The following is a 72,089-nucleotide window of genomic DNA, read 5'->3' as shown; positions in this document are numbered from 1 at the left end:
GGAGGAGAGGAATATGTAATGTTGATATCTCAATGTGCCACTAGTGGGGGTGTCGGTAAGAAAACAATCAGGCTACAAGGGTGGATGCATGGCAAGCAAGTGCTGATCCTAGTCGACTCTGGAAGCTCCGGGAGTTTCATTAGCGATAACACTATAAAAGATCTAGGCCTGGAGAAAAAGGAGGTGAGCCCAATCACTGTAACTGTGGCAGATGGGGCAAAACAGTGTGTAGTGAAATGGTGGAAAATTCAGTATGGAAATGCCAAGGACAGGTGTTCCAAACACAATTAAGGGTGTTTGGGCTGTCTGGGTATGACATTATATTGGGAATGGACTGGCTCTCTGAATTCAGTCCAATGTGGATTGACTGGAAGAAAAAGGTCATAAGGTTCAGATATGGGACCAAGAGAATTACACTTAAGGGAGTCAAGGATAACACAACCAAATGTGCCCCAATTTCAGCAGTGGAACTACAGAAGCAAATTCAGGAAAGAGCGGTGGTTCAAGTTGTGCAGCTGTGCTCATTAGAGGACGCTGGGAAAGAGGTGTTGCTGCCACTGAAATAGAACAAGTGTTGTCAGAGCATACCAAAGTGTTTCAGGAGCCACAAGGCTTACCTCCGCACAGGGTCTTTGACCACAAGATTGTGCTTGTTCCGGGGGCACAACCCGTGAATGTGAAACCCTACAGGTACAGTCCCCAGCAGAAGGACGAGATTGAAAGGCAGATCACTGAGATGCTCAAACAAGGAATCATCAAGCCCAACCATAGTCCATTTGCTTCTCCGGTGTTGCTGGTCAAGAAAAAGGACGACAGTTGGAGACTATGTGTGGACTACAGGCATCTGAATGCCACTACTGTCAAGGAACGATATCCCATGTCGGTGGTGGATGAGCTATTGGATGAACTGTCTGGGGCCAAGTACTTCACAAAACTAGACCTCCGAGCTGGGTATCACCAAATAAAAATGGCAGAACAAGATGAGCCAAAAACTGCCTTCAGGACACACCATGGTCACTTCGAATTTAGGGTCATCCCTTTTAGACTCTCTTGTGCTCCAGCTAGATTCCAATTTGCAGCCAACACTATATTCAGCCCAGGAAACAGAAAATTCATTTTGGTATTTGTAGATGACATTTTGATTTTCAGTTGTTCACTGGAAGAGCATGTACAGCATCTCAAGTATGTCTTTCAGACTCTAGAACAAAACAACTTGTATGTGAAGAGAAGCAAGTGCTCCTTTGCCCAGCTGGCTCTTGAATACTTGGGACATATCATCAGTGCACAAGGTGTTTCCACGGATCCTGCCAAGGTGTTTGCAGTAGCCAAGTGGCCACAACCTACTTCTGTCAAGCAGCTAAGAGGATTTCTTGGTATGGCCGGATATTACAGGAAGTTCATAAGAAATTTCGGAGTCATTAGCAAACCGCTGACCAACTTGCTCAGAAAAAATGTGTTGTATATATGGACCTCCCTAGAAGAGCAAGCTTTTCAAACACTCAAGCATGCCCTAGTACAGGCGCCGGTGCTCGCACTGCCAGATTTTACGAAAGAGTTTGTGCTAAAACAGATACCTGCGCAATAGGGGTGGGAGCAGTATTAATGCAACAAGGGCATCCCTTGGCATTCTTCAGTAAGGCACTGGGCCCTAGGAATCAGGCACTTTCCACGTATGACAAGGAGTGCCTAGCTATCATCCTGGCCATTGACAAATGGAAAGCCTATATGCAGCACAACCCCTTTGTCATTCACACGGATCAGAAAAGCTTGGTCCAATTGGGAGACCACAAATTCAACACCCACATCCAACAAAAAGCATTTTTCAAACTCATGGGGCTGCAGTACAAAATCTTCTACAAGCCTGGCATCACCAACAAAGCTGCAGATGCACTATCAAGAAGAGAGCATGACCAGGAGGTTCATGCCATATCTGCTGTCCAACCAAAATGGCTCGACACCGTGATAGAAGGCTATCAGCTAGACCCAAAAGCACAACAATTGCTTACAGAACTGGGTTTGAGAAACACAAATGATAAGGGGTTTTCCCTGGTGAATGGCATCATCAAATACAAAAACAGGGTTTGGCTGGGCACTCACAAGGCAGCTCATGCAGCAGTGCTGTTGGCCCTGCACAGCAGTGCAATGGGAGGGCACTCTGGTTTTCTAGCAACATATCACAGAATCAGAAAACTCTTTGCTTGGCCACACATGAAGGAGGACATCCAGAAATTTGTGCAAACCTGTGAGGTATGTCAGCAGGCCAAGACCGAGCACAACAAATCTCTGGGGCTGCTCCAACCCCACAACATTCCACCTGAAGCCTGGCACACAGTCAGCCTAGACTTCATCGAGGGACTACCAAAGTCGGGCAAGTTTGACGCCATCATGGTGGTGGTGGACAAGTTCTCGAAAGTGGGACACTTCATTCCGTTGAAGCATCCCTTTACTGCTGCCACGGTGGCCCAGATATACATGGATCAGATTTATAGGCTGCACGGTATGCCAGAGGTGCTTATCTCTGACAGGGATAAAATCTTCATTAGCAGTTTTTGGCAACAAATGTTCAATTTGGCGGATATCACCCTCAACATGAGCTCGTCATATCACTCGCAGACGGATGGTCAAACGGAGAGGCTGAACCAATGTTTGGAGACATACTTGCGCTGCATGGTACACTCCAAGCCAAGTCAGTGGGAGAAGTGGCTGCCTCAAGCGAAACATTGGTACAACACAACTTTCCATTCCTCTCTTGGAAGATCACCATTTGAAGTTCTGTATGGGCGCTCCCCCAGAAATTTTGGAGTACCCACAACACCAGAAGGCACAAACCCAGATCTGGCTAGCTGGTTGGAGGAGCGCGCGGAAATGCTGCCTCTGTTCAAACAACATCTAGAGAGGGCCCAACAACGCATGACTTACCAAGCCAACAAGAAACGCCTGGAACGCAGCTTTCAAGTGGGGGATCGCGTTTACTTGAAACTGCAACCCTATGTGCAGCAATCATTGGAATCCCGCAGCTCCCAGAAGCTATCCTTCAGGTATTTCGGGCCGTACACCATTTTGCAGAGAATTGGACCGGTCGCGTACAAGCTGGACCTGCCTCCCAGATCACGCATTCACCCAGTGGTTCACGTCTCGCTGCTGAAGAAGGCGCTTCGAGCAGGGGATATAGACGTCGCATCACTGCCGGTGGCAATGATTGCAGAACAAAAGTTGTGCCAACCAGTTCGGATTTCGGGCGAGAGGTTTATGAAGCAAGGGCACAAGCTCAAGGCACAAGTTCAGGTACAGTGGGAAGGCTTGCAAGAAGATCACACTACCTGGGAGGAGGTGTTCTCCATCGTCGCTGCTTATCCTACGGCACCAGCTTGGGGACAAGTTGTCTCTCCGGGAGGGGGTATTGTCACGACCTCGTGTCTGCCAGAAGCCATCAAGATTCAGAAGAGAACAGATGAAAGGCAGCGACAACGTGATGCCCAAGTGGACTCCGAAGCCCAGCGGCGCAACAAGGCCAAGCCCAGTCCAGAGCCACTGGACTAGAGTATTTAGTCAGGGTCCGCGAGTGGATGAGGCATCGCTGATGAAAAACAAGAGACAGTGTCTCTTATCCTCCTTTTCCTTCCCCTCCAAGCTGCTGCGTCAGCCTTCTATTCCCCAATTCCGGCGAGACGCCGCGAATCTTGTAACTGGAGTTGAGTAATTCAGGCTAGGGTCGTGACAGCGACGAGCTCGGGAGCAACGGGAGAATGGGCGGCCAGGAGCAGCGTGGCCGAGACGCTGCGTCACCCTGAGCACTCGCCGGTGGGTAACCGGGAGCAATAGCCGAGTGTGGCCGTCGTTCGCGGCCGTCCGTAGCGTGGTGTGATTAGGGCGGCTAGGTTAGACTATTCGACCCGCTCACGCGATGTTGGGCCGGCCGGTGGGACAGATAGCGCTAAATGAGATCCAATTTTAAGCATCTCTAGCAAATCCTTAAAAAAAGTCATCCGGCAAAATAACCGCCGGTTTACGGGACGAGGGCGTTTATTTCACTCCGAATAGATCCCGCAAAATCATCCATCCTGTAAAAAGAAAATCCAAAATTCTGCATATTTTGGGTCATTTCCTCTATATCTATAAGATTTGGGACAATTTTTGCTGGGACCTGAAAAATAAAGAACAGTTGGCGGGAGGAAACTTTTAGCTCCCGCCACGGTTGTCCTTGAGCGCGACCTCGCCGAAACACCTCGACACCGACGACCACCGGACCCTAGCTGCCGCCACTGCTGGACCTGCCCCGCGAGCGTCGTGAGGTGTGCGGCCGCAAGCTACACGAGCGAGCTAGCTAGCTAGCTGTTGTTGCCGCCGACGCGAGTGCACGCTCCTCCTCGTGCTGCGGCACCTCCGTCCCAGCCCGCACCTTGTCTCTGAAGGACCCAATTGCAATCTTCATTTTGCTTGTAGGGGGCTTGATGCTATTTCGCAGGGACCTGAAACTATTTATGCAGGATTTGTTCTGCCAACACACACATCATCCCATAGAAATGTTGTATAAATGTTTTATAGTACCCTTTAAAATGATTTTACAGGACGAAGGTTTACGGAATCTGCTAGAGATATTCTTGGCGCTATTAATGTTTCATTTTGCTATTCATACCAGGAGCATTTGTGCCCGGGAGTAAAAACTCCACATCAACCTATAGCTCGCTATTTAAAACTTTGCAAATAAAGTGGCATAATTAATTCAAAATGCGCATCTTCCAAACAATCTGATCTGGTTCAGTTGTCCGGGTTAAGCCACTGACAATCTTCTGTAGGTCTCTCCATTTCAGTAATAATCAGATGAAAATGTTGGTCTTACCCTAGCACAGCAAGACGGCGTCCCATCCCACCACTTCTGCACTCGTCTCCGGCGTGGGGATCAACGGAGATGCACCGATGCGTGAAGCCGTGCTCCTCCTCTCATGGTGGCCGCCTCCTCAATTGCTCACCGACCCGACCTATACTCCGCGTGGGTGGCCCAACCTAAATCCAACCAATGCAAGATTGGCAGCGTGGAGAGGAAAGCGGCTACATTTCATGGCACGACGGCGAAGGGAGAAGGCGTGAATCGATAGTAGGAGCAAAAAATAAGGGAAGGGCTCGACAATTTATAGTCGCGGAGTTAGCCCAAAAGATGCCGACCCATGTTGTAAACCAGAAGGCGGAAACAAAAGAGTAAGTTCGCGCCAACTCCTGTTCCACGACAGCCACTAATCAGCGAGTACTCCTTTAGGAGCCCCTGTAAGAGTCAGTTTTAGTGGGCTGTGAGCGCGCCACTTAGCCGCCACCACATGTCGCGCTCTGAACGCTCCCTTCAAATTTTGTTCTTTTTTCTGTATGTTTTTTCGACTTTTAGACTTTTCGGTTTTCCCTCGGTTTTTCTTTGGTTTTGGACCCAAAAAAATTGGCAACAAAGTGCATTATCTTTTTTTCCTGCGAGAGCACAAATTTACTTCTTGTGGAGGCACGGATTTGCTTCCGCGAGAGACACAGTCGTGCCTTTTAGAAAAAGAAAAAATAAGTATTTTTTCTTTTGGAGATGCACGGATTTACTTCTTGTGAAGGCATGGATTTTCTTCTGCGAGACACACAATCGTGCCTCTTGAAAAATGAAAAAAACAAATGCGTTTTTGTTTTTTTCGTGAGAGGCACAGGTTTACTTCTCATATATGAAAAGATTCGCGAGAGGAACAGATTTGCTTCCACGAGAGGCACATCCAAAAAGGAAAAGATGTCTTTTAAAAAAACTTCAGGGAGAGGCACTAATTTACTTCTCATGTATAAACAAATTTGCTTTTGCAAGAGGTATAATCGTGCCTATCGTAAAAAAAAAGAGCTTTCTTTTTCTTTTTTTTCCGCGAGAGGCACAGGCTTACTCTCTCTGTTCCATAATACTCCGCGAGAGGCACATGTTTTTTTTTTTTTGAAAAAAGTTCGTCGAAACCTATCAACATGGAATCAAGTTTTGAAAATCTCAACGCGAGGAATCCAACGGTGAAAATAGTTTGAAATTTGAACACACGGTTTAAGAGATAAAACATTGAAATAAACGAATCTACAAAAAAAACTCACAGGTTACGACAAGTGGCGCACATGTAGTGCGCCACTTGTCTCAATCTAACGAGGTGTGAGCCACCTTTGCAAAGAGTATTTCTTGATTAGTGATTTCGTTGCTCCGCGCTTAAGCACCCTCTTTTTTTCCTTTTCCTTTTCCTTTTTTAAAGAAGCGCCAGTTTTAGTTTTTTTTTGAGTAATCTCGCAAACTTTATTGAATCAAAGTAATGTCCATAGGTACAATAGTTGGGTCATGAGGATTGCCCAACCAAACATGCCCACCTAAGGAAAGATTACATGCATACTTTGCGAGATTGTGTGCCTCAAAATTGAAGTTTCTACACTCAAATAAAAACTTGCAAGAAGAAAAACTAGAGCTACAAGCTAATATTTCATGTGTGATAGCTGCATTTGGACCAAACGTCCCCTGATTGATATCCTTGACTACACCTTGGCAGTCGGAGGCAATAACCACGGCCTGAGCTTGAAGATCTTCTGCAAGTGCTATCCCCGGTTGACCTTGGGCATGGCCCGTTTAGGCCCCGTTCGGAGCAAAGGATATTAAAACGTAGGAATTTGACAAACCGTAGGAATGGGAAAGGAGAAGAAGAGCGAAACAGAGGATCTAGAAAGCGTAGGAAGCTTGAGAAAAATGAGTTCGGATCGCTGTAGGGAAAACACAGGAGGCAGCTTATGCATGGGCTGTGAAGCATAGATTAAAGTATATTTTATTCGGCGTACAATGCCTTACCTCCAAACTGAAGCAGGCACACAAAGGTATTACTATATTTTACTTGGATCCTCCATGCCGAACGCAGTTCATGGTATTTCCTTCGTTTTGGATTCCTGTGACTTTTCCTTTAAATTCCCGCAAACCGAACAGGCCCTTAACTTCTTTTTTTTATCATTCCCTCAATACGCATGCGTGGCGACTCTATCACGCTTAGTGCGAGTGCCTTTCCGTCTAGCAGAAGGTTTTGCCCCTGCGCTGTAGCTACTGGCCTGACCCACTTTCATCGGTTTTTTTCCTTCGCTGGGACTCGCTCGATCGAGCTGGTTGGTTCGTTCACCTCTCTGGGTGGGTTGGTTGCTGAATAGTTCGTTCCGTTTTCCTTTTTTTTTCCAAAAAAAATAACCTTTTCGTTTTTCTTTGTTAGTTCATGGGTTTTTGGTTTTGTCTTTTCTTTGCTTTTTTTAATCCGTTTTCTTCATTTTTTCTTGGTTTTATTAGGCTTTCTTTTCCTTTCCTTTATTTCTTTCTTAGAAGTTTTTCTTTTTTTCTTAGTTTTCAGCATTTTTCTTTGTTTCTTTCTCAGTTTTCTCAGTTTTCATTTTTTTGAATTAGTTCCTTCGGGTTTTGCTTTTTTTTTATATAGAAAGACTGTAAGGGAACCCCCTACAGTATAATTGGTGCAACAAACTTAAATTGCGAGTATCATGCCTTAAATCTGGGTGGGTGGAAAGGCATCAGCCCCTTCCCACCACTAGGCTATGCATTAGTCTGCGTTTTAGTTTTTTTAGTTTTCTTTGATTTTCTTTTGGGGGGGTTCCTTTTTTTAGTTTTCTTTGCTTTTTCTTTTGGGGTTTTTTGTTGAGTTTCTTCATTTTTCTTTGTTTTTATCGTTTTCACAGGTTTCTTTTTAGAACACATGTTTCATTTTTGTCAGTACACATTCAATATTTTTTGTATATATCTAAAACATTTTTCACATGCACGTTAACATTTTGAAATACCCCTCCCCCCTATCCAGAATTACTCTTAGATTTGTCTACATATGAATGTATCTAGACACGTTAGTGTTAGATATATTTGTATCTACACAAATTTAAGACAATTAATTTAGGACATAGGTAATACATGATTAATATCTTTTGAGAACTTCTATTATTTGACCTTTTCCATACACATGGTGCATCTTATGTATATATCAACATATTTTTCTAATACACATTTAACATTTTTGAAATACAAGATTAAGATATTTGTAATACATGGTCAACATTTTTCTATACGCATTTAATATTTTTCAAATGCTTTATGGCCATTTCTCAAATACAAGATTGACATTTTCTTATTATGAGGTCAACATTTCTTCTATTCGCATTTAAAAAAATTCAAGTGCTTGATTTACATTTTTTAGTATACATGAGAAACATTTTCTCTATACACATTTACCATTTTCCAAATGCTTGGTTAACATTTTTAAAAATGTTTATATAAAGTGTTTTTTGTAATATATCTATAATGTTTGGAAGGATAAGTAAAACTAAAATAAAGCAAAAAAAACGAAAATGAGAAAATGAAAAACAAATGAGGTTGCGGCTTCCAGCGCTCCTGGGCTGGCCCATCTTGCGCTCCACCTTCACGTGAGGCTTCCCTACGTCTCGCTCTAACCATAACGCAGTTCTTTTCAGCCAGTCCTACCGGTTTTCGAAAACTTCTTAAAGGTAGAGGTTCCACCGGTTTTTTCTAGAATTATTTCCCTTTGTTTTTCTTCTTCTTATTTGTTCTTTTCTTTTTGTTTTTCATTTTCTCCCTTTTTGTGGATTTCTTTTCTAATTCATGATTTTCCCCCAAATTTATGAACTTTTATTTCAAATTTGTGAATTTTTAGCCCGTGAATTGTTTTTCAGATTCATGAACTTTTTTTGAGTGCATTCAATTTTAGGTCTGAATTTTTTTCAACTTCGTGAACTTTGTTTTCAAACTTCATGGTATTTTTTAAAATTCCACAAAGTTTTCTCAAATCTCGTGAACTTTTTCAAATTTCCTGACCTTTACATTTGAACTATTTCCAAATTTGTTAACTTTTTCTATTTCATTTAGTTTCTCCCATTTTTGCAAACTTTTTTCGAATTTGTGAAGTTTTTTCAAATATCGTGATCTTATTTAAAAACAAACTTTTTCCCAATTTTCATGAAATTTTTTAAAATTTTGATTTTTTAATTATTCAAACTTGTTTGTTCAAATTTTTTAGAACTTAATGGTTGGTGATCAACCCATCAATAGGGGGCGGTCAAAGGTTGAGTCAAATCCGTGAATTTTTTTCTTTGTAGAATTTATGATTTTTTATATGTTTACATCTTACGAAACAAGATCCTGTTTTTTCTTTTAGCGAACAGTAATGGGACGGCCTGCAAGCACACACGTGAGCGCCAGGTCGCGCAAGTAGCGCTTAAGGCACTAAAGAGAGGCTCTCTGCGTTCGCACCATATTGCGCTCATCTCGTCTTCTCGAACTCATGAAAAATCGAACACGGCGGCCGACGGGATCCGCGCCACCTTTCCCCGCTGGCATGGCCGGAGAGAATTAGGAATGTTTGGCATCGAGGATGGAACGTGAAGGATTCTAGGATGGCCATGTCAGGCGCATGCCGGTGATGCGCTAATTGGCCTTTTCACTATTTATTTTAGGATGGCCATGTCTGGGTTCAAGTCTTACACTCGATATTGGTGCTTGCATTATTCCTGGATTTATTTTAGGCTTCCGGCGATGTGCATTCAATGGGAGGAGAATTTTCAGTCGACTACGAGACGTCTGTGATGACTTCGTAAAATCTCAAGATGTTATGCCGGCTCAGTCACTTGGAGGTGCTCAACTGCTCATAAGGTAGGGTGTGCATGTGTGCGTTCATAGAGAGTGAATGTATGCTCGTGTATGTCAATGACTTCAATTGTACCGTGTTAAAAAAAAGACTGGTATGAACAACAGTCGGTGAATTGTGCCATTCACACAGGGGAGGGCTTACTCCTACATTTTTCAGAATCCAGCGAAGCAAAGAAGCACAAAGGTGCAGGTACCCATTTAAAAAGTTAAAAAATATCCAATTTTGTTAATCAATAGTCATTCTTGGATTAGAAGATTTTTCTTCATAGTGAAAAAGTAGAATGAGAAAGCTAATGAACCTTAAATCCACCCTCGGAATTTACAAAGTCGACGGATTTTCCTTTTGCTACGCTCTGCACGTGCAACCTCGGGGATTTTGCTAGTTCAATGTGGAAACAGGGCCTTTATGTCCAACAAAAAAATTTAGACACGATGCAACCGATCCACTGATTCAGCCACGTCATTCAAAACCATGAACATGTGCAGAAACAACCCAATCCATGTGCAGAAACAACGCATTGGATCCTATCTATACAATGGCATCCTTTCCTCCCAAGTTTCTTTCTCAAACAGATCACAGTGCTCTGTCTCCAGTGTACAAACAAAAGCAAATACTCCGGATATGCATCGCAATATAAATAGGCAAGGTGCTTTCCGTTGGAGAAATACATCGACAACTGAAACCAATCAGATATATTTACATTGCATAGCCTGAAACCTCATGTATAAAGTCGACGCATTCAGCACAAGCTTGCTAAGCTGCTGTAAATGATGAGGAAGTGAATGCACTATCTAGTCGACAAAGGACTTGACCAAACACGTATCTGAAACTCGTATCGCAGGCAGAGGTTGCAGATTTGAAGTCCCTCCAATTTAGCGTTCTATATTTTATTACTGGAGCAAGGAGAAATCTTCAGGGATTTACTCTGTTCAGCTTCACCAGTCCAGCGTATTGCACAGAATTTCTGGTAGCAATAGATATCAAACGAAATTTTCAGGAAACTGACCAATACTCATTGACCAGAGATCAATTCAGGGATTATTGTATATCTTCAGGCATAACACTTTTTCCTAAGAGCTGATTTATCAAGTGAGCAATCAAAATCTGCAGTCTCTTCTAAATATCTGTGTTCGATGTGTGTGACCGGTACTCCTCGACCAGCTTGCAAAAGAGAGATCCTTCAGTTTCCATGAGCTTTGTAGGTTTGTCATACTCCACTGCTTTCCCTGGAAGTGTTCATATATAACTCATTAGTATGGGAAAGATCCAGAATACATTTCGCTTCAACTACAGTTTGTACATTCCATATTAATTTCGGGTCAATAAGACGATGAGTTCTACAAACAGGTCACTGTATGTTTCTTATAAATTGCTGGTAAGAGAAACATACCGTCGCTCATTGCAAGTACCATATCGCAGTCCATAACTGTTGGTATACGGTGGGCCACTGTAATAACAGTGGAATATTTGAATTCTGTTCGGATCGTTTTCTGAAGGATAGCATCTGTTGCATTGTCTATAGAGGCTGTCGCTTCATCAAGAACCAAGATGCGGCATCTTCTCAGAAGTGCGCGTCCCAGACAGAAGAGCTGCCTTTGGCCCATACTCCAGTTCGACCCGTCTTGCACAACTATTATGATGAGATCTTGATCAGTACTATGAATGAGACAGTTCCAACACCATGCTAGCAAAAGGATATAGCTAAATATGTCTAGGATTACTAACATTTTGACATATTTATTGTCACATGTATTTTCACACCTATTTTCAGTTTCTAAAATCATTTGTTACAGCAGAGTTTTCTGTTTAGCCAATTTATTGTTTTAAAAAATAAACTACATAAACCAAAAAAAAAGATGAATTGAAGTTTCCTACCATGTGAATCCAATCCATGTTCCTTCTCCCGGACAGCTTCAAGAAGTTGACATTTGTCAAGAACCTGCAGCATAATAACAATTAGAGTAACCACATTAGTGACTCCCTTTGAAATGTACATATGCCATAAACTGAGAAACGGGGGCTCTAATCCTAAGCTCAGCTTCAAGAGGTGTAGCTTTACACTCCTACCAGGCCATCACCCTTGTTTGAGTTCTCCTGAACTAAAATTTGGGTACATATTTCTTCAATCAGTAAAAAATTGTCTAGTTCCTCCTAAGCAATCTAGTTTTACTTTCTGAAAGCGCTAGGTATATCAAAGTAACTGGGCTGAATTCATATTGAATTGCAACAATACTAAAAGAGGACTGCCTCATGATTAAAGATCACATCAGGTTCTTGTCAACGGCCTGTACATATATACATGTACATGTGGTAACTGTGCAGGAAACCACTGGGGAAAATACGCAGGCTATGCATGGAAAGTGATATAACTCTTGACACCCCCAGCCCCTGGCCTTGGATCCATAACACTGAGTTTGGAGAGATAAAATTACTGTTGAAAGCCACGAGCCACAAGACTAGCTTTGTAGCATTCAAGAGAACCATCAGAGAGAGTCTTAACCTTGTAGACCCACTTACAAATGATTGGACAAACATGGGGAGGAAGAGAAACAAGATCCCACGTGTCAGTACGCTTAAGAACAGTAACTCTGCCTTCGCAAGCTGCCATTTGGATGAACACCAACATCATGATAATAAGTTCGCTCTAGAACAACTACGCTAGTGCTAGAAAAAACACACCAGTCATCAGGCGGAAGCAGGCGATGACGTAAGCCACAAGTAGGCTGAGTCAAGGAAGATGGCACATGAGAAGCAGATGGCTTATTAGTAGAATCATCCACAACACATGGACAACGAGTATAATAATGAGAAAAGGAGGGAAGAATAGGAGGAGGAAGAGGTGCATCGATCATCGGCATTCTCAAGAAGATGACGATGCTTACGCTCAGCCACACCATTTTGAGCATGAGCACCAGGATAAGAAAACCGAGAAAGAGTATCCTACTCAGCAAGGACACCACGTAACATCTTGGAGATATATTCTCCAATAGAGTCAGCATGAAACAGGCGAATAGGCATAGAGAACTGATTGTGAACCATGGCAGCAAAACACTTATATAGAGAGATAAACTCACTGCAAGAAGGCATAAACTAAAGCCAAGTATAGCAAGAGAAATCATCTAAAAGATACCAAAGGAGTAATATAGTATTGATGGCCCCCTTCCGAAGCGAAGGGGGACAGACCCCATACATCAGAATGAATTAAATCAAAAGGACGTTGAGCACTGACTCACTAGTATGATAGGCTAATTGAATCTGTTTGCCAAACCTACAAACCTGACACTCTAAAGATATTTCTCCTAAGATAGACCCTAGAAGACCTCGAAGAACTAAAGATGATAGACAAGAACCAAAAAGATGACCTAGTCAGTGATGCCACTGCTGAAAGGAACCAGTAGGTAAAGCGACAGAAGCAAAGGGATTGGCGACAATGGTGGCAACAGAAGGAACGTGAAGCCAGTCTAACTCCGAAAGACCCTGGAAGTCATGGTGGCGACGCCCAACACCAAGCAGGGTACACGCGCGACCATCCTAAACAAAACAAGAATTAACGTTAAGAATGACATGACAACCATAATCAGTAAGTTGACCAATAGAAAACAGGTTCATGGTAAGTCAGGGAACATGAGCAACATCAGTAACAGAAAAAGAAGAAGTGTTTAGAGTTCCTTGACTAGCAACATAAAGAGGAGCACCATCATATGTGATAACATGAACAGGAAAATCGAGGGGTCTAAGAGAGGACAAGGTGTAAGCATCAAAAGACAAATGAAAAGAAGCTCCATAATCCAGAAACTATGGATGTACCTGACCTATGTAGGTGGTGCTCGCGGAGTGCCAGAAGCATTAGTCACAAAACCTATAGTACTCGCCAAAGAAGAACCTGAAGGGGCAAGCAAACGCTTAACTCTCACAATATCCTGCTCAATCAAGACAATGGGTGAGGGTCTCGCAGTAGAAGCACGGTCCCAGAAGAAGATGTGTGTGCTTTGTTGCACTTGTCCCGCTTCTTCGTGAAGCAATCAGACTCGGGGTGACCATCCTTGTTGCAGTAGCCACAATGAGCATGAGAGCTACCCTCACCACCACCCGGAGGAGTTGGCAGGAGTGCCAGAGCATTGGGCGAGAAAGAGCCGATGCACCATACATCATAACAGGAGCATGAACAACAAGCACAAAGGGAGAGCTCAAGTAAACCAGCACCACGTAGGCGAGACTCCTCAGCACGAATCTCAGAAAGCGACTCCACAAGAGAAACACAACCACGAGCAAACAGCTGAGCGTGCATTGTGGAGCCGAGACAAGAACTTGTAGACATGATGAAACTCCTTACTCCTGGTGTGATTGCACAACCTAGCCGCGCTGGAAAGTACCACGACGAGCAGTGCGAAGAGAGTCAAGTTGGCGCTAGATAACAAAACTTTGTGCATAGAAATCATTAACAATGGAGGCACCCTGCTAAAGAGCTAGCATGCTCCTGGCGGACCATAAACAAGTATAAGGCACCACCAGAGGGATGTTAGCGCTGGCGAAAACGGGTCCACATCTCGAAGACGGTAGTGAGGCCCATAAAGTAAGAGGCAAACTGAGGCAGAACACTATATGTGAGAGCAACCACGACATGAGCATCATCATTGAATCACTAAGTATAAGCAGATAGAGCATCATGGTAAGTGGGAAGAGCCTCCTCATATGTCAGCACCTTCTAGTCAAACCGCAACATCAATAGCAACCTTAGTTGCATCCGCGGCAAGAGCCGGTGTCACCGGCGGGGTAGGAGTCACAAGAGGAACCAGGTGCGGCGAACATGGGACCTCACCAGAAAGAACACCCTAGAGAAGAACGCCACGCATATGAATGCACATAAAGGCAACAACTGTTAGCACCACCAATAATTATCGGGCAATGAGGGATGGCAACATAGGCTGACGACGAAGGCATGGTACTTGTTTTTTGCGGGAGGAGTGGGCGACGCATCGAGAGGCCGACAGTTGGTGGCCAGGAGGCACGGCTGTGGACCAGATTGAACTGGGGGCAGAACGGCATGAGGAGGGTTTGGTGCAAAATTAGGAGATGACGAAGGCGGGTGGTGGTGTGTGTCTAGGAAGGCGACGGTGCAAGCCGGTGGGGATAGGGCAGTGCAGATCGAGGAACTGGTGAGATGGACCGGGGCGCGGTTGGCAAGACGGGGCAGATCGAGCAAGACACTTTGGGTCGAGCGAGGCAGGTTGGGTGGAGTTGGTTGAATAGGGGCAGGAAGAGAGGAAGCAGCCGCAGAAGAGAACTGCCGCAGCCAGCAGCATAGCCATCGAAGACGAGGAAGCGACGGCGCGCTAGAGGATCAAGCACGAGTTGACCGTACAAAAAAAGAACTAGGGCTCTAATACCATGCATGTTAGTAAATATGCAACTTGTATTTCCTAGGAAACCCCTCGCACAACGGGAAACACATGCTATACATGGAACATAATATAACTCTTTCGGTAATGATACCTTATCATCATAATCTTATCTTATCATTGAGTAAGATGAGAAAAGTCAACATTGTTAGTTGTGTATAATCTTACCTCCCATATTTGTTCATCTAAGAATTGCCCAAGAGGATCTAGATTGTATCTTATTGTGCCCTGAAAAAGTGTAGGATCTTGTGGAATGATACCCAAACGTGAACGCAGATCATGTAAGCCTATCATAGTGATATCCACAGAGTCAATAATTACTTTCCCTTCGGCAGGTTCAACAAGACGAAACAATGCACCAATTAAGGTTGTCTTCCCACTTCCTGTTCGGCCAACTATACCAATCTTATCTCCACCTTCAAACTTGCAAGTGATTCCATGTAGTACAAGTGGAAGATCTATCCTATACCTGATCTGTCAAATGAAAATCAATTGCATACATCTGTAAGAAGTGTTAATACAATTTTTTACCTTGTAAGGTGTACATGTAGATATTTATGTCAAATTACCTTCAAATCCCTAATCTCCACATTGCCATTTTGGGGCCAATCTGGTAACGGTCGATTTTCTTCAACAACTTCTGTTGCTTCACTTTGTATGTCCATGTACTGGTTCACCCGTTCGACTGATATTATTTGATTCCCAAGGTTGCATTGGAATTGAACAGAGGCAACAAACATAATGTTTAAGGAAAGACCATAGGACAATGCCATTCCCACAAAACCTGTGAAGGTACCAAAGCGAGGAATTAGTTCTACTATTTGTAATATTAATGCCCTTGGAATTAATTCTACTATGATAGTATCAAATACTTTATTTAGTTAATTTCGACACATGAGCATTAGGACTAAAACTGCATCTTCATAAAAGATACAAGCATATACATAAAATCATCAGAACAAGTGGTAGCTTGAGAACATATGGTGTTTTATATTCACCTTATTTTGCCTGGCAGAATGCAGCAAATGTATTTTTCTTGGAACAATAAACATTATTACCTCAGTTCATATATACAAGGCGTTATAGAACATATTCAGTCGAAAATTTATAACTTAGTACAACTTTGTACTAAATCAGTGGTACTTATTTTGGGACAGAGGAAGTATTATATAAGTAAAAAGTATTTGCACTCGTAGGTCAAAATACTATCATTAGATTTTTCATCAATATTATTTCCATACTATAACTCTCTTCTAGTTTTCTACAAACATATACATATAAAAAGTACGGTTCAAATAAGTTTGCCAGAACCCATGTCATGTGTGAAACGACATCTATTTACGAGTGGAGGAGTCAATGAAAAGGTACCAACATTTACGTGTCAGTGCATCTAAGATCTAACACCTTAATTTGCAAATCAGATACAAGCAACAATGGCCATAGAATGAGCTGGCTACTCAATTTTGTCCAAATATTTCAATCACCATGGTGTTCATATAATTGCTTACCGGGGCTAAAGGTTCCTTGAGGAAGAAGGGCCATGACAAAGGCAGAAAAAGAAAGAACTGCGGCGCTCATTATCTCCAGACGTTGAATCAACCATTCAGTTGCTGCAAAATTATAGAAATATGGACTAGCATTCATGTCAACAAGATCCAAATTTTTAGCAAAGAAACGATCTTCTTCCTCAAAGGCCCTGATTGTTATAGCCCCTGAAATCGATTCACCCAAGTGATTTGCTAGAGCAGACTTGGTAGTACCATTGATCCGCATCAATTCCTTGGCCGAGGCAAGATAGTACCTCTGCATGACCAAACATAACAAGTTTCGGTTAATGAGAACACTTAATGCAAAACTGTAGGCTCATTCACTCACGGACTAAAATAGCAGCACAGAACATCAATTGGTGATTGAAATCGAATAATCTTACACATGAGCCTTACCCACAAAGAAAAAAAGTCATATCGATTACCTGCAACCAAATTGCCAAAACTATCATTGGTACGGCTATGAACAGAACTTGCCACATAATAACAACCAATACCCCTAGATTGCTATATGCAATTAGGCTGCCACCAAGGCTAAGCGCAAAGGCAAATGGAAAATCAAGGTCAATGATACTCAAATCTGAAGAGACCTGTAGTAGAAGAAAAAGAGAAGGAGTTAATCTATCGTAAGAAATATCTCTGGTGTAACACGTAACTGAAATTTAATGTATTTTCCATTCATTGAGAATTCTTACCCGGCTAAGAACCCTTCCTAGAGGAGTAGAGTCAAAAAAGGACATTGGTGCATGGAACAATGAATTGAGCAACTGGGAAAATATGGATCTTGATGTCTGGATCCCAAGAACCACGACCAGCAAATATCTTGATAGCAAGAAGAACATTGTGCAAACTCCGGTAATAATGTACACGGAAATTAACTTCAGCGCACTAACATGAGGATTCTGAACATTAGCAGCCATCCACCAATTCTGTAATATTTGCCCAGCTACAAAAAATGTGTGGGAAATCATTGACAACGAGAAATACAGGAGGCCTTTGTTCTGGCGCAGGTAAAGCATATAAGGCTTAACACCTGCATCCCCTGTTTCTCTTTCCTCTTTCTTGATCAGTTGATCTGCCGGCGATAGCTTCCCAGACTCTGTATATCTACTTCGATGAATATCAAGTGTCTCCTTTATTGATACTTCCTTAGGTCTTTGAGTGGGTTTGCTGTTATTAAGATCCGAAACTCCAATAATATCTTTATGGGCACTTACAAGGTCTTCAAATTCTTCACAATCTACCAATAGGTCTTGATAAGGTGCAGACCGAATAACCTCTCCATGTGACATAAACTGCCAAGAATCATCAATAGTTTTAGATGACACTAAAAATTAAATAAAGCTAATTACAGATAAATATCTAATTCTTCGAAGTGGAGAGAAGTACCAAAATGGAGTCAAATATGGGTAGAAAATCCACTTGGTGCGTCACCAAAAGAACAGTCTTCTCTGATAGTGCACTCATGACATATTCCTGTTAGAAAGAGCTTTGTAAAACAGTTCACGATCAAATAGAAATAGAAATAGAAATAGAATCCTTACATTGAAAAGACTTGTGGCTGTATGGGCATCAACAGCACTGAAAGGGTCATCAAGAAGATAGATGTCTGCATTTTGGTATAGTGCACGAGCAAGCTGGACGCGCTGCTTCTGACCACCACTAAGATTTACTCCTCTCTCCCCAATTTGAGTGCAATCTCCATATGGCAACATTTCAAGATCCTTGACCAACGAACACCTCATGAGTGTGTTGTGGTATCTTTCCTCATCCATCGACGATCCAAAGAGAATATTGTCTCGCACAGTTCCTGATTGGATCCATGCATTCTGAGAAATATATGCTATCTTCCCGCAGACTTGGATCTGGAAATTTTATGCAAAGATCATTAATTTTATATAAAGCTGTTACGAAAAAATGAATTCATTAACATACTTCATGTTGGAAAATATTGTCAAGCATAATTTTCATAAATTGCAAACCAAACATGATGCAGTTGTCAACATAACATGGATATGGCAGCTATTTCTTTAACATATGAAGTTAGTAAAAATTCATACCATGCCTTCAGTTTTTGGTACCTCTCCGAGTACAGCAGCCAAAAGCGTCGACTTTCCTGATCCTACCTCTCCACAAATCGCAATCTTTTCTCCACCTTTGACAATCAGATTTATATTATTTAGAGTTGGTTTTGATGTGTTCTCGTCCCACGAGAAGCTACACAGATTCATCTCTATAGGGTAATCAATGCCAACAAAGTATTTTTTCCTAACTTGCCCGTTTAGCTCAGGTGCATCAAGGAACTTTGATATCCGAGTGAACGCAACCTTAGCTTGTATCACAACTGCAATAACTTCTGGTACTAACCTTATTGGTTCTTGCACAAGACGTAGAGTTGCCACAAAGGTGAAGACATTGCTAGCATCAAGAGGGATTTTCAAAAGATAGCATGTCAGAAAGGTCGCTGCCGAAACCAAAACAGGTGAAGACCAGAACATGAAAGTGTTGTATGCCCTCATAAGCTGAAATGCTGACAACAACTTGTACTCAACCTTTCTCAGCCCCTCGATGACCTTCTTGAAGTGAACTTCCCAAGCATACAGTTTCAAGATCTTCATATGAACCAATGACTCAGACATGGCTTTCAATCTCACATCTTGTGCTTCCATAAGTTTAGTCTTGCATTTGTGTTGCAGTCTAGCCAATGGAACGTTGCACAGTACGGTCAGAATGATGACAACCAAAGATGAAATCATTGCAGCACCAACCGCATTGTATAGAATTGCCAGAGCAATGCAAAGCTGAACACTTGTTGTCCATGTTTGATGGAACCAGTATGGGGATTCTCCAATCCGATATGCATCGACAGTCACATAGTTTATAATGTTTCCAGAGGAGTGCTTCACTTTTGCTGCATTTGATAGCTTTTGTTGTTTCTTATAAATAGCTGCCGACAGGAGTGACCTCACCTGCAGTCCTAATCTCCGAGTGCGGAAATACCACTGTCTCTGTGACAAAGATTCACAGCATTTGCAAATGAACAGTAACGCAGCAAGCACATAACCTTCGTGTTTAAAGGTCCCTTTCCCAAGTGATACATTGATGAATGCCTTGAGAATAATTGGGCCCGTTGATACGGCAAGAACCCTGAGCAAAGCAAAGAAACCCGAGACCAAGATGGCACGCCTGTGACAGGAAACAATAGTCCAGAAGAATGATGGTGTGGCGTGTGACGACGACTGCTTCTTTCCATTCAGCTTCTCCATGAACATCGAGTACTGGTTGCATGCTCGATCTGTGGCGCCTAGAAGTGGCATGTCTTTGTCCTCAAGGGGTTTCTTGTAGCCCATCTTCATTAGAGGATTCAACCACCAAAATGACATCTTGCTGAAAACCCCAGCTTTAGCAAAGGGAGTCACCTGACTCTCAGAATCAGCTACCTCTTCGTCTGAAAAAATAATAGCTTTAGCAAAGGTAGCAGAAGTGATGCGGCTAGCTATGTAAGATGAGGAAATTGAAGAGAGGATTTACCTGTGAGGGAACCCATCTGTGTGCGCAATCTCTGTTGCTCCCAGGTGGACAAGCTCCTGTTGCAGCCCTGCACCAACCATGAACAGAGAACTAGTTAGGACTTAGGACAGAGAACAGATACTCTTTCTCTATGAAGGAGCAGACGAGGAACAGATACTACAAATACTGGTACAAGAGCAACCTCAGAGTCCAAAATCCAAATCCCATGAAATTATCTAGAGGGGACGCGCAGAAATTTGAACACTCGCTCGGAACACAAAGATCACATTGCCACATAAAAATAAAAGAAACCCAAAGCTGAAGAAGAAAACTGCACTGTTTTGTTTGGCTACAAGAACTGTTTTGTTTGGCTAAGAAAGATCGACAGGAAAAGCAACAAATTGCGCCCGTATTGCAACCTAACCTATGAAGCAATGGGCCGGTAGTAGCGCCTCAAGTTGGGAATGAGCCGGCCCGCTCTGGCCCGGACCTGGTCCCTGGTGGCCCCTATAATCTACACAGGGATATGGGACCGACCCAATGGTCCAGGAGTGACTCTGGCCCCATGTCCCATTGTGCGATATGGTCCGACCCAAATAATACATGAGAACTTTCATGATCACTATAATTCAAGAATATGTTTCATTACCAGAACATGTCTAATCAACAAAACATGCATGATTACATCACTAGGGCACACTGAAAAGAAAATCAGGACAAAATCCTCAGCCATGACATGATCACACGACAACAACCTGATGAACATAGATAAACATTTTATCGCTCTAAATCACCCCAAAATCAACTTCAGATTAATGAATCTACTTATGCTTCAAACCAACTGATACATACCTGTGCACAAAGGACACGGCGCCCTCCGCCTCCTCCTCCTCCTTGCCCCGAGCTTGTTGTCCGTCCAAGCTATATAAGCTGCAGGGCTCGGCGCCGCAAGCTCTTTTATTGCCACGACCACGAGGACGTCGCTGACAACGTGCGGACTCGATATGTTCGTGTGTGCAAGTTTTGTAATCTCCTGTGATACGTTGAGATCGGCAGCTTGAGAATCAAATCTTCTGCAAATGATTCCGGTGGTATCAATATACACCACACGCAGGGGCCTCCATATTAATATAGTACTAGTATGCAGATTGCACAAGGGATCACCTCACATGCCACATTATGTACTCCTGTTCCACTGCACAGAGACGAAGCAGCATCCACCAGGTCAACTCTTAACAGCCATCCATTCAAAAATAACCAGCTGAAGCAGCATCCATCCATCAGCGGCGCTGGTGCAGAGGAACTTGGCCACGAGGGCGGCGCATCAGCGGTGGAGAAGCCGAGGCCGGGCCTTGAGTGCCTGGGCTCAGGTGAGGCCGCAGGTTCGGAGGAGGTAGTCATCGAAGGAGGCGGTATGGTGATGGGAGAAGAGAAGAGGCAGGCCATGATGCAGCTTCGGAGGCGGAGTATTATTTCTAGTAGCAGCAACGGCACCGCCTCATACCTCTGCTGCACTTCTCGCCGGAACCAGCCAGCCGCCGTCGCCCCGTCGCACAGCTGCCACTCCACACCATGCTGTGAGAGGAGACATACCAGCAACAGCTCGATGGTGAGTTGCGGCGCGCTGGGGCAGACACACTTGTGCCCTCCAAGATCATCAGAGCCACTTGATAGAAATGGGACTGGGCCTCATGGGCCAATAGGGATACACCAAATACAGTTTCAACTATCTTTGTGGCTCTGTAGGAACTCGCAGCCCGTTATGCCAGCCGCAACATAAAAGACATCGAAGCATATCCATTGATGAAATACAAACGCAAAGCAAAGCAAAGCTGCTTCCCATCGATGAAATACATTGAAGCATATCCAAAAATGAAACCAACACAAAGGCAGTTCTTTACATTGCCTAATCTTGAACCTCAATCATAAAGCCAATGCATTCAGCATAAACATGCTAAACGACTCGACCATGACACTGTCAGCAAAACACATATGCTCAGCTTGTATCGCAGGCAGAGGTTGCAGATAGCGGGGAAATCTTCAGGGTTTGATTACTGGAGCGCGGAAATCTTCAGGGATTTACTATCTTCAGCTTCACCAATTCCAAAGAGCAGCAGCAGTCCACCATGTATTGCACAGAATTTCTGGTACCAATACATAGCAAAAGAAATCCAGACAGTACCGTCTTTAATTCCTATTCCAAACAGATGGATCCCTCTGAGGTAGCATAGAGTATCATTATTTTCAAAAAGCTGATTTATCTTTTATCTCTTGGAAAGCTGCAGATGAAAATTGGCAGTCTCTTCTAAATATTTCCGTTCGATGTGTATGACCAGTACTCGTTGACCAGGTTGCGGAAGAGAGATCCTTCAGTTTCCATGAGCTTTATAGGTTTGTCATACTCCACTACTCTCCCTGGAAGTGTTCATATATACCTCATTAGTATGGGAAAGATCCACAATAAATATTTGGTTCCAAGTATTTTTTTTTTAGAAAAGGAGGATGACCCCCGGCCTCTGCATCTGGGTGATGCATACGGCCACTTTATTAATTATTCTCACAAGACCTTACAAAGTATTTGGTTCCAAGTATAATTCAAATATTTCATATTGATTGGTTCTGCTCAATAAGACAACGAGTCCTATAAGCAGGTCACTATATTTCTTATAAGTTGCCGGTAAGAGAAACATACCATCGCTCATTGCAAGTACCATATCGCAGTCCATAACTGTTGGTATACGATGTGCAACTGTAATAACAGTACAATATTTGAATTCTGTCCGGATTGTTTTCTGAAGGACAGCATCTGTTGCATTGTCTAGAGGCTGTGGCTTCATCCAGAACTAAGATGCGACATCTTCTCAGAAGTGCACGTCCCAGACAGAAGAGCTGCCTTTGGCCCATACTCCAGTTTGACCCGTCTTCCACAACTATTAAGACAAGATCTTGATCAGTACTATGAATGAAATAGTTCCAAACATCATGCTAGCAAAAAGATGAGAGCCATTAAGGGTCCGATTCATGGTTGGAGATTAATCCATTGGTGGGTTCGAAGTACTTGGGTCTGCACCCTCCTCTATTGGCGGGGAATACGCCTAGGACTAATAACAGTTTGACATATTTAGTGGCACATGTACTGTCACAGCTATTCAATTTCTGAAATGATTAGAGCAGAGTTTCTGTTTGCGCAAGTTATTAGTATCCAAAATGAACTCCAGAAAAGAAACTATAGATGTAAGTGAAGTTTCCTACCATGTGAATCCAATCCTTGTTCCTTCTCCTGGACAGCTTCAAGAAGTTGACATTTGTCAAGAACCTGCAGCATAATAATAGATGAAGCAACCACTTTAGTATATTAATTTTGAGAAAGGGGGCTCAGTTGTTCAACCAATGTGTTTTGAGTCCTCAACTCGAATTTGGGTGCTTACTATAAACAAAAGTCTGAACTGATGGAGAAGGTTGGGTAATTCAAATATACTTCAACACTTATTTCTTTGATCAACAAAAATTTATCTAGTTCTTCCAATTAACTTTATTGTGAGAAATGCAACTTGTCTTTTGAGATTCCTCTAATTCACTTTATTCGGCCCATTTTGATAATGTGCTGAACTTTCTAAAATCTTAGGTATATATCAAAGTAACTGAGCTGAACTACCACAGTACTACGAGGACCACCTCATGATTATTAAACAATAAACATACATCAGGTTCTTTCAGTGTGATACCTTTTCATCATTATCTTATCTGATCATTGGGCAAGAGAGAAAAAGAAACATAGACGTGCACATCTTACCTCCCATATTTGTTGATCTGAGAATTGCCCAAGAGGATCTAGATTGTATCTTACTGTACCCTGAAAAAGTGTTGGATCTTGTGGAATGATACCCAAATGCGAACGCAGATCATGCAAGCCTATTGTACTGATGTCCACGGAGTCTATAATTATTTTCCCTTCGGCGGGTTCAACAAGACGAAACAATGCACCAATTAATGTTGTCTTGCCACTTCCTGTTCGACCAACTATACCAATCTTATTTCCAGCTTCAAACCTGCAAGTGATTCCATGTAGCACAAGGGAAGCATCTTTCCTATACCTGATCTGTCAGATGAAAATCAATTGCATACATCTGTTAGAAGTGTTAATAGAATACTTTTTTTACCTTGCAAGGTGCACGTGCAAATATTTATATCTGTTACCTGCAAATCCCTAATATCCACATTGCCATGTTGGGGCCAATCTGATAACGGTCGATTTTCTTCAACAACTTCTGCTGCTTCACTTTGTATGTCCATGTACTGGTTCACCCGTTCCACCGAGATTATTTGATTCGCAAGGTTGCATTGCATTTCAATAGAGACAACAAACGAAAAATTTAGGGAAAGACCATAGGACAATGCCATTCCCACAAAACCTGTGCAGGTATGAAAACAAGGAATTAATTCTACTATTTGTAATTAATATTCATAAACTGTACATCTGTGAAGTATCAAATACTTTATTTAGTTAACTTAGGCACATGAGCATTAGAATTTAATCTGAAGTCACTGAAAAGGTAGCAACATTTACATGTGAGCAAATACTTTTTGCAAATCAGATGCAAGCAACGCTGACTACTCAACTTTCTCCAAATATCTGAAGCACCATGGTGTTCATACAATTGCTTACCAGGGCTAAAGGTTCCTTGAGGAAGGAGGGCCATGACGAAGGCAGAAAAAGAAAGAACTGCGGTGCTCAGTATCTCAAGACGTTGAATCAACCATTCAGTTGCTGCAAAATTACAGCACAAAACATGAATTGGTGAATGAAATTGAATAGCCATAGACATGAAGCTTAGGGAAACTCCAAGGCGGATCACCTAATGGACATTATCAAATGTCCACGGACACGTCCACACGTGCCCGCAAACAGACCATCCATCCAACCGTAGTCAGCAAACCCGGACAATGGGCTATGGCTGGGCCAGGTAGTAGACAGAGAGGAAAAAGAGATGAGTGCACATGGGCTGTGGGGAGATGTGGACCAACTAACAGTGGGTCAGGCAGACGTCCGGACTCCTCCAAAACTCCCCAGTTTGAGGAAATTCGGACGTCCGGACCAGTCCGCGGATATTTGGTGACTAGCGATGGATGGCTAAAATTGTCCAGAGCATTCATGTCCGGGCATTAGGTGATCCGCGTTGGAGTTGCCCTTAGCCACAAAGAAAGAAAGTCATACCAATTACCTGCAACCAAATTGCCAAAACTATCACTGGCACAGATACAAACAGAACTTGCCATGTAATAACAACCAATACCCCTAGATTGCTAAATGCACTTAAGCTTGCACCAAGACAAAACGCAAAGGAAAATGGAACATCAAGGTCAACGATACTCAAATCTAAAGAGACCTGCAGTAGAAGAAAAAGGGAACGAGTTAATCTATCATGAGAAAAATCCTTGGGTGTAACACGTAACTGAAATATATTGTATTTACCATCCGATTAAAAATTCTTACCCGGCTAAGAACCCTTCCAAGAGGAGTAGAATCAAAAAAGGACATTGGTGCACGGAACAATGAATTGAGCAACTGGATAAATAAGGATCTTGATGTCTGGATCCCAAGAACAACAACTACAAAAGATCTTGATAGCAAGAAGAACATTGTGCAAACTCCGATGATAATGTACACAGAAATTAACTTCAGCGTACTGACATGAGGATTTTGGACATTAGCAGCCATCCACGAATTCTGTAATATTTGCCCAGCTACAAACATTGTGTAGGAAATCATACACAAAGAGAAATACAGGAGACCTTTGTTCTGGCGCAGGTAAAGCATATAAGGCTTAACACCTGCATCCCCTGTTTCTCTTTCCTCTTTCTTGATCAGTTGATCTGCCGGTGATAGCCTCACAGACTCTGTATATCTACTTCGATGAATATCATGTTTCTCCTTTATTGATACTTCCTCAGGTCTTGGAGTGGGTATATTGTTATTAAGATCCGAAACACCAATAGTATCTTTATGGGCATTTACAAGGTCTTTAAATTCTTCACAATCTGCCAACAGATCTTGATACGGTGCAGACCGAATAACCTCTCCTTCTGACATTAACTGCCAAGAATCATCAGTAGATTTAGATGACCTCAACAAATAAATAAAGATAATTACACATAAATATAGATCATAGAGGCACGTATATCAGCATATGGTGACTTCATCAAAGTGGAGAGAGGTACCAAAATGGAGTCAAATACGGGTAAAAAATCCACTTGGTGCGTCACCAAAAGTACGGTCTTGTCTGATAGAGCAGTCATGACATATTCCTGTTACAAAGAGCTTTGTCAAACAGTTCATAATCAAATAGAAATACAATCTGCATCTGCTGATATGATCCTTACATTGAAAAGACTTGTGGCTGTATGGGCATCAACAGCACTGAAAGGGTCATCAAGAAGATAGATGTCTGCATTTTGGTATAGTGCACGAGCAAGCTGGACGCGCTGCTTCTGACCACCACTAAGATTTATGCCTCTCTCCCCAATTTGGGTACAATCTCCATATGGCAACATTTCAAGGTCCTTCACCAACGAGCACCAAACGATTGTGTTGTGGTATCTTTCCCCGTCCATCGGTGATCCAAAGAGAATATTTTCTTGCACAGTTCCTGATTGGATCCATGCATTCTGAGAAACATATGCCATTTTCCCGCAGACTTGGATCTGGAAAGTTTATGCAAAGATCATGAATTTGATATAAGGCTGTTATGAAAAAATGAATTGATTAACATACTTCATGTTGGCAAATATAGTCAAGCATGATTTTCATAAATTTCGAACCGAACATGATGCTTGTCAACAGGATATGTTTCTTTGCGAACATGGCATCTATTTCATTAACATATGAAGTTAGTAAAAAATCATACCATGCCTTCAGTTTTGGGGACCTCTCCGAGTACAGCAGCCAAAAGTGTCGACTTTCCCGATCCTACCTCTCCACAAATTGCAATCTTTTCTCCACCTTTGACTATCAGATTTATATTATTTAGAGTATGTTTTGATGAGCTGTCATCCCAAGAGAAGCTACACGAATTCATCGCTATAGGGTAATCAATGCCAACATAATATTTCTTCCTAACTTGCCCGTTTAGCTCAGGTGCATCAAGAAACTTTGATATCCGAGTGAACGCAACCTTAGATTGTATCACGGCTGCAATAACTTCTGGTACTAACCTTATTGGGTCTTGCACAAGATGTAGAGTTGCCACAAAGGTGAAGACATTGCTAGCATCAAGAGGGATTTTCAAAAGATAGCATGTCAGAAAGGTCGCTGCCGAAACCAGAACAGGTGAAGACCAGAAAATGAAACTGTTGTATGCCCTCCTAAGCTGGAATGCTGACAACCACTTGTACTCAACCTTTCTCAACCCCTCGATGACCTTCTTGAAGTGAGATTCCCATGCATAAAGTTTTAAGACCTTCATATGAACTAATGACTCAGACATGGCCTTCAATCTCACATCTTGTGCTTCCATAAGTTTACTCTTAGATTTGTGTTGCAGCCTGGCCAATGGAATGTTGGACAGTACGGTCATAACAATGACAACCAAAGATGAAATCATTGCAGCACCAACCACGTCATATAGAATTGCCAGGGAAATGCAAAGCTGAACACTTGTCGTCCATGTTTGATGGAACCAGTATGGGGATTCCCCAATCCGATACGCATCGACGATCACATAGTTCATAATATTTCCTGAAGAGTGCTTCATTTTTGCTGCATTTGATAGCTTCTATTGTTTCTTATAAATAACTGCCGACAGGAATGACCTCACCCGCAATCCTATTCTCCGAGTGCGGAAATACCACTGTCTCTGTGACAATGACTCGCAACATTTGCAGATGAACATTAACCCAGCAAGCACACATCCTTCGTATTTAAAGGTCCCTTTCCCAAGTGACACATTGATGAATTCCTTAAGAATTATTAGGCCTGTTGATACGGCAAGAACCTTGAGCAAAGCAAAGAAACCCGAGACCAAGATAGCACGCTTGTGACAAGAAACAATAGTCCATAAGAATGATGGTGTGGCATGTGATGGCGACTGCTTCTTGCCATTCAGCTCCTCCATGAACATCAAGTACTAGTAGCGTGCTCGATCTGTGCCGCCTAGAAGTGGCATGTCTTTGTCTTCAAGGGGTTTCTTGTAGCCCACCTTTATTAGAGGATTCAACCACCAAAATGACATCTTGCTGAAAAACCCAGCTTTAGCAAAGGGAGTCACTTGACTCTGAGAATCAGCTACCTCTTCGTCTGAAAAAAAATTAGCTTTAGCAAAGGTAGCAGAAGTGATGTTCTTTTCTACTGCGGCACAAGGGGCTGCCGGCGACGGTGGGGGCACGCGGCACTGTTCCATGTTTATGCCTTTATGTTCTCTTATTACGGAGGCAGCGTTATTTGGATTACCTCTAACCATGGATCAAATTATCCTTACAAAAATAAAATCAAAATAGAAATACCTAAAGATGAGTTGCCCAGAATAACCCTATAATCAACGGTGGATATCATCTAATACTTCTAGCATATATAACTAGTAAATTGCACAGTAAAAGTCGTTAAAAAATATTTAGCTTTAGCAAAGGTAGGAGAAGTGATGCGGCTAGCTATGAAGCAGGAGGAAGTTGAGAGAGGATTTACTTGTGAGGGAATCCATCTGCGCGTGCAACCTCTATTGCTTCCAAATGGATCAACTCCTGTCGTATCACTGCGCTAATCATGCATTAACGTGAAACTAGTTAGGACAAAGAACATATACTCTATCTTTATGAAGAAGCAGACAAAGAACAGATACTACAAATACTGGAACTGGAGCAACATCAGAGAGTCCAAACCCCAGGAAATTATCCAGAAATTTGAATGCTTGCTCCGAACACAATGATCATCAACTACCTTGTTAAGCCATGGGAGAAGAAGCGCAACTGCAAGAACTTTTTTTTTTGCCTAGAAAAGATCGACAGTGCTGGCCTCTCTAGGCTGCTGCTAGCTGGTGAGTAGTAGCGCCCTCCTCCTCCTCATCCAAGGTCCGTCAACGACCCATCCAAGATCTTTTTCTTACTATAAGAACAGCAATGTTAACGTGCCATATTTTCCGGAATCTCAGTCGTATGCTGAGAATCAGATCTTATTTAACCGATTCTGGATTTCCGGTGGTAGCCACCAGCCTTATATTAATATACACCAAGTGGCTCCATATTTTTTATATAGACTAGAGAGGACTAGCAAGATGTTGCTTACTGAATTTAGTTGTCTTCTAGCAGTTATGCAAACGCTCACTAGTAGACTTGTTAATTGCGACTTGCGAGTCTTCAATATACTTGCAAATGGAATCCCTCCAGTGCCACATTTTGTAGATCAGAAGGATTTTTGCCCTGTTCCATTTCGTAGAAGCCGAGCAACATCCAAGTCCACTCTTACATGCCTTTGACAGGCAACTATCACATCTATCAAAGCAAAACCAGCTAAAGAAGCACCCTTCAACTTCGAAGAAATAGAAAATCCTACAGCCGAGGTGACACACAGCAAGCAGAGATAAATGTGAGCATAACAATGCCGCGCCTCGCTGCCGTGATCACCGGCGTCCCCGGCCACAGCTGGAGTGTGGTTTCTTCGTTCCTTCATCGTCACCTGAGCTGCGAAGCCTCCACTATCTTTGCTCACATACGGAGCAGGAACTTGTCCAGGATCTGCGGTCGGTGATACATCACCTGTAAACCAGACCATGATAATCGAGCAAAAAAAAAAGTCATTACGCAATTTCTAGGTAGCCCACAACATATCAGCAGTAGTCATATTCAAAGCAGCATTCTTGGTACTACTGGGCCAAAATCTAGCCACCTATTCAAAATTAGCAAATTCAGAGCATTGACAATTTCTTTCCACACCACCTACTCCACATGACAACAAACGAATAGTGGTTGGCAGGTCTCTTTCTCACAACACAACAAGCAAGATTTGTCATGAATTTTCTGTTTTTTGTATCAGGGTAGTCAGGAGTTGTTATGGGATAAAAGCCACAGCAATACATGTATCCTATAGGTTCGAATCAGCCGGGGAGAAAAACTGACATAACTCCCCCAAATTTAATAACCACACAAAGGGAGGAAGCATTGTACACGCCAGAACTGTGCATCTTCCGAAACGCCGGATCTGGTTCAGTTGTCAGGGTTTAAGCCGCTGGCATTCATTAACACAATCCAACACGGAATTGCATCACTAGAGACAGAAATTTGCCACTTATGGGGTGGACAACAGGACTAAGGTCATGGAGCGACCTACATAGCTCAGCATAAAGCAACAAAGTGGACTAAAATTTTCAGATTTACAAAGTTGATCTTTGATTCCACGAGTTTGCTGCCAATATATACATGTACAGTTTTGTGGATGGATACAGTTTCATGCGATCTCCACTGATTAATTTCTGATGATTTAGGACAGATGCAAATGATAAGACAGATCTATTTGTTGATCATGCTTCAGCCTCAGATAGGTCAGATTTTCACAATTAGAAGTTTCCCAGCAAAGTTAAACTATATAATTTAACACAGGGAAAGAATCAAAAGGTAAACATAGACCCAACAGAAGGCGAGACGCGGGGCTGCCATGCAACGCGGTGAGCACGACGAGATGCCGATGATGCCGTGTGATACGGCGAGGCCGTGAGAAGTGGCGAGACACGACGAAGTTGGAGTGCAACGGGCTACGATCATGTTGAGCCGGTCGTGTGCATGCTAGTTTGGCTGGGTCCGTGGTCGTTGGTGTGGCTGCGTAAAGACTGAACTTGGCCGTGCAATTAGCTAGGAGCAGTTAGCTGCATGGGTGTCATTAGCCTAGTCGTTAGGATCCTGATCCTGGAGATATTCCTGGACAAGGATAAGATTGTGGGTTAGTGGGACTAATGACCGAGTGTGGCGGCTGGGCTATGGGTGATAAAAACCCTTGTGTATATATGATGCATTGAGTGAATTAGAAAGGAGGCCGAGAGGGCTGGGCAAAAACAATGTAGCATATGTGTTTCACCAAGGAGAGAGCCACTAGCAAAGCCGTTGTGTCTTCTTCCTTGGTGCAGTGTGTGCGCGTGTGTGTTCTGGTCATGTGAGTTTATGAGAGTGTTCTTGTGAGAAGAAGATAAAAACCACAAGCGAGTTGTGAGAGGAGGAAGAAGAAGCGGCGCTGCGAGGAGGCAGTGCCAACAGCGGAGCTATAGCGGGCTATTTGTGAAGGTGATCATTTAGCGGCACCCTGCTGAAAAGGCTATAGCGGAGCTTTATTTTTTTAGAAAAGGAGGATCACCCCCGGCCTCTGCATCTGATCGATGCATGCAGCCATTTTATTAATTATTCTCAGAGACCTTACAAAGCATTACATCAGTACAAGCCTGGAACCACCATCCTGGCGACACCTGTCGCTACTCCTATCCCCTTGATGCAGGGGTGCCGAATGTCCGAGCCTAATACCAAACAGACATTGCACCAAAACCTAACATCTAAAGCCGGATGCCCCATCCCAGCCACATACCGGGAATGGGTACTATAGTCGGCTATTTAAAACTATGCTAAAAACTGACGTAGGATGGAACAAAGAAGACGTACGATGAAACGAAAATGGAACATGCTGTTAAAATTCGGGTTGAAAACAGACCATATACTGATACTAATATCTGTATATTCAATCTCTACTCAGTTGATAGCCTGGGTGAGGCAAAAGCTTATAAATCGGTGGAAAACGTTGTCAATGTGGGACTAAAAGCATCCAGTACAGTTGAGTTTGTCTTACCAGCGACCAGAGCCGGCCGGCGCACCCTCCCGCGGCTGCTGCACTCTTCTCCGGAGTGGGGAGGGATGGAGATGCACGAACCCTGTGCTCCTCCGCCTCGTCCTCCATTGCTCACCGACCCCAAGCTGCCCGTACACTGTGCGCGGAGTGGCGCGACTTAAGAGAATATAAATCCTCGCGTCGGTGATTCGCAAGGTCCAAGCGTGACTGTAGCATTCTTACAATCGGCACTGTTGTGCGTCTCCCAGTAGGACTTAAGAGAGGTTTATGGTAAATGAATCTTCAGTATGTCCATTACTCTTACATCGTAGTAATATAAATAGTCGGTTCTTAACGTCAAAAGCAAGCTGCTTTCCATTTGAGAAATACATTGAAGCATATCCAACTGAAACCAATGGCATCTCTTTACATAGCACAGTCTGAAACCTCATTTAAAGTCAATGCAGTCAGCATAAACTTACCAAGCTACTGTAAAATGTAAATAATGCAGAAGTGAATGTGTTAGCCAATTTACAAAACCTCGACCATAACACTGTCAGCAAACACAGGCAGAGTGCAAAACTCAAGTCCCTCCGGTTTAGCCTTCTAGTATATCTGATTACTTGAGCAAGGAAATCTTCAGGGATTTACTCTGTCCAACTTCGCCAATTCTGAAAGGGCAGCGGCAGTCCACAATGTATTGCACAGAATTTCTGGTAACGATACATAGCAAAAGAAAATTTCTTCGGATTCCAAATTGTTGAATTCCACTTGAGGTAGCATAGATTACTACTGTATATCTTCAAGCATACCATTTTTTTCTTTCTAATAAAAGCTGATTCATCTTTTATCTCTTGGAAAGGTGAAGCAAGTAAACAATCAACATTGACAGTATCGTCTAAATATTTCCGTTCGATGTGGACCAATACTCCTTGACCAACTCACAAAAGAGAGATCCTTCAGTTTCCATGAGCTTTGTAGGTTTGTCAAACTCCACTACTTTCCCTGTAAGTGTTCATACATAGTCCATTAGTATGGGAAAGATCCACAATACATTTGGCTTCACGCATAATTCATATAATCCATATTAATTGGTTCAGTTCAATAAATGATGAGTTCTATAAACAGGTCCGGTAAGAGACATACCATCGCTCATTGCAAGTACCATATCGCAGTCCATAACTTTTGGTATACGGTGGGCCACTGTAATAACAGTGCAATATTTGAATTCTGTCCGGATCATTTTCTGAAGGACAGCATCAGTTGCATTGTCTATAGAGGCCGTAGCTTCACCAAGAACTAAGATGCGGCATCTTCTCAAAAGTGTGCGTCCCAGACAGAAGAGCTGCCTTTGGCCCATACTCCAGTTCGACCCGTCTTCCACAACTATTGTGGCAAAATCCTGATCAGTACTATGAATGAGATAGTTCCAACGCCATGCTAGCAAAACGATACAACTTCGAGTCTCCCAAAAGACACAAATTGACATGATTTTATCTTTGAAGAGTCTCATTCATGGTTGGATCTGAATCCGTTGGTCAATTCGAAGTACTTGGGTCTCCACCTCCTCTACTGCTGAAGAATAAACCTAGGACTACTAAAGGTTTGGCGTATTTAGTGTTACATATATTTTCACATATGTTTGAATTTCTGAAATGAATCGATCTGAGTTTCTGTTTGCCCAGTTTATTAGATCAAAAAATGAAATACAGAAACCAAAGTATAGATGAAGCTAAGTTCCCTACCATGTGAATCCAATCCCTGTTCCTTCTCCTGGACAACTTCAAGAAGTTGACATTTATCAAGAACCTGCAGCATAATAACAAATGGAGCAACCACTTTAGTGATTCCTAGAAAAGTAGATATGCCATAATATAAGAAAGTGGGGCCTAAACCAAAGTCGAAGTGTGGCTGTACACTCCTACAAGGTCAACACCCATGTTTGAGTTCTCAACTCAACTTTGGGTGCCTATTTATTTGACCAGTGAAAAGTTGTCTAGTTCCCCTAGGCAATCTAGTTTTTTTATGAGGCAACTTGTCATTTGAGATTCCCCTAATTCAAATTATTCCGTCCAAATTAAATTCATTTGCCCCATTTTGGTATGTGCTGAACTTTTTGAAATCTTTAGGTATATATCAAAGTAACTGAGCTGAATTGCCACGGTATTAAAGAGGGAGGCCTCGTAATTAAGCATTGCATCACGATCTTTACTGAAAAAGGCTTTCGCCCCGCTTTATAAATAAAGCAAACCGCCACAGAGCACACATACAAGGACTAGTCCACAACACACACACCCAAGTCTCACAAAAGGAAGTACAATAGGTTCTGCTGAGGGCACAACTCAAAGATAAAAGAGAGGCCGGAGAACACGGCCAGCCCCTAATCCGGCTCCGGAGGTGGCGGAGGGAGCGGCGGCGACAATCGGACAACATCGAGCGAAGGTTGGCGATGAAGGCGGAGATGGCGTCCCGGTCCTGGGGGAGGCTAAGCGGCCGCCAAAGCTGCAAGTAACTAGGCAGTTTGAAGGGAGCGTCATTAGCCAGTCGAAGTGGAATGCACTGGATCACAAGTCTATTGCGGATCGTCCAGAGGGTCCATGCGAGGGCCCCAATATCCAGCCACCTAATGTGGCGAGAAGGCATGGGGGATTTCTGGAGTTCGGCGAATAGGTCGGGGAAGTTGGTGTGACACCAATTACCACCAACCACCTCTCTAAAGCAGCTCCAAACAAATTGAGCGGACACACAAGATAAGAAGATGTGATTCGAATCTTCGGGGATACCCCAGAGCAGGCAAAGGCTAGTACCAGGGCCATTGCGCTTGTGAACCTCCACCCCAGACAGGGTCCGCCCGTGAATTCACTACCACATGAAGATCCGAATGTTCAGCGGCAGGCGGATGGACCACACCGCCGTAAGGAGAGGGGAGTGGAGGGGGGCATTGGCCTGGTAGAGGGACTTGGTGGAGAATTGGCCCGATGGCTCAAGGCGCCACCTAACCAGATCCAGGCCAGCGTCCACCACCGGCTCATGAAGGGCGACACAGTCCGCCAACTCATGCCAGGCAGCGGAGTCCGGAGGCCCAAATGGCCTCCAGAATGCGAGGCGCCCTAAGTCAATAAGGGCCCTCTCTACAGAGATCCAAGGATCAACGGCGATGGAGAAGAGGTCAGGGAAGCGCGCGGCGAAGGGGGTGTCTCCCGCCCACTGGTCGAACCAGAATAGGGTCACAGCCCCAGATCCAAACGAAATGGAGGTCCCAATGCGGAGGACCGGGAGTAGTTGGATGACCGACTGCCAAAACTAGGAGCCGCCAGATCTCTGACAGAAGGCTAGGGGTTGCCCACGCAGGTATTTGTTTCGGATGATGTCTAACCAGAGGCCGCCTTGCCCTTGAGAAAGGCACCACAACCAGCGGGATAAGAGGGCGATATTCATGCGCTTAGAGCACATGATCCCGAGGCCTCCTTGTTCCTGAGGCTTGCAGATGTCTGGCCAGCTAACCATATGGTATTTCTGCTTATTGTTATCGCCTGCCCAGCAGAAACGAGACTGGACTTTGGCGATCTCATGATGCAGAGTCTCGTGAAGGCTATAGAAGCTCATGAGGAACAAGAGGAGGCTGGATAGGGAGGAGTTGATGAGAATCGCCCTTGCCGCCTTCGACAGCCACCTACCAAGGCTCTATGCGCGTTTGCAGCTTGGCCACGGTCGGACGCAAGTGAGCGACGGTTAGCCGAGAGTCACTAATGGGCGTTCTCAAGTATGTCGTGGGGAAGGAGCCCAAGCGGCAGTTAAGCCGGTTGGCAATGTCCAGGCATTCCGCCGGAGACTAGCCCATCACCATCACATCACTCTTGTCAAAGTTGATCTTGAGGCCAGACATTTGTTGGAAGCAGAGGAGGAGGAATTTAAGATTAGAGATGTCCGCCTCCGAGCCTTCTACCATGATGATGGTGTCGTCGGCGTACTGGAGAAGGGAGATCCCGGAGCCGCCGGCCAGGTGGGGGGTGATCCCACGAATATGGCCCGCCGCCTTAGCCTTGTCCAAGATAGTGGCGAGCACGTCCACCACCATGTTGAACAATAATGGGGAGAAGGGGTCGCCTTGTCTAAGCCCACAAGGGGTGGGAAAGTAGGGGCCGATCTCCCCATTGATGTTCACGGCAGTGCGACCGCAGGACACCATCTGCATCACTCGGGTGATCCAACGGTCATCGAAGCCCTTCCGGAGCAAAACTTCCCGAAGAAAGGGCCAGCTGATAGTGTCATACGCCTTATGGAAATCGATCTTCAGGAAGACCACCCTGAGGTGTTTAGACCGGACCTTATGGAGGACTTCATGAAGGACTAGCACCCCATCCAGGATATACCGCCCTTGAATGAAGGCGGACTGGTTGGGGTGGGTAATGTGATCCGCAAGCATGAAGGAAATAATGCCCTAGAGGCAATAATAAAGTTATTATTTATTTCCTTATTTCATGATAAAAGTTTATTATTCATGCTAGAATTGTATTAACCGGAAACATAATACATGTGTGAATACATAGACAAACAGAGTGTCACTAGTATGCCTCTACTTGACTAGCTCGTTAATCAAAGATGGTTATGTTTCCTAACCATGGACAAAGAGTTGTCATTTGATTAAACGGGATCACATCATTAGTTGAATGATCTGATTGACATGACCCATTCCATTAGCTTAGCACCCGATCGTTTAGTATGTTGCTATTGCTTTCTTCATGACTTATACATGTTCCTATGACTATGAGATTATGTAACTCCCGTGTGCCGGAGGAACACTTTGTGTGCTACCAAACGTCACAACGTAACTGGGTGATTATAAAGGTGCTCTACAGGTGTCTCCAAAGGTACATGTTGGGTTGACGTATTTCGAGATAGGATTTGTCACTCCGATCGTCGGAGAGGTATCTCTGGGCCCTCTCGGTAATGCACATCACTTAAGCCTTGCAAGCAATGCAACTAATGAGTTAGTTGCGAGATGATGTATTACGGAACGAGTAAAGAGACTTGCCGGTAACGAGAATGAACTAGGCATTGGATACCGACGATCGAATCTCGGGCAAGTAACATACCGATGACAAAGGGAACAACGTATGTTGTTATGCGGTCTGACCGATAAAGATCTTCGTAGAATATGTAGGAGCCAATATGGTCATCCAGGTCCCGCTATTGGTTATTGACCGGAGACATGTCTCGGTCATGTCTACATTGTTCTCGAACCCGTAGGGTCCGCACGCTTAAGGTTTCGATGACAGTTATATTATGAGTTTATACGTTTTGATGTACCGAAGGTTGTTCGGAGTCCCGGATGTGATCACGGACATGACGAGGAGTCTCGAAATGGTCGAGACATAAAGATTGATATATTGGAAGCCTATGTTTGGATATCGGAAGTGTTACGTGTGAAATCGGGATTTTACCGGAGTATCGGGAGGTTACCGGAACCCCCCGGGGGCTATATGGGCCTTAGTGGGCCTTAGTGGAAAAGAGAAGAGGCAGCCTGAGATGGGCCGCGCGCCCCTCCCCTCCCTTGGTCCGAATAGGACAAGGAGAGGGGGCCGGCCCCCTTTCTCTTTCCCCCCTCCGCGAATCCTATTCCAACTAGGATTGGGGGGGGGGTCCTACTCCCGGAGGGAGTAGGACTCCTCCTGGCGCAGCTCTCCTAGGCTGGCCGCACCCCTCCTTTGAGCCTTTATATACGGAGGCAGGGGCACCCCAGAGGAACACAAGTTGATCCACGTGATCATATTCTTAGCCGTGTGCGGCGCCCCCTGCCACCATAGTCCTCGATAATATTGTAGCGGTGCTTAGGCGAAGCCCTGCGACAGTAGTACATCAAGATCGTCACCACGCCGTCGTGCTGACGGAACTCTTCCCCGACACTTTGCTGGATCGGAGTCCGGGGATCGTCATCGAGCTGAGCGTGTGCTAAAACTCGGAGGTGCCGTAGTTTCGGGTGCTTGATCGGTCGGGCCGTGAAGACGTACGACTACATCAACCAAACGCTTCCGTTGTCGATCTACAAGGGTACGTAGATCACACTCTTCCCTCTCGTTTCTATGCATCACCATGATCTTGCGTGTGCGTAGGAATTTTTTTGAAATTACTACGTTCCCCAACAGCAGGGTCACCCTATTGGCGTACCCTTTTGCCAGAATCCGGAAGATCACATTGATCACCGTGATCGACCAGAACTGGCTGATGTCAGATGCCCCAGGCACTTTAGGGATGAGCGAAATGATCCCATAGTTTGATGCGACCGAGGTCGATGGACCCAACGTAGAACTCGTCGAAGATGGCCATGATCTCAGGCTTAATCACATTCCAGAAGGTCTGGAAGAATTTAACCGGGAGGCCATCAGGACCCGGGGCCGAGGCAGGGTTCATGCCTCTAATGGCAGCCCAGACCTCGCCCTCGGAGAAAGGAGCCGTAAGGGCCGTGTTCTCCGCAGCGGAAACTAGCTGGGGGCCGACCCAACAGTCATGGGCCAGAGATAGTCCGCTCCTAGGAGCGGAGGAAAAAAGGGTCTTGTAGAACCCGTCGACATGGGCCTGAATGTCACATGGGGACTGCAGAAGGGTTGCGCCATCCCAGAGGAGGGGGATGATGTTGCGTCTACGGCGGCCATTCGCAATGGCCTGAAAGTAGGCCGTGTTCGCGTCGCCCTTCAATACCCATTTCTGGGAGCCCCGAGACGCCAATAGGCCTCCTCGTCGGTGTAGATGATGGAGAGTTGGTCTTCCAGGTCGTACCGGGAGAGCCACTTCTCAGGGGAGAGGCCGGTCGCGTCCGCCCAAAGGTCCAGGGCCTGGATGGTGGTCAACAGAGCCTTCTTGCGTTTGTGGAGATCACGCCCAAGGTTGACGCCCCATCCCTTCATGAACTGCCAGCCACGTTTGGCACAGAGCTGCCACGAGTCAATGGCCAAGGGAGGACGGGGTGGGGGTGAGCACGAGCCTCCACCCAGCGAGCGCCCACGACCGCCACGAATCCAGTTTGGGACAGCCAGAATGTCTCAAACTGGAAGCGGGGGGGGGGGGGGGGGGGGGGGGGGGGATCGGCGGTCGCTTGTCGGTGGAGGACGGGAGGAGGGGGACGTGGTCAGAGCCAACCCGGGTGATGGCCTGGAGGGAGGCTAGGGAGCAGTGGAGGTCCCATTCCGTAAAGACTAGGACCCGGTCCAGGACGGACTGGGTCGGCGACGCCCGGCGATTGGTCCAGGTAAACCTGGCACCAATCCTATCTATCTCGCGAAGACCAAGATCAGCAATGCAGTCATTAAACATTTGCATCCGTGCAAAGTTGACATGCACATTGCTCTTGTCTTCCGCGAATCGAAGGAGGTAGGTGTCAAACCTTCTTAATAATCTTATCTGAACACTTCGTAAGGCGAGAAAAGGCAAAATAGATATCTCTGTACATCTTACTTCCCATATTTGCTGATCCGAGAATTGCCCAAGAGGATCTAGATTGTATCTTACTGTACCCTTAAAAGTGTTGGATCTTGTGGAATGATACCCAAACGTGAACGCAAGTCACGTAAGCCTATTGTACTGATGTCCACAGAGTCTAATTATTTTCCCTTCGGCAGGTTCAACAAGACGAAACAATGTGCCAATTAATGTTGTCTTGCCACATCCTGTTTGACCGACTATACCAATCTTATCTCCACCTGCAAACTTGCAAGTGATCCCATGTAGTACAAGTGGAGCATCATTCCTATACCTGATCTGTCTAATGAAAATCAATCGCATAAATTTGCTAGAGGTGTTAATTGGATTTTACCTTGTATGTTGTACATGTAAATATTATATTTGATTACCTTCAAATCTCTAAGATCTAAATTGCCATCTTGGGATCAATCTGGCAATGGTCGATTTTCTTCAACAACTTCTGCTGCTTCACTTTGTATGTCCATGTACTGGCTCACCCGTTCCACTGAGATTATTTTATTCGCAAGGTTGCATTGGTTTTGAATACATGAAACAAATGACGTATTTAGCGTAAGACCATAGGACAATGCCATTCCAACAAAACCTGTGCAAGTTTGAAAGCAAGGTATTAATCAATTCTACTACTTGTAATGTTAATATCTATAAACTAAAAATTGTCAGATACTGTATTTAGTTGACTCCAACACATAAGTGGACTAGAACTGCATCTGTTATGTACTAAAAGTACCTGATGGGCTACATAGAAGAAGAAAATAGACTGGAAAATCACACAAAATCAGAAACACTTAATCATTAATGCGATAGACATTCTCTTGTCAATTACTCTAGATACTAAAAGTGTTTTGATGGCCTAAGCAGAAAAATATGCTTAAAAATCCCACAAAAATCAGAAACATCTGAGAACTTATTTGATCGACCTATTAGTTAACAAAGCACAACCCTTAGATTTTCATAAAGAACATTGATTAACTATGCAACCCAGATCTCATGTGGTGGGCATTGTATCCTAACCAGCATCCACCTCACCTATCCTAACCAGCTCAAACACGTTTGTTTTTTCCTTCCATACTTTCATCACACGTGACTTCCAGCTTTAAATCACAGTAGACTATAAACACATTTCTCCCCTTCCATACTGATTATATGGCATGAGAAATAATTGTTGGATGCATTTGTCGATGAAATTTAATGGACCTTCAACGAAAAAAATTGTGATAGATTTTTTGTTTTTGATCTTTCCACGGACCACACCTGGTGTGGGAGCTTCTAGCACTAGATCTGTCGTTTTTTATTGAATTTTTTATTGCAATATATTGAGGTGCATAGTAGTAATTGTTATTCTCATGGTGTGCGTGGATGAGTTGTCAGTTATAGGAAGCAGAGGACAACAAAGACATGGTTTGCTTGTGTGTACATTTGTTGACCTTGCCATGTGCTTAGATAGATTGTGAAAATAACTTGATGCAGAATTTCCTTAAGATTATTTACATGAAAAACATGTGGGTTAGTGCAACCTACGTGTAGGTTCTATCTTGGTCAAATGAATTTAGTATTCTTAAAACTCACTTGAGGAACAAAAATTTATATGGTGAGGAGCCAAAATACATGGTATCAAGTTAAAGCGCCAAAGTATCAGTTTAATAGTGCAAGGACCAAAATATGCACATAAACAACGAACAAAATTCAAGAATTTTTAAGTACTACCTTTTGTTATCCAAGACACTGATGTGTTGCATGTGGAAGTGCATCTAGGCCCCTACTTATCCTTTTATATTGACGGTGGAAAATTAAAGGAGCTAGTGAGGCTAGTAAGTGTATGATCGGATTTTAGTTCCTTGTGCGAAGGTTCCCCCCCCCCCCCCCCCCCCCAAATTTAAAGGGCTAAAGGACTTCATGAAGGCTAGTTTTGTAGTCTTTCTTTCTTGTTCTTGAACTATAAGGATCCCTCACTATTAAGAGGGGGTCAAGGGATGTGAAGTTCAAGCACATGAAAGTTATTCTACATCTAAAATCCTTCCTATCCACCAAAAGGTCCAATGCCAAATAGCCAACCATCCTAGGTCAAAGGCAATCAAAAGGCGGCTTTTAGCTGGCTGGACCATTTGTGCCAATTCTGACCAGACAGTTTGAGTCTGGGTCTATTACTATGCACATGGTATTGCGATGATTCTTAAGCCAGACAGACAGTCGCACTGTCCGGTAGCTTTCAGTTTTAGTCGGACTCTGGTACTTACTCGACTGCTCTTGATTTTGCCCAGATAGAGGCCAAACTGCCCAGGACATTCCCAATAGCTCTGGGTCCTGGGGTGATTCCCAGGCTTGATTGTCTAACCCTGAGGTTGTTCTTTGCTGGGTTGGAATATCTGACGCTAATTTTTCAGCCTAAAAATAGCTAGTTTTTTCCAACCCGTCCACCGCTTCGGGATAGGGGTGACGATTCATTCTAAGCATATCAAATGTAGCTAAGAACGCTCCCCACGCTTTCCCAACCCTAATCCTTTGGTTCCTTGAGAGGTTTGTGACAGATTTTTTTAGAGGAGCTAATAACCTTAGCCAAGATTAGCTATTCGACTGATAACTTGCGTGATTTGAGCAAGTTCCGAGAATTCCCCTCTGATCTTGTTATTCTTAGAAGTTGGAGAGATGAGGACCCAAGCTTGTGGATTGCCCGATCATTTGCATTCTACAAAGCCTAATTTGTAAAAAGAGCTACAAAAATTAGTAGGCCCATTAGCCTCCTTAGGTCCATCTCAATCCTTTCAATTGGTAACAGAGTAAGGACTATTTTAAGGGCTTCACCACCTTAGAAGGCGCAGAGGGTACCTCTTCTAGTGATGCCGAGAAGTTGTACACCGTCACAGATCTCGCCAAGTTCACAGTGGAGCATAAATCCCAATCGGATGCTTCTACGAAGGTATTCGTTAACAAAAGGATAGCTAAAGCTCTTGCACTAGCGAATAGTGTTCCCGCCACCTCACAACTTGCGGAGACACAACCGTTGGGTTTGAGTAACAGTGGTGCTACACCTACTAGCTTCAACCAAGCATCATGGGCCTATCCCCCACCTCTACCAGCTTCCACTACTAAATATCACTATGCCGGCTCACCACCCGTCCTTGAAGGAAGAGACTACTCTCATTGGAAGTTTCCTATGGAGTCTCATATTCATATCTCTTTGGCGGCGCTTTGGGAGATTGTGGAGCATGGATTCAATCCGGTGGATGCCGGTAATGTGACTACGCGTGAAGTGATTGACCAAGAACTCAATGCCACCACTATCCATTTGATTTAAAGTGCCTTTCAAGAGATATCTATGCCCAAGTCATCCTCATCAAGTGCACAAAAAGCTCTATGGGATCATTTGGTTGTCATGAATGAAGGCACCACATGCATTCAAAGGTTAAAGTATCAAATGGCCAAGCATGACATGAAATTGTTTGTGATGAACCCCTACAAAACACCTCAAACACTATTCATGACTCGCCGCTCTTGTGGTCAAGTTGCAAGGCTTTAGGTGTGAGAAGATCAATGATGGATTCATCGTGAGAAAGTTCATTGGAGTACCAGCACCTCACTTCCTATCTATGGTGTTACACATTCATCAAAAGAATGATTATGCAACCTTGGTGCCTAATGATGTTCTTGCTTATTTCGTCACCTATAACGACATGACTGAGGATGGAAAGAGGACTCCTATGACTCACAGGTTGTCCAAGCCTCTTGCATTAAAGGAATACATGTTTAAGAGGAATAATCAAGTGAAGAGGAGGAGGAAGAAGAATCTTGAGTTCTAACTATCAAGATTGATGCAGATTTTCAGAACGAACTAGATTGTTCCCCTCGTGTCACTCCCCAAGCGATGCCAGAGGAAACTTAGTGTCACGGCCTCGATCCTGCCATAGTGGCCTCGGGTCCCATTGCCAAGGTGGTGGGAAGCTCTCCTTGAATGGCGCTAGTAGTCGGCTATGTGGTATGGAGCGATGGCGGTCGGCCTACCGGCTCTAGGATGTCGGTAAGGGGGAGGGGCTCGGGTTGAGCTCACTGTCACGCCGTGAGGCGTTGGGCGGTGGCTTGGGTGGCTAGCACGAAGGTGCAATACAGTGTGCACCCTTCACAGGTGGTGGTTGGCGGGTTCGTCCACAAGGTTGGAGTGGAGACCACCCTGGTGGTGTGGATTTATGTTCGTTGCATCTGGGCCAATGTGTCTGGATACGTGTGCAAGGCCATAATGCATGTGTGCCTATAGCCTATGTTGGTTCTAGATTGGCAATGAGTGGTGTGGTGGTAATGTTGGATTGTGCGGGTGACTAGCTCCGGCTAGATCTGGATCGTACAGTCTCGGCAACGCCGATGTCGTTGTTGTATGGGCGGTGATGGCTTCGGTGAGCGGGTGGGCAGCTCTGCAGCAATGGTGACAAACCAAATATGGAGGATGGTGGTGCGGCGAAGTTGACATTCAGTGGTTGGAATGGGGACAGCCATGGCGATCTGAGGAGCCATGATGGTTTGCATGCCGTGTTGGTAGTGGATGGTGGGGCAAGTTGTCTGGCGCATATGTCTACCTAGCTCGGGCAATGATGGCAGGTAGGCCGCTGATGGCAGTCGGTTGGGTAGGCTTACAATGAGGATGGGTTTGGTGGGCTCTAGGTGATAGCCTAGAGCAATCTTGGTCGATGTGAGCATCGTCGGCATCCTATGCCATCATTCCTCCTTGTAGATGTCACCGTGGAGGTCCTTCACCCCCCTTGACATTGCGGTTTTGAGCTCTTCGGGTGAAGACTCAAGTTTCGACCTTAGTTGGAGCGGGCATCAACGGCATCCCATCTCTTCTCTCTTGGGGGTGATCCTGGTTCGTCAAGCATTGTAGCTTCATAGTTGGTCAAGCGGGTGTGCAGCCTCAAGACTGGCATTGAAGTCAAAGCAATGACTCTCGAGAATAGCATGCATGAAACATGTTTACTTTGGTCAATTGGGTGACATAGTTGTCGGCTTGGTTGGTACACTGCCTCGGGGCTAGCGTGGAAGCCAGAGAGGCGGCTCCGGAATCCGTTGGTGTGTTGTAGGGTGTCGATTTTGGTCACTTTGGTTACAAAATATTAGTAAACTGGTGTAGAAATGTACTAATTTTTTGAAAAAATATAGTAAAATATTGACTTGGATGGTAAAAATTATATTCCAATATTACTATCTTTTGTATATAATTTTACTAAGGGTGTAGAATATTACTAAGTGTGTACAATATTTTATGCTCTAGCTTAGAATAGCGGTATTGTATATATATATATAAATACAAATATTCTGCCTGGCAAAAGGCGGAAAATGTAACTTTCTTGCAATAACTAACATTACTACCTTAATTCACAAATACAATGCATTCTAGAAAGCATTTGGTCGAACTTTTATAACTTTCAGTTAAAGAAGGATAAACCTCCTGGCCTCCGCATCTTGAGATGCATAGAACCAAATATTATTGAAGTTGATGCAAGGCAACGCGAGAAAAGCCATCAGCAAGCGAATCTTGCATCTCCGCTCCCCTCCCGCGACGCGCCCGCGCGCGCCGGGAGGGGGGGACTGATGGAGTCCTGGATTAGGGGGTCTCCGGACAGCCGGACTATATCCTTTGGCCGGACTGTTGGACTATGAAGATACGAGATTGAAGACTTCGTCCCGTGTCCGGATGGGACTCTACTTGGCGTGGAAGGCAAGCTAGGCAATACGGATATGTATATCTCCTCCTTTGTAACCGACCTTGTGTAACCCTAACCTCCTCCGGTGTCTATATAAACCGGAGGGTTTTAGTCCGTAGGACAACATACAATCATACCATAGGCTAGCTTCTAGGGTTTAGCCTCTCTGATCTCGTGGTAGATCAACTCTTGTACTACTCATATTATCAAGAATAATCAAGCAGGACGTAGGGTTTTACCTCCATCAAGAGGGCACGAACCTGGGTAAAACATCGTGTCCCCTGCCTCCTGCTACCATCCGCCTTAGACGCACAGTTCGGGACCCCCTACCCGAGATCCGCCGGTTTTGACACCAACATTGGTGCTTTCATTGAGAGTTCCTCTGTGTCATCGTCATTACGCTTGATGGCTCCTTCGATCATTGATAGCGATGCAGTCCAGGGTGAGACCTTTCTCCCCGGACAGATCTTTGTATTCGGCGGCTTCGCACTGCGGGCCAACTCGGTTGGCCATCTGGAGCAGATCGAGAGTTACGCCCCTGGCCACCAGGTCAGATTCGAAAGCTTAAACTACACGGCCGACATCCGCGGAGACTTGATCTTCGATGGATTCGAGCCCCAGCCGAGCGCGTCGCACGGTCACGATGGGCATGATTTAGCTCTACCATCGGACAGTGTTCAGGAGACCGCACTGGCGACCGCTCCGACCCTCAATTCGGAGCCAATTGCGCCATCCATGGACGGGCGGATAGACCCCGCCACGGAGGCCGTATTCTCAGCGGCGATCGAGCCGAATATCGACCTTACCCTTCACGGGAGCCGTGACACCGAACTGCCGGATTCTTCCCCGGCCACGAACTCCAAACCGCCTGCGCCTGTGCCTATCGAATTTGACTGGGCACCGATCATGGAGTTCACCTCCATGGATATCTTTTAGCACTCACCCTTCGGCGACATGCTGAGCTCATTAAGGTCTCTCTCCCTGTTAGGAGAGTCCTGGCCGAACTATGTTCGGCAGGATGGGGATGCGGATGACGAAGAAATTCGCCGCCCACCCACCACCCACTTAGTAGCCACTGTCGACGATTTGACCGACATGCTCGACTTTGATTTTGAAGACATCGATGGTATGGACGACGATGCAGGAGACGAACAGGAACCACTACCCACAGGGCACTGGACAACCACTTCATCATATGATGTATACATGGTGGACACACCCAAAGAAAATGACGACGAGGAACGGAAAGACGCAGCGAAGGGTTGTTCGCTCGAGAAGCAGACAAAGCGGCGGCGTAAGCGCCGCTCCAAATACCGCCTCGGCAGAAAAAGCGGTCATATAGACCCAGCGTTAGAGCAGGGTGAACCATCGCCCGACCACGGCAACACGGAGAATCAAACCGAACAACCCGACTCCGTCGAAGATAACAGTCCGGACGACATCACACCGGACAGGCGCCCGGAGCAACAGAATGCCCATCAAAGGTTTGTTGCCACTGCGAGGAGCCTGAAAAAGCAGAAGCAAAGGCTCAGGGCTGCACAAGACACACTCAGAATCAGATGGAGTGAAGTACTCAACACTGCAGCGAAGTACGGCGGTAATCGCCGCACCAAGAGCTACCCGAAGCGAAAGTTGCTACCTGAATTCGATGAGGAGGCCTTAGATCCCCCGCAATTGAAAAAAAACGGCCATCCGGTCGGATAGACGACCTCGTGGCCAACATAGAGCGGCAAACGACACCGCACATAAGGCAGTACGTGATCCACGCGAGGGCTCGCATCAAAAGGATGGCGCAACCAGATCCATATACGGGCCACACAAGCGCGCTCCAGCATGCAATGCAACACAACAAACATCCGAACACCATGGTACACCCAAATACAGGGGTGCCGCACACCCCCTACTACTAGGAAAAAGCCTAGTAGTAGCGCGGGTTAAAAGCTAGTAGTAGTGTGGGTGCCTGCGCTACTACTACGACGCTACAGCTAACTAGTAGTAGTAGCCCGGTGCATCCCGCGCTACTACTACTAACTATCTGTAGCGCGTGTCTGTTACCCGCGCTACTACTATTAATTTGAAAAACAAAAAAAATCTCGACCCCGTGCATGCTGTCAATGGTGTCAATGGTTCGTTCGACGGCGCCGACGTCCATGGCGACGGGGCGGCGGCCGGCGGCGACGCGCACGTTGGCCGGGAGCAGGGAGATCTCGTCCATGACGCGCGCCTCGTGGAGGCCGCGGAGGCCAGCCCGGCATTGGCCGGGAGTTGGAGGACCTGGATCTTGGTGTCGTGTGTGGGGAGCAGCACCTCACGGCGGCCCTCGTGCTGTCGGAGGAGGAGGGGGATGGGTCAGCTAGGGTTCCGGATCGAATCGGAGAGGGGGGAGGTGGAGGAGGAGGAGGGCTGACCTGGAGCGAGAAGAAGACGGCGAAGGCGGTGAGGAGGAGGATGCCGAGGTCGTGCTTCCGCATCTTGGCGGCGGCGAGGAGCTCCGGCGACCTCCCACCGGAGGGATCTCGGAGAGGGAGGGAGGAAGAAAGCAGAGTGTACCAGCGGCGGCCACCGCTGAAGTACGAGGAAGAGAGGAGGAAAGTGAGAGAGGGGAAAAGTGAGGGGGAGAGGAGGGATTCGGCCGAGGATATGGGAATTTAACCTACCTCGTACTTAGTAGTAGCGAGGGGTATAAAACCACGCTACTACTATCAACTTAGTAGTAGCGCGGGTTTGTACCCCTCGCTACTACTATGGCATGTCCCAGGAGGGCACGGTAGAGACCGCTTAGTAGTAGTGTGGGTTAAAGACCCGTGCTACTAGTATCAACTTAGTAGTAGCGAGGGGTAAAAACCCGCGCTACTAGTAAGTAGCAGCAGCGAGGGTTATAAACCCGCGCTACTAGTAAGCGTCTGCCTATAAGCTTTTCCCTAGTAGTGACCGATGAGGTGCTGGACCATGAATTTCCAGAGGGATTCAAACCCGTAAACATAGAGGCGTACGACGGAACGACAGACCCTGGGGTCTGGATTGAGGACTACATCCTCCATATCCACATGGCTCGAGGAGATGATCTCCATGCCATCAAGTATTTACCCCTCAAGCTCAAAGGACCAGCTCGGCACTGGCTTAAAAGCCTCCCCGAAAACTCCATTGGAAGCTGGGAAGAGCTCGAAGACGCTTTTCGGGCAAATTTTCAAGGGACCTATGTCCGACCATCGGATGCGGACGATTTAAGTCATATAACTCAACAGCCCGGAGAGTCAGCCCGAAAGCTTTGGAATAGGTTCCTCACTAAAAAGAACCAAATAGTCGACTGTTCGGACGCCGAAGCCTTAGCAGCTTTCAAGCACAGCGTTCGAGACGAATGGCTCGCCAGAAACCTCGGCCAAGAAAAGCCGAGAACAATGGCAGCATTGACAAGCCTCATGACCCGCTTTTGCGCGGGCGAGGACAGCTGGTTAGCCTGGTGCAGCACCAGCGACCCAAGTACATCCGAAGTCAGGGATGAAAACGGGAAACCACGACGCAGCAAAAACAAGCACCGGAATAAAGAAGACAGCCCGAAGAGCACGGCGGTAAACGCCGGATTCAGAAGCTCTCGGCCAGGTCAGCAAAAACTGCCCTTCAAAGGCAACAGAGACGAACTGTCCAGCCTAAACAAGATTCTGGACAAAATATGTCAGATCCACAGCACCCCCGATAAACCTGCAAATCATGCCCATAGAGAATGTTGGGTCTTCAAGCAGTCCGGCAAGCTCAACGCCGAACACAAGGGGCAGGATACACCGAGCGAAGAAGAGGACGAGCCTCGCAAGCAAAGCACCGGGGAACAAAAGAAATTCCCACCAGAAGTTAAAACAGTAAACGTGTTACACGTGACAAAGGGGAGAAACAAAGCGGCACTCCTAGAGACACATGTCCCAGGTCCTATCACAGCGGAGTTCTGCCACTGGTCGTCCCAACCGATCACCTTCGACCATCGGGATTACTCGGCAAGTATCCGACATGCAGGATGGGCTGCCTTGGTGTTAGACCCGATAATTGATGGATACCACTTCACACGAGTCCTGATGGACGGCGGCAGTAGTTTAAACCTGATATATCAGGACACAGTCCGCAAAATGGGGATAAACCCAACAAAAATTAGCCATAGCAATACTACCTTTAAAGGAGTAACGCCAGGCCTAGAATCCCATTGCACGGGCTCCCTACTACTCGAGGTTATATTCGGCTTCTCCGATAACTTCCGCAGCGAAAATTTAACCTTCCACATCGCTCCGTTCCAAAGTGGCTATCAAGCACTACTCAGACGCGAAGCTTTCGCTCGCTTTAACGCAATACCACATTACGCTTCCCTCATGGTTAAAATGCCCAGTCCACGTGGCATCATTACAGTAAATGGAAATATTGAGCGCTCCTTGCGCGCGGAAGACTGCACGGCTGCCTTGGCAGCCGCACACTAAACGTCCTCACCAACTAAAGCATTCTACAGGTCGTTAAGACCACGGACACGGTTGGACGAGTCCGGTGCAGCTATATGTAATTGATACAGGTTTGATGGCTATACTCCTATTACAATACAAGGGGCTCAACGCGCGCGCACAAATGGCAATTAGGCTCAACTTTGCTCATTTTGAACTATATATTGTTTATTTAGTATAACTTACCTTTTGCACAGCAACTTTTCAATTAAGTTCCTCTCTTTTTCAGATGACCATCGTGCTACACCCGTCCAGAATACGGCACAACGGAGACACACGCGCAGACGTGCAGCAGGGACCCGTTCCAAGGATTGTTTTTAGATTAAGACCCTGCGTAAACCTTTTTTACAGTCTCTTGTTGATACACATCCCTCGGATTCTCAGTACAATTGAGAAGGATGCTGACGTATTGGCATGTGGCCACGTCAGAATATTGCACGTACCTGGACACCAGGGGCTTATTACAAAGGGCACTGTTTAGGCCCAGTTTACATCATAAAGACATAATACCTTAGGGAGTGTTCGGCGTCCCGAGTTTGGCCTTATATGCATCAGCTCCGAATCATGTCTTTGGTCAATTGTTGGGTTTTCCCGGCTCCTGTGTTTTGCTGCCTTATGTTCTGCTCTAACGGCTAAGGCGGCACCAGGAGAACTACTGCGATTGTGCCCTGGTTCATCCGGACGAGCACCTCAGTAGAGAAAGCCGAAAACTGACTATCATGATATAGCGTGAGACTGGTCAACCACTCGATGACCTAGCGGAATCTTCGGGATTCCTCCGCCTTAACGAAGGGCCGTTTCCCGACCAGGCATGTACGCGGCCCAAATCCGGATGAGCGCGGAGCCACCAAGGGCTATATAGTAGCCCCACTTTCAAACTCCTCTGGCTAAGTAAAAGTGTTAAAGCATTATAGTCCGGTTGCCTAGTTCGCTGCGCTATCACCTCCTTCATGGACCAAGACGTTGGATCAAGTGTGAACATGCATCTTCTGCGGACACCCCCGCATTATATGCGTGGGGGCTGAAGCCGACGACTGCCATCTTTCAGGTTATATACATATATACATAAATGGCCACACAGGAGGCATCATAGCACTTTCGGGCAAAAAATATAAATACAGCCTTGATAAACTCAATAAAACATTGTTTTTACAATGGGAATACATGTCACTCAAACATAATATTCTTCGAGCAATGAGCCTCTATCGAACGAGCGCCTTCAAGAACTTCTTCAAAGTAGTGCTCGGCAGCCACTCGGCCTATGGCCGAATCCTGTGCCGCAATAGTGGTGGCATCCATCTCCGCCCAGTATGTTTTGACACGGGCAAGGGCCATCCGCGAGCCTTCTATGCACGCCGACCTCTTTACAGCATCGATGTGTGGCACAGTGCCAAGGAATTGTTGCACTAAGCTAAAATAGCTATTCGGCCTTGGCCCTCCTGGCCACAAATGATCCACAACGGACCTCATGGCCAGTCCGGACAACCTATGGAGCTCGGCCCAACCGGTCAATCGCTCATTCAGCAGCAGCGGACGGATCAGAGCGTGAAACTGTGACCAGAATAGCTTCTCCACTTCGGGACCTTTCTGATCCTTGAAGTACTCGGCGGCATCAGCAGCGCTGGCAGCCAAATCCATGTACGCGTCCGTAGAACTCCATAGCCGGTCCAGAGGAGCATACTTCGGATCTTCGAACTTAGTCCGCAACAAGAAGGGCTTCCCAGACACGATATCTGCAGCTTGATTCAGCTCCTCCTTCGTCGCTCTAATTTTGGAGCGGGCTTCCTTGGCAGCCACCCGGGCCTTCTCCAGGTCCGTCGCTTTCACCCGGTTTTCCTCTTCAAGAAGCCGGTAACGGTCAGCAGCATCTTTTAACTCCACGGCCATCTTGGCAATTTTTTCTTTGCTCTTGCAATGTGCGGCCTGTTCGGCCCTTAACTCTTCGGCCGCCTGCAAAGCGACCGCATTGCTACTCCTTGCTTGCTCCTTGGCTTGGGCAAGCTCCGCCCGAAGGGTCTCCACGGTGGCAGCTCCATCTGCAGTCACGACATATTAAAGATACAGGCATCATGTTGCTCTTACTATGTGACATTCACCGGAAAAATCACCTACCTAGTGCCTCGTCAAGCCGCTTGTTGACAAGAACGATGTCGGCATATGCCGCATCCAGCTGCCACTTTAGTTCGGCATACCCATCAGTCCGGCTAGCCACTAGAGCTTCCACCACCTGCACATAAAGGCAGTCTGGTTATTAACTGGGACTATGATCCTCTGTTTGCCGCCGTTTTCGACAACAACCAGAGTCTCAGGGGCTACTATCTACACAGGGCACATTTAAAAATATGCGGTATCGTAAAAAATATACATCATTTCACGTACCTCAAAACCCGTCAGTAGACTCGTAAAAGCTTCATGCAACCCGCTTTCGGCGGACGTAATCCTTTCAATCACCGTACCCATCAAGGTGCGGTGCTCTTCTGAGATAGCCGCTTGCGCCAGCAGATCCCTCCGTATGTCCGACCGCACACCAGACGGTGCCCGGCTCTTTTGATGACTCTCTTCGAGAGCCGGGTGTTGAGGACTTCGGGTGGCCATGAGATTACCTTCTGGACTTGCCGGATCCGGAGAAACCCTCCGCGATGACACCTCGGGGTCGCCCGCTTCGTGAGGCGGTGTGGCAGGGGGAGGCGTTTCGCTCTCCATCATCTCCGGAATAAGATCCCCCGAAGATGAGCTCTGCTAAGAAGGGCTAAGATCCGAACTGCAAGATAAATACTTTGGTTATTTTCCTCAGAAGTAGAGCAAGATATCTTCACTATTAAGTACTTTTTGCTTACTTACAGCTCGGTAGAGGGCAGATCCCCGCACGGACATTGTGTGGCAAGAATACCCTTCGAGGCAGGACCCTCTAGCGGAGATTTCTTCTCCTGTTTGGAAACCTTAGTTTCCAGATCTTCAGAGGCAGTCCTCTTCCTCCCCCGGGGAGACAGAATGTCATATTCCTCCCCTTGGTTATCCTCCCTCGCGAAGGCACTCATTCCCTCGATTGGAATAGGTAGCGATGGAGGCCCGCTTTCGCCCTCTTTATTCCCCCCTTCGTCTTCCTTGGAGGGCACTAGACAAGGTGTTGTCTCGAGCATCTTTTCCAGCACCGGATTGTCCAAGCCTTCAGGAAGGGGGGCTGAACACCGGATCATCTTCGCCTTTGCTATCCAGTCCTGGTCAAAGAGCGATTCTTCAGAATGATTTCATGATAAATAAAAGGACAGTGTGTTCGACCATGGGATTACTGTTGGAAATATGCCCTAGAGGCAATAATAAAAGGATTATTATTATATTTCCTTGTTCATGATAATTGTCTTTTATTCATGCTATAATTGTGTTATCCGGAAATCGTAATACATGTGTGAATACATAGACACCAACATGTCCCTAGTAAGCCTCTAGTTGACTAGCTCGTTGATCAACAGATAGTCATGGTTTCCTGACTATGGACATTTTATGTCATTGATAACGAGATCACATCATTAGGAGAATGATGTGATGGACAAGACCCAATCCTAAACGTAGCACAAGATCGTATAGTTCGTTTGCTAGAGTTTTTCCAATGTCAAGTATCTTTTCCTTAGACCATGAGACCATGTAACTCCCGGATACCGTAGGAGTGCTTTGGGTGTACCAAATGTCACAATGTAACTGGGTGACTATAAAGGTATACTACGGGTATCTCCTAAAGTGTCTGTTGGGTTGACACGGATCAAGACTGGGATTTGTCACTCCGTATAACGGAGAGGTATCTCTGGCCCACTCGGTAATGCATCATCATAATGAGCTCAAAGTGACCAAGTGTCTGGTCACGGGATCATGCATTACGGTACGAGTAAAGTGACTTGCCGGTAACGAGATTGAACGAGGTATTGGGATACCGACGATCGAATCTCGGGCAAGTAACGTACCGATTGACAAAGGGAATTGTATACGAGGTTGCTTGAATCCTCGACATCGTGGTTCATCCGATGAGATCATCGAGGAGCATGTGGGAGCCAACATGAGTATCCAGATCCCGCTGTTGGTTATTGACCAGAGAGCCGTCTCGGTCATGTCTACATGTCTCCCGAACCCGTAGGGTCTACACACTTAAGGTTCGGTGACGCTAGGGTTGTATGGATATGAGTATGCAGTAACCCGAAAGTTGTTCGGAGTCCCGGATGAGATCCCGGACGTCACGAGGAGTTCCGGAATGGTCCGGAGGTGAAGAATTATATATAGGAAGTGCAGTTTCGGACATCGGGAGAGTTTCGGGGGTCACCGGTATTGTACCGGGACCACCGGAAGGGTCCCGGGGGTCCACCGGGTGGGACCACCCATCCCGGAGGGCCCCATGGGCTAAAGTGGGGAGGGGAACCAGCCCATAGTGGGCTGGTGCACCCCCTTGGCCCACCCCATGCGCCTAGGGTTGGGAACCCTAGGGTGGGGGGGCGCCCCACCTGGCTTGGGGGGCACTCCACCCCTTGGCCGCCGTCCCCCTAGGAGATCCCATCTCCTAGGGCCGGCGCACCCCCTAGGGGGCCTATATAAAGGGGGGAGGGAGGGGCAGCCGCACCCTTGAGTCTTGGCGCCTCCCTCTCCCCTGCTACACCTCTCCCTCTCGCAGAAGAACGGCGAAGCCCTGCTGCGGTGACTGCTGCATCCACCACCACGCCGTCGTGCTGCTGGATCTTCATCAACCTCTCCTTCCCCCTTGCTGGATCAAGAAGGAGGAGACGTCACGCTGACCATACGTGTGCTGAACACGGAGGTGCCGTCCGTTCGGCGCTAGGATCTCCGGTGATTTGGATCACGTCGAGTACGACTTCCTCATCCCCGTTCCTTGACCGCTTCCGCGCGTGATCTACAAAGGTATGTAGATGCAATCCGATCACTCGTTGCTAGATGAACTCATAGATGGATATTGGTGAAACCGTAGGAAAATTTTTGTTTTCTGCAACGTTCCCCAACAGTGGCATCATGAGCTAGGTCTATGCGTAGTTCTCTTTGCATGAGTAGAACACAATTTGTTGTGGGCGTAAATGTTGTCAACTTTCTTGCCGCTACTAGTCTTATTTTGCTTCAGCAGTATTGTGGGATGAAGCAGCCCGGACCAACCTTACACGTACGCTTACGTGAGACCAGTTCCACCGACTGACATGCACTAGTTGCATAAGGTGGCTGGCGGGTGTCTGTCTCTCCCACTTTAGTTGGAGCGGATTCGGTGAAAATGGTCCTTATGAAGGGTAAATAGAAGTTGACAAATCACGTTGTGGCTTTCACGTAGGTAAGAAAACGTTCTTTCTAGAACCCTATTGCAGCCACGTAAAACTTGCAACAACAATTAGAGGACGTCTAACTTGTTTTTGCAACAAGTGTTTTGTGATGTGATATGGCCAAAGTTGTGATGAATGATGAATGATATATATGTGATGTATGAGATGTTCATGCTATTGTAATAGGAATCATGACTTGCATGTCGATGAGTATGACAACCGGCAGGAGCCATAGGAGTTGTCTTTATTTTTTGTATGACCTGCGTGTCATTGAGAAACACCATGTAAATTACTTTACTTTATTGCTAAACGTGTTAGCCATAGTAGTAGAAGTAATAGTTGGCGAGCAACTTCATGGAGACACGATGATGGAGATCATGATGATGGAGATCATGGTGTCATGCCGGTGACAAGATGATCATGGAGCCCCAAGATGGAGATCAAAGGAGCTATGTGATATTGGCCATATCATGTCACTATTATTATTTGATTGCATGTGATGTTTATCATGTTTTTGCATATTGTTTACTTAGAATGACGGTAGTAAATAAGATGATCCCTCATAATAATTTCAAGAAAGTCTTCCCCCTAACTGTGCACCGTTGCGACAGTTCGTTGTTTCAAAGCACCACGTGATGATCGGGTGTGATAGATTCCAACGTTCACATACAACGGGCGTAAGACAGATTTACACATGCAAACACTTAGGTTGACTTGACGAGCCTAGCATGTACAGACATGGCCTCGGAACACACAAGACCGAAAGGTCGAGCATGAGTCGTATAGAAGATACGATCAACATGAAGATGTTCACCGATGTTGGCTAGTCCGTCTCACGTGATGATCGGACACGGCCTAGTTAACTCGGATCATGTTATACTTAGATGACTAGAGGGATGTCTATCTGAGTGGGAGTTCATTGAATAATTTGATTAGATGAACTTAATTATCATGAACTTAGTCTAAAATCTTTACAACATGTATATTAGATCAAATGGCCAACGTTGTCCTCAACTTCAACGCGTTCCTAGAGAAAACCAAGCTGAAAGACGATGGCAGCAACTATACAGACTGGGTTCGGATCCTGAGGATCATCCTCATAGATGCCAAGAAAGATTATGTCCTAAAAGCACCGCTAGGTGAAGCACCTGCTCTCCCTGCAAAACAAGACATTATGAACGCTTGGCAGACACGTACCGATGATTACTCCCTCGTTCAGTGTGGCATGCTTTACAGCTTAGAGCCGGGGCTCCAAAAGCGTTTTGAGAGACACGGAGCATATGAGATGTTCGAAGAGCTGAAAATGGTTTTTCAAGCTCATGCCTGGGTCGAGAGATATGAAGTCTCCGACAAGTTCTTCAGCTGTAAGATGGAGGAAAACAGTTCTGTCAGTGAGCACATACTCACTATGTCTGGGTTACATAACCGCTTGACTCAGCTGGGAGTTAATCTCCCGGATGACGCGTTCATTGACAGAATCCTTCAGTCGCTTCCACCGAGCTACAAGAGCTTTGTGATGAACTTCAATATGCAGGGGATGGAAAAGACCATTCCTGAAGTATTTGCAATGCTGAAATCAGCAGAGGTAGACGTCAAAAAGGAACATCAAGTGTTGATGGTGAATAAAACCACTAAGTTCAAGAAAGGCAAGGGTAAGAAAAACTTCAAGAAGGACGGCAAGGGAGTTGCCGCGCCCGGCAAGCAAGCTGCCGGGAAGAAGCCAAAGAATGGACCCAAGCCCGAGACTGAGTGCTTTTATTGCAAGAAAAGTGGTCACTGGAAGCGGAACTGTCCCAAATACTTAGCGGACAAGAAGGCCGGCAAAACAAAAGGTATATGTGATATACATGTAATTGATGTGTACCTTACCAGTACTCATAGTAGCTCCTGGGTATTTGATACCGGTGCAGTTGCTCACATTTGTAACTCAAAGCAGGAGCTGCGGAATAAGCGGAGACTGGCGAAGGACGAGGTGACGATGCGCGTCGGGAATGGTTCCAAGGTCGATGTGATCGTCGTCGGCACGCTACCTCTACATTTACCTACGGGATTAGTTTTGAACCTCAATAATTGTTATTTAGTGCCAAGTTTGAGCATGAACATTGTATCAGGATCTCGTTTAATACGAGATGGCTACTCATTTAAATCCGAGAATAATGGTTGTTCTATTTATATGAGAGATATGTTTTATGGTCATGCTCCGATGGTGAATGGTTTATTCTTAATGAATCTCGAGCGTAATGCTACACATATTCATAGTGTGAGTACCCAAAGATGTAAGGTTGATAATGATAGTCCCACATACTTGTGGCACTGCCGCCTTGGTCACATAGGTGTCAAACGCATGAAGAAGCTCCATGTAGATGGACTTTTAGAGTCTCTTGATTACGAATAATTTGACACGTGCGAACCATGCCTCATGGGTAAAATGACCAAGACTCCGTTCTCAGGAACAATGGAGCGAGCAACCAACTTATTGGAAATCATACATACTGATGTGTGCGGTCCAATGAGTGTTGAGGCTCGCGGTGGCTATCGTTATGTTCTCACCCTCACTGATGACTTGAGTAGATATGGGTATGTCTATTTAATGAAACACAAGTCTGAGACCTTTGAAAAGTTCAAGGAATTTCAGAGTGAGGTTGAGAATCAACGTGACAGGAAAATCAAGTTCTTGCGATCAAATCGTGGAGGAGAATACTTGAGTCACGAGTTTGGCACACACTTAAGAAAATGTCGAATAGTTTCACAACTGACACCGCCTGGAACACCTCAGCGTAATGGTGTGTCCGAACGTCGTAATCGCACTCTACTAGATATGGTGCGATCTATGATGTCTCTTACCGATTTACCGCTATCATTTTGGGGCTATGCTTTAGAGACTGCCGCATTCACTTTAAATAGAGCTCCATCGAAATCCGTTGAGACGACACCGTATGAATTATGGTTTGGGAAGAAACCTAAGCTGTCGTTTCTAAAAGTTTGGGGATGCGATGCTTATGTCAAGAAACTTCAACCTGAAAAGCTCGAACCCAAGTCGGAAGAATACATCTTCATAGGATACCCTAAAGAAACTATTGGGTATACCTTCTACCTCAGATCCGAAGGCAAGATCTTTGTTGCCAAGAATGGATCCTTTCTAGAGAAAGAGTTTCTCTCGAAAGAAGTAAGTGGGAGGAAAGTAGAACTTGATGAAGTATTACCTCTTGAACCGGAAAATGGCGCAGCTCAAGAAAATGTTCCTGAGGTGCCTGCACCAATTAGAGAGGAAGTTAATGATGATAATCAAGATACTTCTGATCAAGCTCCTACTGAAATTCGAAGGTCCACAAGGACACGTTCCGCACCAGAATGGTACGGCAACCCTGTCTTGGAAATCATGTTGTTAGACAACGGTGAACCTTCGAACTATGAAGAAGCGATGGCGGGCCCAGATTTCGACAAATGGCTGGAAGCCATGAAATCCAAGATAGGATCCATGTATGAAAACAAAGTATGGACTTTGACTGACTTGCCCGTTGAGCGGTGAGCCATAGAAAATAAATGGATCTTTAAGAAGAAGACAGACGCGGATGGTAATGTGACCATCTACAAAGCTCGGCTTGTCGCTAAGGGTTATCGACAAGTTCAAGGGGTTGACTATGATGAGACTTTCTCACCGGTAGCGAAGCTGAAGTCCGTTCGAATCATGTTAGCAATTACCGCATTCTATGATTATGAGATATGGCAAATGGACGTCAAAACGGCATTCCTTAATGGTTTCCTTAAGGAAGAATTGTATATGATGCAGCCGGAAGGTTTTGTCGATCCTAAAAATGCTGACAAGGTGTGCAAGCTCCAACGCTCGATTTATGGGCTGGTGCAAGCATCTCGGAGTTGGAATATTCGCTTTGATGAGATGATCAAAGCGTTTGGGTTTATGCAGACTTATGGAGAAGCCTGCGTTTACAAGAAAGTGAGTGGGAGCTCTGTAGCATTTCTCATATTGTATGTAGATGACATACTTTTGATGGGAAATGATATAGAGCTTTTGGACAGCATTAAGGCCTACTTGAATAAGAGTTTTTCAATGAAGGACCTTGGAGAAGCTGCTTATATATTAGGCATAAAGATCTATAGAGATAGATCAAGACGCCTCATAGGTCTTTCACAAAGCACATACCTTGATAAGATATTGAAGAAGTTCAATATGGATCAGTCTAAGAAGGGGTTCTTGCCTGTGTTGCAAGGTGTGAAATTGAGCTCAGCTCAATGTCCGACCACGGCAGAAGATATAGAAGAGATGAGTGTCATCCCCTATGCCTCAGCCATAGGTTCTATTATGTATGCCATGTTGTGTACCAGACCTGATGTAAACCTTGCCGTAAGTTTGGTAGGTAGGTACCAAAGTAATCCCGGCAAGGAACACTGGACAGCAGTCAAGAACATCCTGAAGTACCTGAAAAGGACTAAGGAAATGTTTCTCGTTTATGGAGGTGATGAAGAGCTCGTCATAAAGGGTTACGTCGACGCTAGCTTCGACACAGATCTGGATGACTCTAAGTCACAAACCGGATACGTGTATATTTTGAATGGTGGGGCAGTAAGCTGGTGCAGTTGCAAGCGGAGCGTCGTGGCGGGATCTACATGTGAAGCGGAGTACGTGGAAGCCTCGGAGGCAGCGCATGAAGCAATTTGGGTGAAGGAGTTCATCACCGACCTAGGAGTCATACCCAATGCGTCGGGGCCGATCAAACTCTTCTGTGACAACACTGGAGCTATTGCACTTGCCAAGGAGCCCAGGTTTCACAAGAAGACCAGGCACATCAAGCGTCGCTTCAACTTCATTCGTGAAAATGTTCAAGATGGAGACATAGATATTTGTAAAGTACATACGGACCTGAATGTAGCAGATCCGTTGACTAAACCTCTCCCTAGAGCAAAACATGATCAACACCAGAATTCCATGGGTGTTCGATTCATCACAATGTAACTAGATTATTGACTCTAGTGCAAGTGGGAGACTGTTGGAAATATGCCCTAGAGGCAATAATAAAAGGATTATTATTATATTTCCTTGTTCATGATAATTGTCTTTTATTCATGCTATAATTGTGTTATCTGGAAATCGTAATACATGTGTGAATACATAGACACCAACATGTCCCTAGTAAGCCTCTAGTTGACTAGCTCGTTGATCAACAGATAGTCATGGTTTCCTGACTATGGACATTGGATGTCATTGATAACGAGATCACATCATTAGGAGAATGATGTGATGGACAAGACCCAATCCTAAACATAGCACAAGATCATATAGTTCGTTTGCTAGAGTTTTTCCAATGTCAAGTATCTTTTCCTTAGACCATGAGACCATGTAACTCCCGGATACTGTAGGAGTGCTTTGGGTGTACCAAATGTCACAACGTAACTGGGTGACTATAAAGGTATACTACGGGTATCTCCTAAAGTGTCTGTTGGGTTGACACGGATCAAGACTGGGATTTGTCACTCCGTATGACGGAGAGGTATCTCTGGGCCCACTCGGTAATGCATCATCATAATGAGCTCAAAGTGACCAAGTGTCTGGTCACGGGATCATGCATTATGGTACGAGTAAAGTGACTTGCCGGTAATGAGATTGAACGAGGTATTGGGATACCGACGATCGAATCTCGGGCAAGTAACGTACCGATTGACAAAGGGAATTGTATACGGGGTTGCTTGAATCCTCGACATCGTGGTTCATCCGATGAGATCATCGAGGAGCATGTGGGAGCCAACATGGGTATCCAGATCCCGTTGTTGGTTATTGACCGAAGAGCTGTCTCGGTCATGTCTACATGTCTCCCGAACCCGTAGGGTCTACACACTTAAGGTTCGGTGACGCTAGGGTTGTATGGATATGAGTATGCAGTAACCCGAAAGTTGTTCGGAGTCCCGGATGAGATCCCGGACGTCACGAGGAGTCCCAAAATGGTCTGGAGGTGAAGAATTATATATAGGAAGTGCAGTTTCGGCCATCAGAAGAGTTTCGGGGGTCACCGGTATTGTACCAGGACCAGCGGAAGGGTCCCGGGGGTCCACCGGGTGGGGCCACCCATCCCGGAGGGCCCCATGGGCTAAAGTGGGGAGGGGAACCAGCCCATAGTGGGCTGGTGCACCCCCCTTGGCCCACCCCATGCGCCTAGGGTTGGGAACCCTAGGGTGGGGGGGTGCCCCACCTGGCTTGGGGGGCACTCCACCCCTTGGCCGTCGCCCCCCCTAGGAGATCCCATCTCCTAGGGCCGGCGCACCCCCTAGGGGGCCTATATAAAGGGGGGAGGGAGGGGCAGCCGCACCCTTGAGTCTTGGCGCCTCCCTCTCCCCTGCTACACCTCTCCCTCTCGCAGAAGAACGGCGAAGCCCTGCTGCGGTGACTGCTGCATCCACCACCACGCCGTCGTGCTGCTGGATCTTCATCAACCTCTCCTTCCCCCTTGCTGGATCAAGAAGGAGGAGACGTCACGCTGACCATACGTGTGTTGAACACGGAGGTGCCGTCCGTTCGGCGCTAGGATCTCCGGTGATTTGGATCACGTCGAGTACGACTTCCTCATCCCCGTTCTTTGAACGCTTCCGCGCTTGATCTACAAAGGTATGTAGATGCAATCCGATCACTCGTTGCTAGATGAACTCATAGATGGATCTTGGTGAAACCGTAGGAAAATTTTGGTTTTCTGCAACGTTCCCCAACAATTACTTACTTGGGCAGCGGTGCGGTTGCTACTCAGGCCCACGTCCTCGGTAGTGTCCGGACACTCTATTTGGGGTCGGAAGAACGATTTGTACATCTCCTTGTGCGTCATGCCGAGGAAATTCTGAATAGTGTGCGGTCCTTCCGGGTTGAATTCCCACATGCGGAGGGGCCGGCGTTTGCAAGGCTGGACCCGATGAACCAACATAACTTGCATTACCATAACCAGACTGAAATCTCCCTCGAAGAGATCTCAGATACGGCTCTGCAGTATTGGCACGTCGTTGGCTGGACCCCAGCTCAGCCACCTGCTGATCCATGACATCAGTTCTGGTGGAGGGCCCTGGCGAAAGGTGGGGGCAGCTACCCACTTGGCACTTCGGGGAGCTGTAACGTAAAACCACTCCTGTTGCCACAATCCGGACACCTCTGGAAAGGAACCCTTTGGCCATGGAGCGTCAGCAATTTTGCTTATTAGAGCACCTCCGCATGCTGCATACTGCCCCTCGACCATCTTCAGCTTCACATCGAAGGTCTTGAGCCACAGGCCGAAGTGAGGGGTAATGCAGAGGAAGGCCTCACAAACGACAATAAATGACGAGATGTGAAGAAGGGAATCCAGGGCCAGATCGTGAAAATCCAGCCCGTAATAGAACATAAGACCCCTAACAAAGGGATCCAGATCGAGGCCTAGTCCTCGAAGGAAGTGGGAGACGAACACGACGCTCTCGTTAGGTTCGGGAGTAGGGACGACCTGCCCTCGGGCGGGCAGCCTATGCGAAATTTCAGCGGTCAGATATCTGGCCTCCCTCAACTTCTTGATATCCTCCTCCATGACGGAGGAAGGCATCCACTGGCCTTGAAGGCTGGATCCAGACATGATTGAAGGTCCGAAGCACCTGACCTGGGCTTTGGGTGTTAGAACTCGAGGCGGGGGAAGGATTCGATTGAGCACGGGAGGGAAAAAGGTAAAAGCCTTGTCCCTTTATAAAGAGGGTGAATATCAAGCATCCTCCTCATGGCCGTTTGGGACTTGCCTAAGATCTAGGAGTCCTAGGCATGGTTGGGTTACCCACGTCCGTATTAATGAGAATCCCGTGATAAAGGGAACACGATCTCTGCTTTGACAAGACGTGTCAAGAAACCATCTCGCGTTATGTGCGGGGCTGGTTAAAGAAAAACTGTTCGAATAATTACCGGGCCATGGCATGATGTCATGCTACCAAAATGTGTCAGCAGATTAGATTTGTGGAAATATTATTCTCTCTACGGTGGTATGTGGAACTTATTTTGCAGGGTCGGATACTATCCTTGTATTCAAAATCTTCTGTGGTGTATTCGGAGGAGGAACCCGCCTTGCAATGCCGAAGACAACACTGCGCGCCGGACTCATCGGCATTGAAGCCTGGTTCAGGGGCTACTAAGGGAGTCCTGGATTAGGGGGTCTCCGGACAGCCGGACTGTTGGACTATGAAGATACGAGATTGAAGACTTTGTCCCGTGTCCGGATGGGACTCTACTTGGCGTGGAAGGCAAGCTAGGCAATACGGATATGTATATCTCCTCCTTTGTAACCGACCTTGTGTAACCCTAACCTCCTCCGGTGTCTATATAAACCGGAGGGTTTTAGTCCGTAGGACAACATACAATCATACCATAGGCTAGATTCTAGGGTTTAGCCTCTCTGATCTCGTGGTAGATCAACTCTTGTACTACTCATATTATCAAGAATAATCAAGCAGGACGTAGGGTTTTACCTCCATCAAGAGGGCCCGAACCTGGTTAAAACATCGTGTCCCCTGCCTTCTGTTACCATCCACCTTAGACGCACAGTTTGGGACCCCCTACCCGAGATCCGCCGGTTTTGACACCAACAGGGACCCTAGCCACCGCTCCCCCATCCCCCTGCTCCCCTCCCTCTCCCGCCGTCGTCGGCAGGCGTCGACGGGCAAAGCCCGATCGGCGCGGTGGCAGCAGGGCCTTTCCTTCCTCCTCTGCCTTCGGGGTCCGTCGCGGGGCAAAGCTTGCGGGTGGCGGCGCTGGGCTTCCGCAGGGCCCAACGGCACGGTGGCGGCGGTGCGGCCGTCTGGTGGCGGCGCGGCGACGGCCTATGCCCCGGTGGTGGTGCGGCGGCTACTGGGTGGTCCGGCTCGGGTGGCGGCGCCCTGGTGGGCGTCTGGCCAGATCCGCCTGGATCTGGCGCCTGGGGTCCGGCTGGCGACGCAGGGGGGTGGAGGGATCTCGCCTGAGCTCCCGTGTGCTGCTGGTCGGCGGCGTCTCGTGCGGGGCAGCAGGAGGTTGTGGCGGCCGGCAGCGCGTGATGGTGGATGCGTGTCTAGCCGGGGGATCTTGATCTCCTTATTGGATGGCGCGGGCTGCGCTGGTCTTGGACTGCGGCCGGCTGCCTCCTCCATCTCCGGGGAGGCAGCGGCGTGGTGGTGGTGGTGCCCTGGGAGGAGTGTGGCCGGCGACTCCGATGCGTGGAGCTCGCCGGGCGGCGCGGGTTGGGCAATGGCAGTGGTGGTCGCTGCTCCGGCCGTGGATGGCTCCATAGTGGCTTGGCAAGTCGGCTTTGGTGACGGTTGGCACGTCCCGGCGTCGGTTCGTCCTTAGGCGGCTTGTATCGACCTTTGACCCCTCCTCCTCCTCGTCCGATCGCTATGATCAGCGAAGGTCTGGCCTTCTCCTAGCTGCGGTCCATTGCTCGTTTCGCGCCCGGTGCGCAGGTCCGATTTCATCTCGCGCATAGTGTCGCAGGACTAAGCTCGTCTTGCACACGGTGCTGCAGGACTGACCTCGTCTCGCGCACGGTGTTGCGGGACCGAGCTCGCCTCGTGCCCGGTGCTGCAGGATGGGTAGATGGAGGCCAGGTGGCCAGCCTATTGGGTCTCGGCACTGGGGGTCGCCCAGAGGTGCTAAAGGTGGGACCTTTCTGCTCGTCCCTTTAGTTGGGATAGCGGCAGGTCTGGGGTGAGGTGGTGTCAAGGTATTGGATGCCAGGGTGCTGGCCCTGGTGGTGGTTGCGCGGTGCTCTCGGGCGGAGGCCGTGGCTTGGAGCTGCTCGGTGGCCATGGCCGTGTGGGCGGCATGGTCACCGGGGTGTGGCGTTCGATGGCTGTGAGTTTTTGGCCAGGGTGAAAACATGTTCTATCTTCGGACGGACCGGTGGCGGCGAAGCTCGTTCCCTTCTTGAAGGCGTCGTCGCGGCTCTCATTGCTCATCGTGCAGCTCCGGGGGAAACTCGATCCTTGGATTGGGCGGTGGTGACGCTCCGGTGTCGTATCCTTCCTGAAGGCGCCGCCTTGGAGCCCACGGTTCATCATATGCGGCTTCATCTCTTCGCGGTGGTAGTGCTAGGGGTGGTGTTGCCGCGCTCAGCGCCTATGTATCATGCCTTGGATGTGTGCGTGTGTTGTGGTGGTGCGCGGTGTACTGGGGTGTGAGGATCGTGCTTTATATATAAAGTGGGGCGAAAGCCTTTTTCGGCAAAGCCATCAACAAGCAGAGAATAAGACATAGATAACTATGCTAGAACCATTACAAGATATGAAGAGTACATGCCTAAGATTAAGTCGACTTCTTCCGCAACAATGCCTTCAACAAGGGATAACACCCTCGCGCCACCATCGTCGTATCCGACTGGAGACAACCAAGACAAGGAGTTTCATCTTGAATGCCAAGACTGGCCAATCAAGATCAGAACATGACATGGAGACAACGCCTTCAACAAGGTAACAATGCAAGTTCAGTCGCTGCTGAGTCTAACCAATGAAGGCCAAAACAATAGTTTTTACCACGGATATGACGTGATGTTCTAAGCATGATCTTGCAATAGATCTTTCGAAAGCTGCACAATCAGTGCTACACACAAAACCACCATGGTGTCCATCGGATAGGTCACACCCCTCTCACAACACTGCTCAGAAGTATGCACCAAAGAAGCACATGCCCCACAGAGCCACCTAGCCGACCACCTCACGAGGAGGAGTGTTCCCGCCATTGCCATCAGTGACAAGAGGTTGTAGTGGCGCTAGTAGACGGGTGAGACATCTTCCCACATATCATCGCCAAGACCATTGAGGAGCCGCCAAACTCATGCCACGAATCTGGCCGCTGCAACCGAAGCTCGAGCCATCCATGCCCGGGCCATCAATCTACCTACGCGTTGAACCATGTCAGGCACACAACATGCCATATCCAACACACAACCACTGAGCTCCCGATCTAGCGCAAGCCCCCTTGACAAGCCGAATCCAACTGCAGGGCAGCGCTCGCTGCCACCACAACCATCTGCAACTAGTGTCTTCGCCCCAGCCATGGGAGTACTTTAGCAGCTAGATTTAGGCGAGTATGCCTAAATCTGCCACCATCAACCACCACAGGTGGGCACCGCTCTATCCTTGCAGCCATGACGACGCATTGTATGCGCTTGGGTGCCAGCCAGGGGATCCCCTCTGAGTGAAGAGACGAGCCCGCCGCCAGATGGGCTTTGACCATTGGACTCATCTGGCAGTGATAGAAAGAGAAGAGGGAGGAGACGGGGTGACGGTGGCTAGTGTTTCGCTTGAGCCATCCCTGAAGCGACACGGATGTCTGTTTGGAAGTGATGAGTAACAATCAAGTAAGTTTTTTGGAGACCCATGTCATGTCTAAAACATCATCTACTCCCTCCGTCCTCAAGTAAGTGGATGTTTAGGGCATCTCCAGCCGGCCCCCCAAGACGCCCCCCATGGCCACTTTTTGGGCGCCGGCAGTAAAATATCTCCCCACTCGCGCCCCAAAGCCCCACTTTTCACCGGATTTAGAGAAAGTTGACGCCGGCAGTACCACCCCAAACCCAGCCCCCTGGGAGTAGCTGGGCGTGCCGGCGATGACTTTTTCTTGCGGTTGGCCCACTGTCTGCCTCCCACAACCTCTCTCCTCTCTTTTCCTCTTTCTTCTCGCCTGCCCCTCTCTCTCTCTCGAGCGCGGAGCGCATCGGCGCGGGGCGGAGCGGCGCTGGAGGAGTCCGGTGTCCAGCTCGGGCGGGCGTGGTCGGCGTCCGGCGTGCTTGAGGAGCCCCGAATCCCTCTCCAGCGCCTCGTAGCCGTCCGGGGAGGCGGCCGGCAAGCCAGCGCCAGGGCGAGCTCTGGCGAGGACGAGCGGGGCCGCGTGCGATGCAACGCGGCACGGGGCCAGGTAGCGGGAGGTGCGGGGGACCCGGCGACGAAGGACCGGGGCGCAGCTGGCCCGAGATGAGGCGGGCGTGTCGACGGAGCCTCCTGCCGACCACGGAGCAGCAGCCGGCTCGGGGGCAGGGCCGGACGCGGGCGCGCGAGAGCTGAGCGCCGAGGGATCGGGCGGAGGCCGGGCCAGTGCGAACACGGCCGAGGCACGGGAGCGGAGGCCGAGTGGGGCGGTGCAGACCTGTGCGGATTCGGGGTCGATGTAGGCGCCCCTTTCCTCCTCCTCCCTCCTCTCCGTCCTCGTCGGCGCTGGCCACGGAGGGCGCGTGTGGCCAGGCGCGGGCGGGCGGCGGGCGGGCGGGCGCGGGCAGGCACGGGCGCGGCTAGGCACCCCCCTTCCTCCTCCTCCCTCCTCTCCGTCCTCGTCGGCGCCGACCACGGAGGGCGCGCGCAGCCAGGCGCGGGCGCGGCCAGGCGCCTCCTTCCTCCTCCCTCCTCTCCTCGCTCCTTGACCTCGCGGGCGGTGTGGCTGCTGCACATGCCGTGGCGGGGCTCGCGCTCGAGCTCGATGGAGGGATGGTGGTACGCGGCGGCGAGGCCCGTGCCAAGGAGCGTGCGGCGGACGGTGGCGGGCGTCCTCGATGGTGCTGGAGACGGTGTCGAGCTGCGGTGCCGCCACGCGTCCTCGAAATGCGTTTTGGGTGGGGGGACGGCTGGGAAAAATTTCGTCCCAGGGTCAAAATCTTCGCCGGCAGCCCCCCAGGCGGCGAAAAAAGCCTCCTGGGGGGCCAACGGCTGGAGATGCCCTTAGCATTCGAAATTTGTCCAAAAAAGAGTGTACTTCTATCTTCCCAATGCACCTTGAAGTACAAAAAAATGCTACCCTCTCATCACACAGGAATCAAACCTAATAACATTTAACACATGGTCTCCTCATTTTCTACATGCACTTAGCTCATTGGAGGTGGGGGAATTAAAGAGGAGAGAGATAGTGGTCGGCACCTTTCCAATGCATTTTCTACTCCGTTCCATAATATGTCTTAAAAGTTCTATATGCCGACTTAATTGAGGATGGAGGGAGCATCTACTAGTGGAGGGATTATCAAGTAAATTTTCTTATAACAAAAGCTTATTAGAACTCACTCAAAAGGCAATGGAAAGGTAGCAACATTTACATGGCATGAATCTAACATTTTTCGCAAATTAGTTGCACATTGATGGCCAATAAAACAAGCTAGTTATCAAAAATTTCCAATATTTACCAGGGCGAAAAGTTCCTCGTGGAAGGAGGGCCATGACAAAAGCAGAAAAAGAAAGAACTGCAATACTCATTATCTCTAGACATAGAATCAACCATTCAGTTGCTGCAAAATTATAGAAATATGGACTTGCATTCTTGTCAACAAGATCCAAATTGTTAGCAAAGAATCGATCTTCTTCCTCAAAGGCCCTTATTTTTATGAGCTGTTTTACGGTGATTGGGTTAGTACTCGGAGTACTTAGCAGTACTTACATGTCTGATCACGTCTAATTTTTATTAGCTGTCAGATCTTGCGGGGAATTTTAATCGATTAAATTTAATATGTTAATTGCGATAAGGGCATAATGGTCCAGGGGGAAATATCTTTTCTTGAACCGATCACCTGAGGACCAGATCCATGTCTACTCGATCCAGTTCAGAATCCTCCTCCGATCTATTCGTCGCCGCTCGCCGCTCCTGATCTTCTCCGTCCTCGACCTGCCCAGCGAGAGGAATAAATTCATCGTCCTCGTCCTCCACCCAACCAACCCCAGCCCCCCACGCCGTCACCGAAGAAGAAGAAGGCCGGATCTGCGCCGGCTGAATCGGCGGCGACCGCGGCGGGCGATCCCATCTCTTCGCGCGTACCATCCTTAAGGTATGAATTCGGCTTGGCGTTCAGCTCGTTCTCTTGGCCGTTGCGCCCCTCCACCGTGCATGCAGTACAACCTCAACCCCACAAGATCCGGGTACGGACTAGAACAACGAATGGAAAGCTTCATCGTGGCATAGTTTCTCTTGAGCTAATCGCATCATGTTTGTTTAAGTAAGATGTTGAGGGCATTGCTTACTTCCTTTGGTACCGCAGAAAAAAGTGACTTACTTGACGTTTGAGATGAGATATACTAAAGGAAGATGAGATACTGGTTCCATAGTTCACTTAATTTAGTTTATTAAAGTCATCATCACTTTAGGTTTGCATAGTGCATGAAATATAGTTTAAAGGAAGATGAGATACTACTTGTTGGACGTTGATGATTGGTTTCCCTCACATGTCAAACGAGCAAAGTCTATTCCATGCACTTGTCTTTGCCTATGAGCTATTTTACACCTGCAACATTGATAAACAGAAAGATGTTGATGATTGGTTTCCCTCACATGTCATATGCTGGAAGACATGGCGTATGCAAGTGATGAGAGTATGTTCGAGTATGTAAATGTTGTCAGCAAGATGTTTGATAGTGAGGCTGAAGGCTATGAATTCTACAACAAATATGCTCTTGAAAAAGGTTTTAGTGTGAGGAAAAGCTACGTTGAGTGGGATGGATCCAACAAATACATAATTTTAAGGAAAATTGTGTGTAGTCGTCAAGGGTTTCACGAAGAGAAGCACATGAAAAGAAAGATGGAAGATAGAAAGAGGAGGCCACGAAGTTTAACTCGTGTTGGGTGTAATGCTAAATTGGTCATTACGAGACAGGAGGAAACCGGTCGGTGGTTTGTCAAGGATTTCATCGATGAGCACATCCATCCTCTAGCCCCACGGGATCTTTCTTGTCTGCTGCGTTCGCACAGACGAATTAGCGATGAGCAGAAAGCGGACATTGCGGACATGGAAAAATGTGGGATCCGCCAATAACGTATTATGGATATTTTGTGCTTTCAATACGGTGGATTTTATAAGGTTGGATGCATAAAGAGGGACGTTTATAATTTCTGCCATGCTAATAAGCAGGAGACAATCAGTGCCGGTGATGCTAATACGGTGATCATGCACATGATGGCGAGGCGAGAGCGAGTTGTGCATTTTTTCTTCAAGTACTTGGTAGACGAGCATGGCCATCTGAAGGGACTGTTCTGGGCTGATAGTCAGTCGCGACTTGACTACGAGGCTTTCGGAGACGTCATTGTTTTTGATATCACATACAGAACCAACAAATACAATCTGCCATTTGTGCCGTTTGTCGGGTTGAATCACCACCGCAGCACTGTTAATTTTGGCTGTGGTATAATTTCTCATGAAACAAGCCAGGCATACGAGTGGATGTTGCGGACCTTTTCTGATTGCATGGCACAGAAGCATCCAATATCTGTGATCACAGATGGGGACCTTGCAATGCAGAGAGCAATAAGGGTGGTCTGGCCAGACTCAAACCATAGACTATGTATATGGCACATTCAGCAGAACATTGTACGCCATCTGCATGATGACGACATAAAGGAGGAATTCAGATCTTTCATTTATGATACTTCTTCCATTGAAGAGCATGAGATAAAATGGATACAATTCTTACAACAGAATAAAGTAACCAGTGGGGAGTCTTGGCTGCATCAGATGTATCAGATGAGAAAGTTGTGGTGTGCTCCATATCTTGAGGGGCGTTGTTTCCTAGGATTGAGCAGCAATCAGAGGAGTGAGAGCTTGAACTCTGTGCTACATACGCATCTTGAGGGTAAGATGTCGTTGTTTGAAATGCTAGAGCACTATGAGTGTTGCCTTGCATCGTGACGGATTAACGAAGCTCTCCATGACATCGAAGCCTTGCAGTCCGTTCCATTTATAGAGGAAAATGCTTCGCCACTTGAGAAACACGCCGCAACAGTTTTCACACCTAGTGTCTTTAAGATGGTCTTATGGAGCATAGATGCTGTCAGCAAATGTCAGATCAGAGAGATACTAGATGGATCAGAAGATTCCACTTATGTTGTGTCCAAACAAGAAAGAATGGATAAAAAGTTTGGAGTGCGCATTGAAGAGAAGGAGGTCTTTTGCACAGGGTGAGTTGTTCTTGCCGTAAGCTGGAATGCGCAGGCACACCATGTTCCCACATTTTTTACATATTGGGGATTTTAAAACAAACAATTCTGCCAGGTTGTTGCGTTCCCACTAGGTGGACTATGAATGCAAAATGTGCATACACACCTACCAGAAAAAACCAGATGTATGACTATTCTGTAAGCCTGCAGAGGTACCGCGAGTTGCGGAATCGTAGTCACGCTGCAAGTTTCAAGGCATGCCACTCTGATGAGGACTATCACCGTCTAAAGATGCTTTTGCAAGCACAACATCATGGCAAGCAATCAAGTTTTGAACAAGCTGACAGTAAGGAGTCAACTAATGCTCAGCATAACAGCATTAGGTTTGGCCCGTTGATGCCGCACTCGGAGAAAGTTGATAAGGTTCTGGGTCCCGTGCATGTGCCAGGACGAGGTGCACCGAAGAAAAGGCTGCAGGCAAAGACAAAGAAGTCAAGATCACAGAATATCTGTGGCTATTGCAAGAAACCAGGTCACAATCGACGTAAATGCGCTAAATTGCTAGAGGTACGAAATATGTTCATATTTATTTTTTGCATGTGTTTTACTCATAATTGATGTCCATGTGATTTATTGTAATCTTCTGTGTAGGATCTCGAGGCTAAACTGTGATATCTACATACAGCATGAACCGACGATGAGCCAAAGAACGTCGTGTGCCATTCAGCTTTGTGTGACGTGGTCTTTACATTCTATTTCATCGTGACAGTAATTTAGTGGAGTGCGGTTGTACTGCCATGTTACTGTATTAGTTCGAAATCTTTCGTTTCCATTTTCTGTGTGTATCATTTGATGTCCAACTTTAAGAATGATGATGTATTTCGAACAGGAATAAGGGCTAGCATGGAGCACTTGTTATTGTCGAGTAGAATAATTATTGTGATGTATTTCTGCACGCACACACGGCCGCCAGACGGATCTCCCGTGCGATCCCACGGTCTGCATGGCTGGCTTGGTGCGTGTCCATCGTTTAGGCGAGACTACCGACGCCATGCATGCATGGCAGGCCGTTTTCCTACGTCGACCCAAACACCGGCCCATCCGAGGTTGCAGCTCCGGACGGCCCACGTCGCGTACGATCTCGCACGTTGTTCTCGTATAACTAAAAATAGTCCCACCTCGCCCCTCGAGCAGCTCCTTTACCTGCTTAAATACCTTCATCGAGGTGATTTTAACAAGCGTTGGTGGATGAATATGATTCTTCACCCTTACTATGGTTGTCATGCATATTCTTCATTTACAGAGCAATAATGACTGACGTATTTTTTAAATAAGCAG

General features: G+C 46.5%; 1 protein-coding gene and 2 pseudogenes across 1 annotated transcript; all 3 read right to left on the bottom strand.

Moving 5' to 3' along the window:
• Positions 1-10,212: 10,212 nt before the first annotated feature.
• On the bottom strand, positions 10,213-21,108 carry LOC125522296 (ABC transporter C family member 10-like). Its single transcript, XM_048687369.1, has 13 exons — positions 20,992-21,108; positions 20,161-20,227; positions 18,690-20,077; positions 18,174-18,494; positions 18,019-18,105; positions 17,325-17,924; positions 17,055-17,219; positions 16,591-16,885; positions 15,652-15,866; positions 15,251-15,556; positions 11,559-11,622; positions 11,074-11,313; positions 10,213-10,909 (listed from the first exon to the last, which is right to left on the bottom strand). The coding sequence occupies exons 2-13, from the start codon at positions 20,174-20,176 to the stop codon at positions 10,800-10,802; spliced, it is 3,807 nt and encodes a 1,268-aa protein (XP_048543326.1). The 5' UTR covers positions 20,177-20,227; positions 20,992-21,108; the 3' UTR covers positions 10,213-10,799.
• Positions 21,109-22,416: 1,308 nt separating this feature from the next.
• Positions 22,417-32,059, bottom strand: LOC125518394 (annotated as a pseudogene).
• A 769-nt stretch (positions 32,060-32,828) lies between these two features.
• Positions 32,829-64,810, bottom strand: LOC125518393 (annotated as a pseudogene).
• Positions 64,811-72,089: the final 7,279 nt, after the last annotated feature.

Source organism: Triticum urartu, chromosome 7, assembly GCF_003073215.2.
Source record: "Triticum urartu cultivar G1812 chromosome 7, Tu2.1, whole genome shotgun sequence".
NCBI classification, from domain to species: Eukaryota; Viridiplantae; Streptophyta; class Magnoliopsida; order Poales; family Poaceae; genus Triticum; species Triticum urartu.
This window is presented reverse-complemented; position numbering and strand designations above follow the sequence as displayed.

What these genes read in the sequence shown, in the direction of transcription:
- LOC125522296 (XM_048687369.1), bottom strand. An exon ending in TACCAAAAACTGAAGGCATG is followed by an intron (nt 18,495 to 18,689) that starts GTATGAATTTTT and finishes TAAAATTTCCAG; the next exon opens with ATCCAAGTCTGCGGGAAGAT. An exon ending in TCAAGGAACCTTTAGCCCCG is followed by an intron (nt 15,867 to 16,590) that starts GTAAGCAATTAT and finishes GTACCTTCACAG; the next exon opens with GTTTTGTGGGAATGGCATTG.